We start from the raw sequence: 55,194 nt of genomic DNA, 5'->3' as shown, positions 1-55,194 counted from the left end.
CTCATACCAAACCAGAGCCTACACTAAGGTTGTCCTCCAGGTGCATCTCAACGCCAACATTGCACGGCTCAAATTTTGCCTCTATTTGCATCTTTTCATTGATTTTGTATGTTATCATAGCATGCAAAGAGACTGAATACACCTTGGGCATGAACCCAGGTGTGTCTTTCCACACAAGAGGTTAGATAGATGATGAGTCATTCTTAAACAATAAGTGAGATATATTGGGAATGTCTCACAAGTAATTTATGCAAATAAAAAAGTGGGTCACATACAACGCATACAATTCTTCAAAATAGTCATATCTTTCATACCCAAACAGAGACTTCAGTCTGCTATACTGAGACCAAGAAGGGCCTCTGACTCTCAGACATCAAAGCAAGAAATCCATGATATGCATGACATAACCAAACTCCTCATGGTTTTTGTGCATCCAAGTTATTCTTGATCTCTGAGAACAGTCACAAAAAAAAGATCAAAAGGTTCACTTACTTTCTCTTTAGAGCTTTTAAGTTGAGTCTTTCGAATCAATTTTCCCCCGAGTCTCTTATCTCTCTTTCATGTGTCTCTCAATATCCCACGCTGCACACACACACACACACACACACACACACACACACACACACACTTACACATGCTTAGATGGTTGATCCTGCCGAGCTGGGAAAGTTCAGTGTTTTTAAAAAGCATTTAGTCCATATAAAACAAAGTTGTTTCTCAGCTGCTTCATTATAGTATGATAAGGAAACATTACAACGACATTTAAATGCATTCACTATTATATACCCAGAATACTGCTGAGGGTAAGTGGACTTGTGCAGGAGCCACTTTGTCACAGCTGAAGGTTTTTCTGTTGTCGATTAAGATGAACACAGGAACCACAAATAAAGAAACCAAGATGGACAAAAACCTTCACAAACCAGAACAATGTCGCTGCTTCTGAGACTCTGCAGGGAGTTTATGGTTTCCACTTCTTGACTGTTACTGATTCAACCAACATGAAATGGAAGCCATTATCCCATTGAGAGGAAACGGTGTAACTCGCTGTGTGCCGGCATCAAACCAGCATTTTTCAGTGTCTCTGTAGAGACGTCTTAAACTCAACCCAGCACACACAGCAGTCACAGCGCTGGGAACTTAAAGTGCCATCTGTGCCAAGTGTCTGAATTATTATCTGAGCTCGAAGCCTTAAATAACGGCAGCCTGAAAGGATGTGGCAGATTAATTCAGCCTTTAAAGAGGGCGGTTGCTGTAGGACACCAGATGCATGCGCAGTGAGGGGAAATGAGCAGAGACACAAGCAACATTGAATGTTTTAGGGCACAGACATGTATCAGATAGACAGCTATCACAACAAATAGTTAGTTTAACAGGTCTTTAAAGTATACAATATGTAAAGAGGGCAAAAGTAAATGTTTCTGCATTGCTAGTGGAAAAAAAATACTATTAAAATACAGAAATATTTTGGTTTTAAGTAATTAAATAAGCCTATAGGTTGATGGAGTTTTCCCTACTTTATCATTAAGGATATAGTTGAATATAGTTATTGTTTAAACGTCTCTCCTCCGATAAGAATCACTGTACGCCAGTTTCTTCCCACAGGCTGTCACTCTGATGAACACTTAACAGTCACACAGCGTCACAACAAACTAACCGACATCCACTGCACCTGTAAAAAAGATTGTTCACCTCATTGTATGGACACACCTTTTAATCATGTAAATATCATCCCTCATCTGACATGACTCTATGCACTCTCTTTTTAATCTCTCTTTTCAGGGTCCTGGAGGGCTGGTGCCTATCCCAGCTGTCATTGGGCGAAGGGCGGGGTACACCCTGGACTGGTCGCCAGTCAATCACAGGGTCGACAAATAGAGACAGACAACCTTTCGCACTCACACCCACACCTATGGGCAATTAAGAGTCACCAATTAACCTTACAAGCATGTCTTTGGACTGTGGGAGGAAGCCGGAGACCCCGGAGAGAACCCACACATGCACGAGGAGAACATGCAAACTCCGCACAGAAAGGCCCACCTTGACCAAACCGGGGTTTGAACCGGTGACCTTCTAGCTGTAAGGCAACAGCGCTAACCATGCAGCCCTACCTCGTGTCATCTGTAACATAATTATATATATTTGATATTATTTCAGCATCCTTTGCATTCTTCATCATTGCACTATTCGTCTCTTGTAGCTGGTACATATTAGTTTAATGTCGGCTTGTAGATTAATATTTCATGTTTAATGCTTGTACATAGAGATCCAAGTTAACTCGGAGTATGTGTACACCTATGTGTACACCTAAATATTATGGTGAAGAGAAAGGAGTCCAACAATGTGGTTATTATTCAAAATAAATTCTTCGTAAGCCTTGAAAATCTATAATTTTGATGAGGATTCAAATTGGACAAAACCACAACAGTCTCAGTGAAGCAGATCAGCTGAGATTCAGAGTTTTATAAACAAGCTCACAATGTTATTTTCCCAACTTTATTTGAGTCAGGAAAATTTACTGTAATGGAGAAAATGTTTTAGACATGAAAGAAAGTTTTGCTCCCAAAGAACATGGTGCCCCCTCGGTTTGAAAAGGTGTCAGCGATGAACAACAATCAGTAAAAGTAGACTCATCTATCCAATAAGATTTTGATTTGGAGACGATATTAATACTGATAAAAGGAGAAAGTATATCACAGTGATGCATGTTTATTGTGTGTGAAAAAGCTACACATATTTCATCACAAACATTTTCCTCACCCACTCATACACATCCTTTCAAAATAAGACACACAACTCAGTAGACTTTAGGTATTCTTTGTAATTTTAATTCCCATAATTTAGTTAAATGCAGACATTTTCTTCACTAAAATCTTAAATAAAACATTACAGTACGATATATGCAAATCAGAAGAGCTTTAAGATTTTGTAGAAGCAGGCTACAGTTTCTTTAGATTTTTTATTCATTTATTTTATTATTTTTTTTACTTTTGAAGGACCGGACAGTTAAATAGCAGTAAACAGTAAAAAGACAACACAGAGCTGTAAAGCCTGCAGGCCAGCCAAGGAGCACATTCTATTACAAAACAGACCAGAAATCTAGAGACAGCACGCCACATCATGATGAAGGTCTGAACTGATGCCCCTCCACCTCGTACAGACAGGAGGGGGCGCTAGTACACCAGGGCAGGTGGAGCGACACAGCACAGAGTGACAGCGATGTAGTTGCACCTCGACAGAAACAGCTTGTGTTGCACATTCAGGGAGAAAGAAATGGCACGTTCTGTTTCTCTAGTTTCTCTCTACGAAAAGGTTACAAAACAGTTAGACTGCAAGAGAAGCACAGTAACTCCCTCAATGGCAATCACACCATTCAGTGATTATAGCGATCAGTTGAACCGGACTGGCTGTCCCTCTCTACAGGGAGGGAAAGAGTCAAACAACGCCCTCTAGTGGCTGCGCTCATATCTCACGGTTTTTGCATTATCACAACTTTTAACCGCATACTCATTTAAATTATTAACTTTCAGGATTAAATATGAACTACTGATGTGTCAATAAAAATGTAGTACAGTTCAGTTGTATCTGTTGTTGGATTCAATAATGACTGGCTAATGTAAAGGCCCTAAAAGACATTTATTTTGTTATTCTGCCTGTTATTGTAAACAAATGTGGCTCATATGAACACATTTTCTTTGCTTTTAAAGACAAGAGATTTTTGTAGTCAGATTTTAGTTTGTGCTCACCACACCAGTTTGAAGTGGACGAGGCTCCGATGGAAAAACACACCTTGAATCAACCATAGTTAAAAGTTGCAGGGTTGTTTGCCAATGTCTGATCAAAACACACTCATACCTATGTGATGAAGCAGATTAGCTTTAGAGTTTAAGTACAAACCCTTCTAATAAATAATCCATATTCCAACTTTAAACAGGAATATTTTAAATGCAATATTTGAAACAGGCTTTAATAATTAATAGCAGCGCTGGTCATGTAGCATTAGCTAAACCGAATTTGACATGTGAGCGATTGAGCCAATGACTGTCCGGTCTTTTAACGCTGCCACTAGAGGGCTCTGTTCACTTTCCCTTCCCGGTGCATCCCTTTTGGCCTATCAGGACTGAGAATGCATGAAAAAACAAAAAAATGACAGCGTGAGTTACAAAGAGGAGCCTGCAGAGCTCAGTGATGCAGCACGCGCAAGATATATCTGAAGTGTACGGGCTGACCTCCATTTACAAATAAAAATAAACCTTATAGTCCAACATGAGTTATATAAAGGTTGTCGACTTGTGCCTGAGACTCACTTGTTGCTAATGCTAACAAAGTAATTATTGCTCAATCTTGGACAAATGACAAGTAGTAAGTGCATATTATTTTTACAGTAAGATGCATTAATATCAGCATTTTTAGCTTGGCAAAATACATTATAGAATTAAAACTAGCAAAACGGAAGCTAACCTGGAAGTACAGTTAGCTTGTTGCTAGCTTTTTCACACAAGTTAGTTCCCTCAGGTTAGTTGGCCTTACACGTTTACAATGAGTATTGCTTAAGAGGCATGAATTAGGTTTAACTTCAATTCAATCTTCTTAAAATAAATCAAAGTGGTGGTGTTACAGAGTGCTTTAGCACATTAAATACTTGTAGTCGTAACTTGTAGCCTCTTATTTCTAATTTCCACTGTCCACCTGCTTTAAAGGCAATAAGGAAAAATGTGATTCTCCTACAAGTTGTAGATTTTTAATGCGGTGGAAAAACGAGGCCAGATGTATTCTTACATAAACTTCCTCTCGGCAAGTTTAATGCACAAGAGTACAAAGAGAATCTGAACACACCGGCTCTGCGCGGCCCCCTGTGTAACTCACAGCCTGTGGAAGAGTGAAAGGATATGAGCTTCAAGAGTGGTTACCTGCCAAAACAAGGAAACAAATGTCCTCACAGTCCAGTTATCAAGTTTAAGATTACAGGTTCTCAGCTACAGAGATTTTTGCTTCTAAATTTCATCTTCAGTGAGCAGTCGTCCTGGTTTTAGCAAGAAGCCTGTCCTGCTCCTCTCACAGCTCAGGATCGAAGCGGTAGGGAAACAAAATTACAAAGTGTTTTCATCTAAAATTCAAAAATAAAAATGGTAAATTTAAAAATCTGATCTATTGGCAACCGACACGTCAAATCTACATGTTAGAAGAACACACTGGGCTTACGGAGGAGGCGTGGCACATGGCACCAGCGAGGCGAGACACCCTGCGATAAGACCATTACATCAGTATCACTGCGATCTTACGACAGCTAATCCCTGCTCCCATCGAGCCCTCAGTGTGTCCTCCAGTGTCTGGAAGCTCGCCCAGGTTAAAACTCAGATATGGTAGAAAAATATATATAGTCTTGATGAGATTTCTCTAGTCATTCTCTTCATTACTGAATTGCACCCATACAGGTAGAGTTAACACATTGTACTGTCGTAGCAGTGTAAAGAGACGGAGTCATGATTAGCACTACCACAACAAAAACGAGTAATCGCGCGCACGCTTTCTCTCTCTCTCTCTCGCTCGCTCTCTCTTTCTCTCTCTAGACACTTCAGGTTATTTTTTTTTTTACTTGCACTTAAAAATTCATGGTTAATAGTTTGTCTTTCATTGGCATCATTAGGCAACAGTTTTTTTTTTTCAGATATTCTACAATATGGTTACGCTGTAAACACCACAGTACTTAATAAATTTACTGTCTCTGCACAAAGTAAAACACAATGTTACAAGGCAAGTGGCTACTTAAGCATAGATTTGTTCATGAGACAAACAAATTAGGAAACACACCACAAGAACAGAAAAAAAAAAGAGAACTTGCAACACCTGGCATCGAGTTTGTTCAAATAAAAAAAGCTTCAGACTTTGTTCATCTACAGGTCACAGGTGACCCTGTTAAAAAGCTGGTGATGATCAGTACTATCCCCCCCGGTACCCTCGCGGCTGTAATTCAGCACTCAACTTGACCCTTTGACCTCTACCGAACCTTTAGCACTTAGATTGAAACACAGGTGATCAGCAGACTAAATGCTTCTACACTTCAAACAAAAACCCGCCCATTTTTGAGGAGCTACACGTGTGGCTGGGGTTGAGTCCCCCCTCTGCCCACCTCTGCATAACTGGCTGAGTTTTTATACAACAGTTTTGATATAACGCATGATCGCCATCTGACGTGACAAGGCTTCAACTCTCATACCTCAGATTTGTCACATGAGGGGGGGTACGAGACAGAGGTTCAGAAACAGATAAACCCAGGACTGAAACATGGGTGGGGGATCTGAAATGACCCGAGCATGGACAGTTTAGAGGTCAGTCATTGGCAGGGAGCCTTCGATATGAGGAAACGACTCCAGTAACTGAGCTTAATGTATGAAAACAAAGGCATACGGATGGAGATATGTGAACGTTTTCTGGGACCTTATCACTGTGTTTGTGTCTCTTCAGTTTGTCGTTTTGGCTTCTGCTGCACCTAATCCTACTTTAACGAGTCGCCTCCTTTGCATATCGCGATCTGAAACTCTCTTTTTTTTCAGGAGGAAACTTTTAACTAAAGAACTTTCTCCCAAAACAGTTACTGATTCGATAAAATCAAGTATCTACAGTTTTTCTGTTGTCATCAGCTCCGATTCATTACTGCAAAACAGCAGCCTTTGAAGTGTTTGTGTGTTCGAGTGTGTGTGTACCCCAGGATGAAAAATACTCTATAATATGACATCATGAAGACGTAAAGAGCCCACCCGTCTTTAACCACATTAAAAACAAACCATTCTCCTCCCCCCCAAAACTCTGTAAGGACAGTATTTACAGTACAAATTACAGTATAATACATCATTAAAAAATATGAGATCCATCTCTACAAACATACAGGAGCTCTGGACAAAAATCAACTCTTTAGCGAATCAGGTTTCTATGGTTTCATGAGGAGGATTAAAAAAAACAGAGTGACAGTCCCAGCAGCCCTCTCCGAGGCGTCCTTCCCGTTTGGCCCTAGTTGTACCTGGCTAGCATGTTTCAAAGTGAGATGATGGGGATGGGTTGGTCGACCACACGCACATCTTTTCTTCTTGTTTTTTTTAACTTTAAAGCAAGCCGCAATACAACAAATCACACTCAGTCCAATATAACAATATGTACAGGGTTATTTTCTGGCATTTTGGAACAATAATAATGAGCACTTGACCGAAGAAGCCGCCTGGAATCACAGGCAGGACGATGGAGTTTAACTGCAGGCATGTTTGTCAGTTTAGTTGTGCAGGTTTGATTACTTTTAGTCGTGTGCCGTCTTGTTTTTTAAAAACTGCTGATTATTTTTTAATGTAGAGACAGAACATGGCCGCCACCGCTTCTCCGTAAACTGTGTTAGAAGTTGCTGGAATCTCCCTATTATTGTCATATGTACAGCAGATTGAAGGATATGGTGAACACGCTGGTTACACACACTTTCTTATGCACCCAAAGAATAAATAAAAACCGATCAGAGACTCAAATGAGTCAAAGAGATCTCTGGACTACGGAGCCAGGCAGCATATGAACCAACCCTTCTCACATCCTCAGTACAACCACCTCTGTCTGTAAACCGCTGCAGCTCCCTCCCTCGCTCTTTCCCTCTCTCTTCATTTCCTTCTCCTTTATCTGTTCCCTCGACACTCGAGCTATGATTTTTACCCAAGTTTCCCTCTCTGACTCTCTCTTCCTCCTCTGTTCTCCCTCCCGGCCGTGCGCCCTCAGACGAAGGGCAGGATGCCGTAGACGAACAGGGCCATGACGGCGGCGCTGAACAGGCCGGCCACTGGCACCGTGACGAACCACGCCAGGAAGATGTTCCTGAAGAGGCGCCAGTCCACCGCTTTCTGGGAGCGGATCCAACCCACGGCCACGACCGAGCCCACCTGGAGGCCGCAGCCGGGAGGGGAGAAAGAAAACAATCAGCAGCGGCACAGAACAAAATCTTTTACTTCAAAGAGACTGTGAAGAGCTGCAGGCGGTCCAGGCTTTCCATGTTTTCAAAAGTAACTGATCAGGTCTGTTCTAATGTCTGCTCGTTTTCTTGTCTACTTCTTATATATACTTGATGCTTAGCTATTGGTAGATCTATCTTTAAATGGCTTAAACCTGTACCTAAAAGCACTTTAGTAAATCTACTGGTTGCATTCCACCACTTATTACACTAGAGCAGACCAAAAAGATACACAGGTGATTGAACTAAAGACCTAAAAACAGAAAAGCATGCACACAGCCTTCAGCTCTTCAAGATCAGCCTTTTCCAAATTACCTGTGTTAGTAAGAGCAAGCTGACTGTAAGAGTTATAACTTTCTAAATCATTATATTTCTAGGTGCGGAAGTCTGACATGAGCAGTTCTGAATCAGGTGTTTTCCTCTTTACTGACCTTTTAATCCAGTGGTTCTTAACTGGATTAAAAGCCACCTCCTTAAAGGGCCAGTTTGCCGATTTTCAACCTCAGTCCTATCATGCTATTATGAGGAGCAAATGCCATGATGGTAGAAAAAATGCAGTTTGGCTCTGTATCTTTGGAGGACGCTATCTGCTTCTCCAATGGGCCCTGGAAAACCTCCGCCAGGCTACGTAGAACGCGTCATCTGGCGGAGGCCAGGGAGCTCGCCAAACTACACTTCCTCAATCTAGGACGCCCGCCTCCGATGTCATGTCTCGTTCAGAATCGTCAGGTTTGAAATGTAGACTGCAGACCTGATTTTTCAGACGAATCACCGGTATATTCTTGTCATATTTCAGATTATGTACTGCTCTGAGCTGTTGCCTTCAGCGATCAATAACCCCCCAACATTGTCGTCTCTCGCTGGGCCGTTCCTTTCAGAGGGAGGGGCGCAATGCACTCTGGGTCTTGTAGTAATGTAGAATTGGCGAAACCACGAGCTGTTTGTACGACTTTCTCCACAGCTACGGCGCCAATTTCAAATATTATTGCTTCTATTGATTACAGAGAACACCAGCTTCTTTGACTGACAGGGGCGAATTGATCCTTTAATGAAAAATCGCGACCCAAATGTATTTAAATAGAAAATGGGGCCGTTTGGACCTGAGATGGCTACCTGACCAGCAGGTAGCAGTGCAAAGTAATTATTCCCTCTACAATTAATTTAATTAGCAGACTTTTTTTCCACAGAAGTAAACTAAAAAAGTGCAACATAAATGCAACTACTGTCGGGCTCATCAACTTTCAATAACGTAAATGTAACTGTAGCTGGGATTACATAGAGTGTGTATAAACTACACTGCTACATCCGCAACCCCTCCATTCGAAAACCTCAAGAGCTCGTTTGGTTTGTTTTAGAGTTTTCTCAGATATTTCTGCTCATGTCAGACTTCAACTTGTGCACGCTTCTCTCACCTTCAAGAAAATCAGAACACAAAATAATTTTAGAAAAGACCCGTGATCACATTCCCAGTACCCTTAGCGTGTTGGAGTGGCATGTGCAGTGACTGGTTCCAGCTCTGTTTGTGACGCTGCAGATGGGCGGGAGTTGAACTGTGCCTGCTCTTATACGGCCAGAGAAACATGAGACGCCTTCTGTCACACTCAGGACTAAATGTGGAAGGTCAGGTCAACAGAGACCAGCGTGTTTGTGGTCGATAGGTCAGTCTTACTCAAAGTTACATAATCATTTCTTTAGAGAGGAAGATGTCAGTCAAGCTGGCCGCGCCATACTGCATCTTTCAAGGTCTTTCAAAAGCCTCTGTAGACATATTTCTAAACTTTGTGGACAAGACGTCTGTTTACACCCATTTGTAGTATTCCAGGCATGCAGCAGCAAAGCCTGAACTGAGTCTGACCTCTGTGTTTGTGCGGCTAACTGTCTGTAGAGCTTTTGAGACAACCAGTCATTGTACATCAACACTTCACACACCCAAACAAAAGAGCTGGGCATCAATTCAGTTTGATCTGAACATCAGAAAGAAATCAAATCCCCAAAGGAAGCAGTCACTCCGGACTGAGACTAAACAGATGGATACATTCTCTCCCACTGACGTCTCGGGGATGTTTACAGATGTTGTTGGCTACGGTCAGAAGCTACATTTTTACTATTAATAATGCTTAATTTGTGAAAACAAATGCCCTAAAATGGCAAAAAAAAAGGGTCATTTATAATCTTGAAGAACTGATTTTAGCCAACAACGTCTGTGTATCCTCTGGACACAGTAACTAAATCAAATCCCCACCACAGGCCTATACCTCGAACCATCAGTAGATTAAGCATGTAGGCATAGCAGTTGATTATCAGAGGTTTTAGGGAGGAGAAAGGGTCTTTGGAGCAGAGAAATGAATAAAAGATATTGATGGAGATGTTGATGTTTAGAAAAATTGATAATCAGCAATTAAACACCAGTTTTGAGTCTTGTGCAGTTTCCCTTCAGCAGACGGACAGCTCGCAGCATCAAATACAAACAGGGAAGTCTCTTTCTTTTATGTTTTCACAGATGCAGGAAGATCTTGTTTTGATTTGTGTCACAGACGACTGATGATTTAACATCATCAATAATTTGCACGAGTTAGACTCTCTTATAAATACAGGCTTCCAATTTAAGAGTGAAGTTTGAACAATTAAAGAATAGTTCAACACTGTGGGCCAAACACATACATGGTTTCTGGCAGGGAGTAAGATAGGATCAATAACACTTGCATGTCTGTCTGTTATATATATATAAGGCTACAGCCAGCAGCCAGTTAGCTTAGCATAAATATACTGTGGACAAGGATGTCTTGTTTGTTTACTACATGAAAACTATCTTTATGTCTCTCATACTTTGAGTCTCCACTGGTTGTTGTAAAGAGTGAGGCAGATAACCGTCTTTCAGTCTTTGTGACAAGCTAAGCTAGCATGTGTCCGGCTGTAGAACACACAGCAAGATTAAGAGGCCACTCCAAATGTTTCTTAAATCAACCTCCTGAATGTGATCAAGAGGAAGATGGATGCTCACAAGCCATCGAACAAAGCTGAGCTGCTGACGTCACCCAACAGCAACGTGACAGACTGGTGGAGAGCATGCCAAGATGCATGAACGCTGTAATTAAAGACCCGGTTATTCCACCAAATACTGATCTCTAAACTCTTCCTAAGTTAAAACATTAGTATTCTGTTCTTTAAAAACAAACATGAACTTGTTTTCCTTGCATTTTTTGAGGTCTAAAAAAAAATGTTTTTGTTATCTTAACCTTTGTCGTCATTTTTTGCAAATAAAAGACCAAAATGAGAATATTTTATTTGGAAATGTTATACATATATATATTTATATATATATACATTTTGTGGTCTCTTAATTTTTTCCCGGAGGTGTACATGAAAACAACTTAACTAACGTCTAATATCTGTTTAAATATCACAGGATAATACATTCTTATTTATGAGTGACATTTCAGGAGCTACACACAGATATATTGATCTATGGCTTATAAGCTTGCATCACATGTAATAACTTGGGATTGCTGCCGGAGTGAAACTGCACGAGAGGTCAAAAGAGCAACTTTAGGAGTTGTGATTGGCTTTTGTGATTGACAGCTACAGGTGAGGCGGTGAAGCTCTGAGCTCTGGGACGGCTCTACGCGGCTTCACTACCAATGACTCCAATACCTTGCAGTGGGTGGAGCTTATTGGGATGCCCACATTTGATGCAACAAGCACTGTTAGCGCACTCATTACTTCAATGCAAAATCCGCTGTGAAGACAGATGAGTGGAGAGACACAGAGAAAGATGGAGAGGGAGACGTAAGACAGTGGAAAACAAGTCTGACAGGTGGGGTCGGGGAGGGGGAGGAGGAGGCTGTTGGTTGAGGGGAGAGGGAGGGAGGTTCTGCTTGCAGCCAAGCACAGGAGGGTGGACGACCCACACAGCAAACCATGCCAATGCTGAAAGGGCAAAAATGGAGTTGTTGGAAATGAAACAGAGGATGAGACAACATGTTGATGGGGAGGGGGGCAGGAGAGGGTTGGGCCTGGAGGTGTTCGCTTCATCTTCCAGGCTGGATCCGATGTACCTGAAAAGAACAGGGGAGAGGGGCTGCACACGGCCGCCTGGAGCTGTCTGGACACGGCTAAAATTGTTTGATTGTCTTTTGAAAGTACAAAATAAGTGGGGATTTAGAGATGCAGGGGATTAATGCGTGGCTCTATGATCATTTGGGTGTTTATGTTCATTGTTTATAATCCCTCCTGTTAGTTTGGCCTGATTGTGATACTTAAATTGACAAAAGAATAAGACTTGAGTTGAAATAAACATGGATTATCCCTTCCTGCCAATTCCCTGTCTGAAAATCTCTGATGAAATACACAGTGAGGAAAAGATGGCCTGAAAAATATTCTCGTAAAATGTGAAAAATCTGACTGCAAGCCTGACGTTTTTTCTACAAACATGGTGTGTGCATATCCAGCCCGGTGCCCTAGTAGGCAGTGTGAGCTCCCTCTCCCCCCGTAAACACCTGTAGGGGAGTTGAGAGGCCAGCTTGGAGGGGGCCGCTCGGTCATACCTTGCAGTGTGTGGTACTGACAGGGATTCCGATATTGGAAGCGAACACGACAGTGAGTGCAGAAGCCAGTTCAATAGTGAATCCACTGTGGAGGAGGGAGGGGAGAGGAGGAGGGGAGCAAAGAGACATCCTTCATTGTAATGTCTTGGACGTGCTGATTGTACATTAACCACAGCAGCACATTCAACAGCTCTTTAAAGGACACACAACATGAAACATATGACAATCACACACGTACACACGCATAATAAAGACAGCATTTCTATCAGGTCATAAATGTGGCAGGAAATTCAGAGTTGGGTTGCTTGTGCGTGAGCGAGTGTTTTCCATACTGCCTTGTGTAACTTCATACAAAGCAATGTACACTTTCTGGAACATCATTCACACTGGCACCAGACCAAGAGCAGCACATTGTAGCTTCTTACAAAGCAAAAGAACCACAGCCAATAAAACTCTCAGCCGCACCCAGGTAAGGCTCTGGGGACACATACTGTTGACATTTTATTAACCAGAGTGAAAATACATTTCCCTCCAGTGGCCGTTCAGGTGCTCATGAACAGCCAGGGCCAATCTCCTTCACAGCAGTGCTCTAATCATTGGACTTGAGTCAATCTTGGACCTGTTTGTAAAAAGGGCCCCGTCTGTGAGAGTGAGATAATGAAGAGCGCATAGGTGTGATGTCGAGGGGGCTGAGGGGTTTAACGCCAGTCATCTTCCAAATGTTCCAAAAAACACAGACCGGAGTTATGTGCTTTAAACATGGGCTACAGATTCATTATTCCATCCCTGTGTCTGACTTCCTGCTCGCCTCATCTGCTCTTTACAGCTTGAGGCCGTCGTACAGCGGCTCAATCAAAAATAGACTAGATGCATATTTTTAGCGCAGCAGAGCGGAGAGGCGCTTTTGGGACACATCTGAAAGCATCACAAGTGTCGACAGAGCGCCGCGGGATTGTATCGACCAGTGGGGAGACATTTGTTGCATGTCATCACCAATGTTTCGCACAGGAGTTGTCCAGCTCCTGTGCGAGTCTAAAAGCTTTCTGAAGAATAAGAGTCATCACTCGAGTACGATGCAGGTATAAGCAACAGCCTGGACAATTGTATACTTGTACTACACAGGATCAGCTCATCTAAAAAAGACAGGACTGTTTGTTTCTCAGAGTCCTGCTGGCAAAGTTTTGAGAGGCCACAAAGATCTGCAGCTCTTTGTCCCTGTGGTGGTTCAACAGGAGAGCCGTCCACACTCGTGAAAATCCATACTTCAAGCTTGGAAACAATTTTTACTGCTGTGATAAACGGCAGTGCTCAAGTGTTCACCGCTTAAATACATGTTCGGCCACAGACTGCAGATACTCAACTCCACCTACACACACACAAACACACACTTCCCTGTCCCCAAACAAACTTCTTTGTCACATTGATGCATGGAAACAGACACCGGAGGACAGAGAGCCTTTAGAACAGTGAACCAAAGCAAATTTGTCTTTGAGTCCTGGCAAAAGACTGAGCTGGTGATGGAAGAAGGAGATTAAGTTGGAAAGAAAGAGAGGTAGAAAGAAAGAAAGAGGCAACAGAGAAAAGAGGAGAAATAAAGAAAGAGGGAAAAATAATGAGATGGAAGTGAGCGTGAGAGCAAGTGCGGTGCAATGAAAGGAAGAGAGGAAAAGAGGTAAAAGGCTGATAAACAAGACAAAAGACGCAGTTAGGAGATGAAATAGGAAAGAATGAAGAAATGGAAGAAGGAGAAGAAGACGGTTAACCGCAAAGATGGAGATTTAAAGAAGAGGGTAGGAAGGAATCTGAAAAAACGAGGAGGCCAGAGGGGAAAAAGAAAAGTGCAAAGAGAAGGAGTCAGGCTGGCGTCCCTCCCTGCGGTTGCAGAAGAGAGGCCAGGGTTCCCACTGTGGCTTTGCCCCTCCCTCACCCTGCCTTGCTCTACTTCTCTTCATCCAAAATGCCAAACAACTTCCTGAAACCCTGTGTGATGTTCCTGCCAGGCAACAGAGCACACACACACACACACTCTGTCAAATAAATAACTGGAACAATTAGACCTCAACTTGCATGCGTGCACGCACACATACAGTGCATTCGCTGCACGACGACCCACAGGCATAGAGCCTGGCTTCTTTAAGCTGACACGAGACACATAAACAACCTTGAGGTATGCACACGCGCACACAGACACACTCTTCTCAGCTAATGCGTGGGAAGCAAGAAGACAGCGGGAGAGAGAGAAAGAAAAAGATCAATCTCACGGACAGAGGAGCAACAGTCAGCGGTTAAGGATGCGTGACGTCCGCTGCTTAGGTTAAAGGACAAAGTGAGCCCTTGGGCCTTATGTGTTGTATACTGTTTATTTATTCATAATTATTATGTAACAAGGCAAAGGGCAGAAGAAAAATGGTGGTTGTATCACTCCCACTTTATTCAGAAAATGCATAAAAAAGCATTAAAAATGTGTTCTTTTAAAGTTTAAACTCAACAAAATGTGCATACTGGTTGTGCAATGCAGGATCTCCATATATTTACCATTATATAGTTCATAATTATGTGAGTCTTTTTGTTTTAAAAGGACAGAATATCCTCACTTTTTTATTGTTTGTAAAGAAAAATATGAATATTAAAAAATACAAATCTTTAAAGTGATTAAAATCATGAAACCGTGTGAAATAATAATTCTGCCCTCCTGGTGAGAAATAAAGAGATGCAACATGAAGAAAATAACATTGTACTTGCAGGTTGTGTGTGTTGTAAAAGTGCATGCAGCAGCAGCTCTGTTTGGGAAGTAGAGGAGCGGTTAATCGGTGCATGCTTGAGATAAACACTTGATTAGTCAGACAAGTTTACTGTACCTGTAAAGAGAGAGCTCTTGAGTCAACACAGCAGCCACTCCAGCCGTGGTTGTGCTGCTTTAGGTTTATAGATTTTACTGTCGGTTGAATTGCAATTACTAGTTCAATAGCATTTAACAGCCTTATTAAAGACATTGTGCGTGTGCGTCCTAAAACAGCTGTGTGCACATAAAAACTTACCGGGGAAGCTGTTGCCCTGAAAGGATCTGGGAGCGTCAGCATGAAAAGGCTTTTTGGAGCAAGTGAAAACAAGCATGCAGGAAGTTTTTGCTCTCTCTCATTCATTTACAAACAGACACAGACACCCACTCTCCTGCTCAGGGGCTTTCTCACCTTGAAGGAGTGATTGGAGTCAGGTCCTTCCCCATTGTCTGGATGACGCGGCGGCCCCACACCCACAGGCCAGCACAGATGCCCACACCTCCATAAAACAGCAGCCAGACGGGAGTGGCAGCGTCCTGCATCACACCGCCCTGATCGTAGATCATCCACAGCGCCACCAGGGGCCCGATGGCATTACTGCGAAGGTCAGAAAATAGATTATAGCAGCAGGCGGCTCTTCTAATATTTATGCTAGACCAGACAACTAGGGCAGAATGATGTCCAAGCAGCAGAGTTAATCTGATTTCTCTATTTGGGGTTACACAAACAATTATTTTATGTTGGCTATATGGGATGTTGTACATCCTATAAGCAGCAGGAGGCAGCACCTGACATCGTTTCCTCCGTGGGCGAAGGAGCCGAAGCAGGCGGTGAGGATCTGCAGGAAGTGGAAAAGCTGGAACACCTCTGGCTTATCCTTCTCCTCATGATCCTCCTCTGCCAGGTCGTCCAGAGGCACTGGTGCTGGAGCACCTTCCTCCTCCACCCCCTCCAGCTCTGTAGCCAGCTTCATCTCCACCCCACCCTCCTCGGCCTCGATCTCAGCCTCGGCCACGGCATTACAGTACGATGAGTAGCTATCGTAGCGTATCCTCTTCTTGGAGTAGGACACGCTGTTGCTCCTGCCGCCTCCCTCTCCTACCAGCTTTTCACTGTCGTCACGTGATTCTGTGCGGATTAGCGGCTGCACGGGCATGCCGCATATAGCTGCTGTGTAGCAGGTGTAGCTGTTGTTGCGGCGCAGCAGGCGGTAGTTGTTGTCAGCCGGGCCGGCGTTGGACCCTGAACGATCGCTGTCGTCCATGCGGCCCAGGTGGATTTTGTGAAGCAGGTCTTTGTACAGACCTGAGTCCTTGTGAACTGTGTGATAGACTTGGCCATCACTGCGCATGTGGCCGTCGAAGCTGAAGCTGCCGTTTGAGACGGGGGACTTGAGGCAGCCGTTGGTCATTGAGTGAGTCCGGCCTGAATAAGAGAAGAAGAAGAGAAGGTTGTGGAAACATGAGAAGCAAATAATGACCAAAGAGGAATCCAAACGCAGAATATTTACAGTTTCAACTTCTTCTCAATAATTTTTTATGTTTAGTAAAATAGTAAGTAAATCAAGGTATACTTGAGAAGAGTTGTGTGATGTTTCTTAAAGAGTTGCAATGAGAAAATGGTACCAACTTATGTACCTACAGGCCATTTAAAGCATCATTAATATTATTTATTTATTATTTATTTCTTTGCCCCAGTTTTTGTTTCTCCTCAAAATCCTAAACTCTCCAAAGTAATACAAATGGATTACACAATCAAAACACTCCGCTAAACAACAGATAAAGTGATCTGCTGGCCCAAATCAAAGACAAGATAAGATAGAAATTCCTTCAGGATTAATAAATGTCTAATATCTCAATGGTATCCTCTAAAAAAAACTAATACTCCATGTTTACCGTAGACCCGGCCGTTTGGCAGGACAGTGCCTCCATTAGCCAGGTTGGTGAGCTCTCCGCTGGTGCTGCGTTCACTGCTGCCGGTGAGCGGCAACACGGCCTCGTCTGTGCCCTTTGCCCCTGGGAGCTCCTTGAAGACGGGGCTCTCCTCCTCCTCTTCAGGTATCTTGTCCAGACTCTCATCAGAGATCCTGGACAGAGCCTGCTCCTTCTTTAGACGACCTGGAGGAAAACACGTGATGAAAGGTTTGATCAAGAGAACCTCCTGAAGAAAGAAAATATCACCCTCAGATATAAATCTCAATCATTTTAACATTTTGTCATTCTTTAATATGTCTGAGGGTTCATGTGGAGTTTGACAGTGAAACAGAAATGGCCCAAATGCTGGAAGGAAAGGTTTTAGAGAGCAGCTTTCTGGGTGATTTCTAATGAGGGCAAGCGGATGAAATCAGGACTTTCAAAAGTTTACCACTTATTTGGCACATGGATCATTTTCTATTTATTCTATCTAGTTTATTTTCATGCATGTTTTGGTTTTAACTGTTATGCTACTCTGCAGTTTAAGCAATTGTAATCAATTAGAATAAACCTTGTTTCAGGTCTGGGAAAGGGAAAACTATGCAGCAACATTCCACAAACACAAGTACAGCCATCAGCTGATCCGAACTAATCCGCGTGCTGACAGACTTGATGCCCTCGTACTCCTCAAAACAGCCCCAAGTACAAACACACAAACTCAGCCAATCGGCAGTTTCATTTTGACGGATGCAGTAATATCCAGATTAGGGCCGATAGCATCACCTCTAATCCTCGCAGGCATTCAGAGGTCGTGACAAGTTAAGCAACGGGTCAAGTCGGCCTCAATCGAGTGCAAGGTGGAAGAAAAGTTTCAGGAAACAATCATTTTAAGCCTCAGCGTTGACAATAAATAAATAACCCTACGATAAAAACAACTTCTCATACATCCTAAATGAGAAGAAGTTACATTTACAGACTGGCTGCTTTGCTTTTGTCCAGCATTCTCTCAGATAATCCATCAGCTGATCTTTCCATTGTTTTATATCATGCGTCGTGTGTGTTATAGCATCCTCTGCTTCGCTGCAGGCTGATTTTCCCATTAGGGAAACTATTCCTAATGTTGATCTGAAAGCTTTCAACACTGCAGGCCATGGAGTACTACACAGAGTTCACAGAGTTGTCCTGGTGGCGTCAGAGGCTCTGGCAGAGGCCAACAGATCCCCTGGCACCCCTTGTGTGGTGTCAGGGCACAGAGTGTGCACACAGAGGCTGGGGTTCTGTTGGTGAGCCCGGGTCAGAGCGCTGGGGTTTCAGATGGCGTGAGAAAGCCTGGACACACACACACACACACACTGAAGCACAAACACACACACACAGATACCTACTTGCTATTTTCCTCCTCATCCAGGGACAGACGAATATCCAAACCAGAGCCGCACAGATCAGCGACTCTGCTAAAGTGATGAGAAAGATGGCCCACATCGGCAGCATCTCTAACCCGAGCACTGCAATGAATAAACACACACACATAAGTATAAGAAAATAACACACTGCTGGTAGTTTCAAACTATTAAAGTCTCCTTATACTCTCATCACACCTTCAGAAGGAATTTTGAGCAAGCTAACGACACAGGCGCATCACCTGGTAAGACCAGGATGATAATTTGATGATACGTTGGTGTCAGACTAATTCAACTGAGACAAAATCTCTATTAGAATACAGAACTGCCGCTCAGCACTCACATGGGGCTCCAGTGTACATGATGGAGAACGTGTTGATCCCAATAGTGGTGGCGTAGAAGAGGGGCAGCGTTCGCAGCCCGTTAGGGACAGAATCATCCTGCGGAGCAAAAACACACATGTGGATTTTTAGCACAGTTTCTGATATGATGATAACAAACCCTGTTTTTGGATTTAGTTTTATGTGATATGAATAGAATACATTGTGTCATAGTTTTTCTAAATGGCTTTAAACAAACAAAGTCATGGGTAATTGTTCTAGTTGAATTTTTGTTTTGTCTGTCGTGCCTTACAAACAATACTTTTATTTTTGTACAATAAAAAAACAAAAAAGTGGATGGACCTATGATATGTTTAATTGAGTAGAGTAGCCACAATAAATCTTGTAATTAAGAGTAATTTGATAACTGTTTACCGTTTCAGTAATTTTATCAGTATCCAAAAATGTCTCTACACTTAAAAAACACGAGAAAAACTTTGCACATCTGTTTCATAGGACCGGTGCTTCAGAGAGGAAAAAATACATCAAAAATGCAAGTAAACTCCCGCACACTGTCTAACTTGCAGAAAATATTTATATTTATATATATATTTATTATATTTGCGTTCAACGTTTCGGTGCTCCTGATGAAGGTCCAGCACCGAGACATTGCAGCTAAATAAACGTATTTTCTGCGAGTTAGACAGTGTGCGGGGGTTTACTTGCATCCACACTTAAGCTTTTAAATGTGCAGATTAGTTTCTTGTCATATATGTCAGTTTATATGAACTTAATCTCTTGCTTGGATAAAAGAAGGAAAATCAAGATTTAAACTTGAGCTCTGGAAAATAACAACCTGCATTTTCAACAACTAAATTAAAAGACAATTGATAATAAAAATAAACATTACCTGAAACCCTATGAGTATTTGACAATTTATATTGTGATATTCATGTCGCCATTCCACTGTAAATATTGCTGTACCATGTACATCAAATAGTCAGAGCTGTTATATTTATCTTTATCTTTAGCACTCCTTACCACTGCAAACTCCTTGTTAGTGTACACATGCTTGGCCAATAAAGCTGATTCTGATCCTGATGTCTGATTCTAAATGTATAACCAAGTCTTACTTTTGCTTTATAACGGTACTTTAAAAAGTTTGTTTCGGTCCCTCTTGTTTAATTTCCTTTACGATGAGCAACCTAATCATTAACATCTCTAAATCATTTCTAACTCCCCTGAGGAGCCGTTTACTTAAACCCCCCAAAAAGTGTTTAATATATTAGATTTGATTATGAAGTTTACTCTCTTGTTAGCATATGTGCCATGTTTATTGTATGTTTTCATGAGTACCAACACAGGCTGACATGTTTATTTGTATAGGGACAAGTATGAAGCAAGTAAACCGAGGGCACACACTAAAGCATTTATAGCCTTGGCTAATTTGCAATGCACGTCCCTGATAAAACTTTATTTCCCGCTGGGGTCAGAAGTTCAGTTATGGTCAGCTCTAAGGTGTGGATATAGTGAAACCAGACGATGAGGTAAGACTAGATATCGAGCGATCACTCTTGCACAATACAGTATGTTTGGTTTATGAGGAGTTTTATGACGCACCAAGGTAAAACTTTTATATCTGTAAACTAAACCACCGTTTTGACTCGAATCTCAACACAGCTTAAATGTATTAGAAAAATTAAATATTACGACTTGTGATGCAAATAGCCCGCAGAGACAGAGACGAACTGATCCTCAGTTTGACCCAGCTCCACAGTAACTCCAGCCCAGATGAAAAATCCTCCTGTGACTCATTCACACATAATCCTGCAGTCGTGACCTTACGGTGATCTACAACACTTTTCTCCTCTTGGTCTGCCAGAGATTGCCTCTTACATAACAGCAGATCTGCGAATGTTGCCAAATCAAATGGATTGTTATCAGCGCTGAAGTTCTTTGGACAAGTTTTGCGTGCGCACATGTGTGTCTATGTACAAATTCTAGTACATAAACACGTGGATCAACATGTCTCTGTGTTGTGACAAAGAACGCAAAGAATAAAAGAATAAAATGATACACTGATAGCCTTATTCTCAACATGGGAAGTAATAAAACATTTATTTTTTATGGTTAGTATTCCAGTACCCCGTCCTAAATGTTTATAAGCATAAAAATGTAATAAATCCAAGGAGGAGCGATTGTGGGATTGATGTTTTGTGTGTGTGTGCGTGAGGAACTGTGAGCCCACCTTGTTGAGGATGAAGTGTCTGATGAGCATGAAGAGGAGACCAGACATGAGTCCGGAGAGCAAGGGGGAGATGAACCATGAAGCCACTGGAGAGGAGGAGAAAATGTCATCAGAAAAATATGTGCACACTCTATAAAAAAACTGAATCCGCCTTTAATGTTGTATCATCAGGCTGCATCTTTTCAACATTAATCATCTTCTACTCCTTATTTCCCTTATTTAGTCATTTCCTACACTTCCAAGAAAAGCCTTCAAACCTGAAGGATCAGCATCTCTAGCTACAGTGGGAGTTTATCGTACTTATATTATGTCCTTTTACTAGATAGCCTGCTGCTCTATTGGGACTCCTAATGCTGGAGAAATCTGTAACTCTGCCTCTTCTGGAGTACATTGCTTGCTGGGTAAAACTGTCGAGGGAGCTGTACTTGCTGACAACAAAGTTTAATGATTACTGAAAACCTCTCTGAAGTCAAACTCCTCTTGTCGCTGTGCTGGAAAAACCCCACAGTTGAGATATTTAGGTTATGTTCTGCAGAGTGTTCACTACATATGCAGGCTGGGGATATTATGTAAGCATTGTAAACACACACACAGGTCTCATTCAGCCTCTAGCCCATACCGATCTTAACAAGCTGCATCCACTGGACGCCCTTGGTGCCGATGGCCACCATGGAGAAGCCGATGGTGGCGCCAACAATGCAGTGAGTCCCAGAGACCGGCAGTTTGAGGAAGGAGGCGATGAGCTGCCAGACTGCTGATCCTGTGATCAAAACAGACACACACACATCTCAGATCATTTATACAGAATTTGACACCATTTCCCATCAAAAATGTAGTTCTGGAGCAAAGAGAGAAAACAAGATACAAAGAGAATTGCTGCCGTTTGTTGTTTACTATACTGAAAAATCAAACTAAGTCGAAGCATATACTGTTGTTTCTTATCGTTCTGACTGGACCTGTTTATATATTTGATTATATTTTGTATTCTGTATTTTATGCCGACCATAATGCTTTGTTTTTAACTGTGTAAAGCACTGTGAAGGGCTCTATGTATCAAAGGTGCTTTGCCTTGAATGCTAAATGATAGCAATAACTTTATATTGTTTAAACTTGTTTTTTAAGTTGCTGTAAATGTGAAAACTTAAAATAACATAACCACAGTTTTAACATCATAAAAAAAAAAACACTTGCTGGTATAAACATCATCACTAAAAGACCTTGCATCCGATATTACTAAACAAGATGTAATAAGTGCAGTAATGTAACCATGCAGACAAATTTGAAGCCTGCTGCAAAAATAAATCAGCCAGTAATACAGACACTGAAAATAACTTGTTAATTAGTTTAAATAGAATTATGTTTCTTTTCCCACAGGTAATGTTCTCTTATTTAATCTTGGACCAAATAGTTCATTATTCATATAAAAGACCTTGCATGTGATTTCCCCTCACATTGTCAGGCACATACTGTTGTATTGTTCTGTTTTTACAAGAACTCCAGCGAGACATTACAACCTGCTGCACAACATAAGGAGTATTTTCCTCCTTTCTATTAATCTAATTCAAGACGTCGTCCTGTGTAAACAACATGCCAGTGAAAGACGCTTCCTGTTTGAGATGAACAAAACTGGCCTGCCACACCTGATATTTCAGCCACACGGGAACCCCCTGGGCATTATAACGCCTTATTTATCACCGCTTCCTAGCAGTCAGCCATCGAAAAAAGGGATTGTCTCAACAGGAGCCCCATTGTTTTCTGTTCTGTGCCATTTATTCACTGAGGTAATGATGTTGATGTGTAAAGCTGCTGTTGATACACAACAAATCAGGCTTGTGCTTCACTGTAAATGTGTTTTAATGTGAGGACAAAGGCAGGTCTTCACTCTGAAGCAAAGGCTGCAAGGTTAGTTAATATTACCAGCTCACATCATGGGGCATATTTAAAAGGAGAGTTTCATTTTTCTTATTGTTTGTCAGGAAATTACTGCAAACCTCTGCAAGGACTAAATGTTATAAAAACTCGATCCAATAAAGAAAAGTGTTTGAGGAAAACAAGTGCAGATGTGCTTAAATGAAAAAGTATGAGCTTTAAACAGGACTGAGAACCGAGTGGTGTAATTTAGCAATTTAGTTTGGGCATGTGAAGAAAAATACAAACAGTCGGAGCCACAAAAAGGGTAGGTGAAGCTTTTTCATTCTGGGAAAACCTCAGATTTCAAACATGCAATAAAGATCAGCAGTGCCTCTTCCCCTGTGAAAGTCTGGACAACCAGAGGCAGAGCGGCTGCAGCATGAGCTCTGATCACAGCAGTGCAGAGCTGTTTATAAAGTATCTGCATTCAGTACACAGCGTCAGTGCTCTTATGGGAGAAAGTGTGAATGTATTATAATGTGGCATGAAAGTGTCTTTTCTCTGATCAGGATATGGAAAAGATTTGACTAAACAAAGCTGCACAGGAGGTGCTTACAGAGGGCACCATTTACATGAACAAACACGTGTGCAACAGTGGTCATTTTGTTAACAAAAATAGATCGTTGACAATAAAAACTCAACAACGGGACTTATATGTTAGTGGTCAGCTGTCGGACATTCAAAATGCACATTTCTCCCCACTGTGCGTTTAATCTGTCAAAATACAAGCAATGCATTCCTGTAACTGGGTAACGGGTATCACGAAGGTGGTTGTGAACTTTCTCTGTGTCACCCAGGCTGTCTGCTTCAGGCTCTGTGCACGCTCACAGAAAAAGGGACGTTTTACGCGTCATTTGACGCTTCTTCCACACAAAAAGGAGCGATCACCGGCTGTCTGCTTCAGTCAGACTGTTTAAATGAGAAGGGATGCTGAAAAGTCATCTTCAGATGTGGTGTCTACATCGTTCATTTACTGTACGGATGATCTCCTGAAATTCAAAGTCTTAATTTTACCTGAAGCAAACAGGTAAAAACTAGAAGAGGGAAACATTTTGACTAAAAGTAATGACTAAAATGTGACTTTTTATTGAGTCTTCGTCGACTGAAACTATAAAGGGTAAAAATGACTAAAATGTGAGTAAAACTAATCAGCATTTTCGTCTGAAGACTGAGACTGAATTTAAAATAGCTGCCAAAATTAACACATTTTCCACTATTTGTATGTTGCAATTTTAATATCCATTTATGTAACAAAGTTCTATTTACATTATTGAACTGACCTTTTGTGTATTTATTTAATTCCCATATTCACTTTACTGTCATGTATAAGAAAGAGAAGCAGTAACTTATTAACATACATTTGAAGTTGCTTGAAAAATGGCTGAAATTATTAATCAACTGTAAGAAACAAAAACGTTGCTGGTTAAATTCTGTTGATCAATCATTCCAATGTTAAAGTGGATGGAAAATTAAGTCCCACTTACCGACCATGGCGCTGACCTCCCCGGCCATGAGCACGGGCACCGTTTCGTTGTACAGGCTGACATCTATGATGCCCTTTCGAATCGTCTCCCCCACTTTGGCCCCCAGCAGCATGGAGCCCAGTGTCTCAAAGATGGATGCCAGGATGCAGGCCTGCTTCAGCGTGACCACTCCGGACCCCACCGCTGTGCCAAAGGAATTGGCCACATCATTGGCCCCCACTGAGAAGGCCAGTATGAAGGCAATGATGAAGCCAACAATCACCATCCACAGATACGCTTCCAGATCCATCTTGATGTGATTTCACCAGCCAAAAATCCAAGCGGAGAAAAACAAACTATCTTAAATATTCAAAAAATAAAAGAAGTGCTCTGTGCGTTTGTAGCGGAGGACTCGTCGAGCCCGTCCTTTTCTTCGTCCCCTGGTTTTAAAGAGTTCGAGGGGAGAAGCACAGCCGCTAACTAAGCGTTTGGAGCTCAGTCCAAAGATTGGAGACTAGTGATGGCGGGTGCAGGGAGCATTCCATAGCTTAGGATGAGACAGCCGGTCTGCACGTTCCTTCACCTGCCGGAGAAACAAGAGAGAGAAGAGACAGAGACAGATTAGTGTCATAAGCCATGATTACTCTTTTTCAACAGCAGCTAGCGTCTGACAACACCCTCATGTGACATCCTCAGAAAACATAAAACAAAGGAGGGGAGGGGCCAACAGAAAGAGGAGGGAGCTTTTGATGGCATAACAATTAAAGGCAAAAAACGGTAGGATTGGGGATGATGTCTGTGAGGACTGGCTCGGATGAAACAGAGGAGAACCTCCAGTGCACTCCAGTGAGGAAAGCTGAGGACGTTTCAGATAGCCACAATAGGAAATCACATCCTGCACTTCAAGGAAATCAAATCAGACTGATCAGAAGGGCCTGCTGTCAGCGGCGGCTATAAAAAGACCACAGTGTCCAGAGCGCGATGTGAGCAATGCTTCCATTGTTAGAGTGGACTTTTAACACCTTACCCTCGCACAACAGGGCAGCAGAGCTCTGCCAAACCTGCTTTTGTTTTACTGCTTTTCCCTTCGCTATAAAATTTACTGTGTTTATACCAGACCAGCAGATTACCACAAACACTATCACTTGTGTCTGGCAGCCAAACTGATAAGCAGAATTATTTCCCGAATGGCAGTACTTCCCGAAATGTCTGGACTCAGTTGGATCAACCCAGAAATGTTAACTAAGAGTCACTTTCCCTGCCAGCCGGGTGGATGTTGTTTACGTGACAAATTACATTACCCTTCTAATCTTTGCTCTTTCAGTCTCAGCATGACTGCCAGCACTGGGCTCGCTGGGTGACAGTCAAAGGTACACGCGAGTTTGGTAACAAGCTTTGGAGTACAAGTTCAAACACAATCGAAGGCTTTGCTGCAGTACAAAATGAAAAAAAAAAAGGCAGTGAAAGGATTTATGTTAAGACTGCAATGCAGTGAGAGCATCAGCAGTGATGGTTTACTGCTGCTCGAGGAGGGAACACACAAAACTGCACTTTTGGGGCTCAGGTAAATCATAATATACTTAAAACATTCTCTGCATTTTCTTGTGTCTCGTTTAAAAAAAACTTTTAACATGTAAATTTAACACAATTCCATCAATGTTAAAGTTCATACAAACATTAAAAAGTCAGTACATCATGTCTTAACTCTTGTCATATGTCTGACAGACTATTTTCAAGGCTTCATCACGTCTATAAAGCTCCCTAGAGATCTTAAGGGAACATTTCTATACTAATCTTACAGATTCCACATAGAAATGGAGAATGTAGGCAGGGACGTGGATTTTCAGTACGGGAAGTGTTCTGGTTTCCGTTTGAACTAAGCTTATAGTCTGAATAATATTGACCAATCACGAATCAGCAGGCTGCGGCGTATGCAGGATAAACAGTCCGTGTGGAGAGCAAAAAGCAGGTGGAACGAAATGCGCTGTAATGACATCCCGGCTCCCATCAGCGTCATCTGACAATGATTTAGCTTCTTATTGATCTCTATTAACAGACATCTGCATGCTAACAGCTAACAAACTGTTCTAGAGCTAAAATTCAACGTGGCGCTTTGTCACGAAAGCTATTCAGCGTTCAGATTTCCCGATTTCCTCAAATGCATCGGATCAATCCGACTTCCGTTCAACAAACGAGCATTTTAAAAGTTTTCTTCCCCTCTTGACGACAGACCTGACAAAGCTTCATTTTTCCTTTTTACAAATCTGCATCATGATGTTGAAGTTTCAGCAAAGGTAAGAGTCGTTAATTAAAGTAAATCACAAGAAAAACGTTTTCTTTTTCTGTAAACACTGCAGCACACGGAAAAGGAAGTTTGACTGGAGGTCGTTTATCGCTAACCACTGGCACACCTGGCATGTTCACCCACTGTCCCCAGAGGCTATATCGTTGTCAGACTATAGCCAATGGGATCCGAGATTGTTTCTATACAAATTAGTAAGCCTGCAGCTTGTGCACACCAACCTTAATTGCTGTGACATTAGATTTAATTAAGAGGCAACCTAAGAAATAAAAGGCATGGCAGATGTATAGCCAGTATAGCCATTCAAGTTTGACATAAAGCAGGACTCTCATTACTTTTTTTTTAAGATAAAAAACACCAAACATTTCCTTGTTGCAACTTGATTAACTTCTATATTTTATAACCTTTAAAATAAATAACTTCCAGTTTTGGGAAAAAGCTGAAGTTTGATATCGTCACCGAGTTCTGACTTTTTGTAGGCGAGAGAAACAAACGATTATTGAAGAAAATCAACATATTCATAATGAAAACAAATGTTAGTCGCAGCCTTAATACAATACTTTCTTTAGTGTGGCTGTTGTTAGGTGATCTAACAAACAGCAAACAGCTTCCCATGCCCCTGTAAAGTCCCACAAGTCTTATTTACATCGCAACAATATCAACAACAACACTGATGATGATGAGGCCACCAACTCTGAAGCCTCAGGTGGTCCCCGAGAAACCTCCACACCGCAAACGACTTAATCTGGCTTCTTTCTCTTTTGTCTGCGCCACATAATCAGTCATGTCAAAGGAGTTAATGGCAGCACTTTTCCTTCTATGGTTAGGCCAATTGTTAATGGGGAGCATTAAATGTAAACAGCTTTGAGGCCAGACGAGCACATTCTCTCGGCATGAACGGACTGTGGGCTCCTCATCGCGTGGGGGCAGGCAGCTCCTTTCTAAATAGCCTGCGGCAAGTTATGGCTCCCTCCTCCTGACCAACAGCTCCATCTGGAACAGTTGAGGTCACGTACTGCTATCCTTTATCCTTTGCTGAACCACAACACACACATTAAAAGCTTGATAATAACTTGTCTCTTGATCAGGTCCCCCTCAAGACCTCCCTGAATCAGCATATAGTCCTTAAGGTGACACTAAAAACTATTCCATTGTTAAAAGTGAAACGCTAAGACAGAATCTGTTTCATTTTCCTTACAGTTTGGACGGTTCTTTTATACATAAAGAAGAAGAGAGCTCAGAGGGTGCCAAATCTCAAAGAGACAGACTAAAAATTATGTGATACCTCTCTGATCCCTGAGGGCAGATTCTCTTTTCAACCGATTCTCTCCAGAGAGAGATCAGAGCGACGGATCAGAGCGAAGGATCAGAGCCCCTGGACTTAAAGATTCAGAGTCAGACGGAGGTTTGAGGCTCTTGGGTTCATGACTGGACTTTATCGACTATCAGCACATGTCCATCAGGAGAAGTGCTCCTAAAAGGTGAACTTAGTTAATAATTAATTACTTAATATAACAATACAGTCATAGGTACGATGTTATGTCAATAAAATCAATGGATTGCTTAAGTGCTGCAGGTCTGGTAAAGCTTGGTTTATCAGAAACATTAAAGGATCAATTCGTCCCTGGAAGAAGCCACTCTCAGTCAAAGCTGGTGTTCTCTGTGATCGATAGAAGCATTAATATTTGGAATATGCAACAAAGCTGTGGAGAAAGTTGTACAAACAGCTCGTGGTTTTGCCCATTCTACATTCCTACAACACCCAGCATGCATTGCGCCCCTCCCTCTGAAAGGAACGGCCCAGCGAGAGACACTGGAGTGAAATACTACCAGTCAAGGACATTGATCGCTGCAGGCAATGGGTCAGAGCGGTACAGAATCGGAAATACGACAAGAATATACCTGTGGATCGTCTGAAAAATCTTCAGGTCTGCAGTCTACATTTCAAACCTGACGATGTTGAACGAGACATGACATCGGCGGCGGGCTTCCTAGATTGAGGAAGTGTAGTTTAGCGAGCTCCCTTTTCCAGGGCCCATTAGAGAAGAGGATAGCGTCCTCCAATTCTTTTTTCTACCTTAATTGCATTAGCTCCCCATAATAGCATGATAGGACAGAATTCAAAGGCTTGTTTCCCTAAAGGTTGTTTACATCTCACGTATTAACCCTTTAAATCATTATTAAATAAGTTATTTAACTTTCTCAAAGTTTGAAAACCTCTTAAACACTTTTGAGAAGTGCTGTCTAAATAATGTGGTTCTGCAGTCAATGTGTTGACAGTAGCAGACTCTGAAGGACTTGCACTACAAGCTGTGTAAATGTTTAATACGGGGAACACCTCTGCCTCAAGAGGACCGCACAGTCAAACATGGCCCTGGCAGAACCAGACCCACCCCCACCACAATCACAGGAAACAGTCTGTGCACCGGTTAAACAAGACGCGGTCGAAAGCGGTGAGTCCATCTTTGAAGTGTGTGAGAGAAAAGGAGGAGGGGAAAGAGGAGTGTGAGTGACTGGAGTGCGGCGGTGTGTACACAAGTACCAGGCCTTTTTAAATCAGGTCTACAATTTTCTAAACAGGGAAAGTCCACATGACAGCTGCAGCTGACGCACGGTCCCTTCTGAAGAGTGTGTCCGACTGTAACACATCAACACCAGCTCACATACCAACACTCCCAGTTGTTCACATAAAACTATTTTCTCCATGGCGGAAACTTTGCAGTAGAGTGATCTGGTGATGCCCTGTATTCTGACTGCTGTGATACAGAGGAGATTCAAACTGCTCCTTCGTCCTGTAACAATGTAAAAAAAAAAAACTCCACTAATCTAAGGGGAATATTTAAATATTTTAATAGCTTTATTCAGGGTTGCAGGATATAGTCAGTATGTGTAGTAAAACCCATAATGACTGCCTGAGGGTGCACAGACCAATCAGTCATATGTAGTGGACCCTTAAGTGTAATAATGTGTGAAACTTTGAGTTTAACACTTTTCTCTGTCCAGAAGAAAATTAATAGGATTTTTTAAATGGTTCTACTGCAGCTTTAGTCCCTCAAGAACATCCACATTTAGAATAATATGATGGTAATGATAAAAGCTAAACTTCACTTAATTCCTGTGGATAATGCGCCTCTCTCTCTCCAATGGAGCCATTCTTACTATTTAGAAGTAGAGGGTACCTACAGTGCAGCTCATTGAGGGGGGCAGGGCCTCCAGTGCCCTGAGGGCAACAGCAAAAATATTCATTATTCTTAGAAAGTAATGTATATGGAAATTTTGGGAAACATATTTCCCTTAGACTAAGAGCTGCATGAGTGGACTGACACCACTCTATAAGCCTGCACATAACTGTAAAACTTAGCCACCACAGCCTTAGCTTAGAAACAAAGGCTGGCACAAGGAGCCTAGCTATGTACTGAGCTAAGACAGGATAACCAGGCATTGGGTGCAGATTAATCCTTACAATACAGACATGACAGTAGCATTTATCATCTTGTGTAATTTCAGGGAATGAAGCAGCTTCTGTTTTAAGATGTTAAACTATTCCTTGGAGAAGAAGTGGGGACACTTAATGCATGAATACTGGTTGTTGACGTCATTATTCGAGTTACATTACACTACTCACGCAGCTGCGCATGCGTTGTTTTCGCCTAAAGTAGTTTAACTACATGCGCCATGTCAGCCATGAGCAGGAAATGTGATGTCTGGAAGTACTTTGACAAAAAAAGACGACGATAACGTGCTGTGCAAGATATGTGGTGTTAAACTTGTTTATCATAGAAATACTAGTTCGATACTTTACCACATGCGCTTAAAGCACAAGGAGAAGCCAGCGGAGACAGACAACAGGCAGTCTCGCATCACATCATTTGCTAGCCCTGTTAGCACTCGTCGTTGTGATGATACCAGAGCGGAGAAGATTAGCCTGCTAATAACGAAAATGGTGTCCGGAGATATGCTCCCGTGAGCTGATGGCGTTTGTTGAGCTGGAGTACAAGCCACCATCATGCCAGACAACAGCTACAACAGTGGAAAAAATGTGAGTTACGTGTTAAGCAACACAGAACAGAAGCCTATACAGTTGCAAGGAGCTGCTCCATCTTCAAATATGTGCTCTGCAGAGACATAGGAAGCACTTTGTTTTCTTGAGCATCCCTGTCATCTGTAGACCAATCACTGCCAACCTATGGATATTACCCAGACCGCCAAATATAGACACAAGCAGGCCGCATTCATATCCATGATGTGAGACAGTGTCAGCTTTGTAACCGCAGTGAGGAATCCACCAAACTATGGTAAAATGTACATCACAGAAAACCTGTGTGCAAGCTGCATGATCATCAACAGAAAACACAGCATGTTCTCACAGAGGAAGAGGTATACGACCCTGTGTCCTTGAGAAGCAAGCAAACAACCCAGCCCTGACTTGCTACATACATTGATCTGTACATACAGTAACCACTCAGAGAACACAGCCTGAGCCAGAGATCCAGTTTCAGATTCATTTGCGTGATGCACGATAAACAAAGCTCTCATGAAATGGATTTATGCTATATAAAAGAGGAATCCTCGCCATCTCAGGCTACATGTTTTCACACTTCTCCAACTGAATTGAATGAGTCACTGGGACCTTGATACTCTAAAAAGCAAGAACCTTTATAAAAGCTTCAGAAATTAATGGAGTAAAATATGTTGAAATGAGTTGTATAATATGTTATGCAACATAAGTGAAGGTTTTTATTTTTTCTTCTTCTCCTCTCTTCCATCTACCTCTTTATATCTCCAAACCAAAACCAATCTACAAGACAAAAAAGGTGATTTTACCAAGAATGTATTATAATTTACCTTCAAGGAGTATTGCATTTAAAAATATCATTTGGTAACAATTGCCTAGTCTGGTTTGCAAATAGGAAAACAAGCAGAGGCAGCACAACCATAATGAAGACTCAACAGCGGTGATCATAATTGCTTTTTGCTACCAGGGTAGGAATGCACTACATGATTATGTGGCTGTTTTGCTGATCATTCGGATGGGTGGAACATACACAGGAGATTAAACTCTGAATGCTGGATTCAATTTGAAAAACTTGTAGCAGTGAGGGAAGAAAAGACTTGTTTGGAATGATAAGATGCTGAGGCAACACAAGACCCAACAACCGAACTGAGATACTGTTCAGTTCCAGTTTGAGTCGATCAATAGATCAGCGTATGGTGTCAGACACACTCTGTCACGTCGTCCACATCAGATGACTCATTCGTAACAATCTGCACCAAGGTTGTCACGACCGCTGTCCAAGGTGCTGAACCCCGAGACCACCGAGGATGCGGGGGCTGTCCAAGTGATTGCTGCTGTTCATTATTTTATGACACTTAGAGAAAACCATGACTTTACTTTATGCGTGTATACTTTGGCAATTTCAGACGTTAAAGGTTTTTAATTAAAAACTTCTGATGATATTGTTTTCTTGTTGTTAAAATGACTTGTTTTATCAGAAATACTCCAGCTACCACTTTTTGAAACTCCATCTCCTAGGACCCCAATAGCGGGGGATTGGTAAATAGTTAGGCTAGAAGACTCTGTCCCTTTCAATACTTCATACCTCTTTATTCCCTTCATTTCCTACTGTGTTCAGCTTCTTGTGATTTTCTCATTTTGCCACTTTCTCCTTGCTGTGCATCAGTTTGCATTCTCACCCCTTGCTCCTCCAGTCCACACATCAAAGACACTGACCCCAAAATTGCTCCCCGTGGGCAGGTCAGCGCCTGACATGGCAGCAGTGAGGAGTGTGTTTGCAAGGTTAAATCTCAAAGTGCTTTTTCCACTGAGGTAGAAAAACTGTAAGATTGTATAAGAGCATTCCTCTTACCATTTAATACAGAGCTTGAAATAAACAGCTGTAACCATCTTAAACAGCTCCCCTAGATAAAAACACATGAAAGCAACACAGTTCTGTGAGGTGACGTGCTCTTGAGGATTATTTCTGGCAGACACAGTTTCTTCCTGTGGGTGTCAGGTGGCAAACAGTGCACATAATGAGGACACTGACACACAAACAAAACATGGGGAGACAAGACGAAATTAGGTCTTCATGCCGTCAAGGCTGGAAGGGATGTCTAGAGGACAAATCCAAGACTATAAAATGGGGAAATTGTTCGATACATGAGGAGAATATTAACACTTTCTGACAATTAACTGAGGAGAATTTCAACTATGCGGCTCCATCGCAGCCTGAGCAGAGCATTTTACCTGTTACAGAACTGACCTCTGAAGCACATGCTGTGTGCAATGACTGTGAAGAGAACCCAGTGTGCAAAATATTTACCTCGCTAACTGTTTGCTGTCGCCGCTGTACAATGCTCATTAATCTGCCCGAGATGCCACTGCAGCACAGCCACAGCTGGTGCGAAACACTGTGTCACGAGCTACAGCCTGCATTGACACGCGGCTGCACTATCCACGCACTCATTCAACCCCCCCTCCCCTCTCCTTTCATCAACTATCCGTTCTTCTCTAGGCACACGCTGAAAGAACATACATGCAGCGTCAGATGATGACTCATGGCAGCATCCTACATGTGCCGGCTTTTGTTACACCTGAAGCATACGCAGCTGCAGTCCTCCAAGGACACAGGATGCTCACAGTCACCAGATGGATTATAAAGTTAAAAAACAGAGAGGTATGGTTAAGACATTAAAAGCAGAGACAAACAGGCCTGGAAATCAACTCCACTCACCTTCATGTCTCCTCACATCAGTGGAAGGTGAGAAAGTGGTGGAGATGTATGAATGTCAAAGACAAAATGAGGAGAAACAGAGACAGATGGAGAAAAGCAGAACTAGTGTAAAACACTGATGGTGGTGAGCATGTGATTGATGGGAGAATAAAATTTTGAGGAGTACAGCTGATGACAGGAGGAGAGGAGGAGTGAAAGGAAGGAGGGAAGAATGAGCAGGAGAGGCTTAGTGAGAAATCAGCAGGTTGTGGTGGTGTTGCAGGAAAGAGGAGGAGAGAGAAAGAGAGATAGAGAGGGAGAGAGTCTAGACTGCCTCTTAAAGGAAAGTATCCGCATTCACAGCACACGCCAGCCAATGACGAATGTTGGAGAGGCCAGGCTGCGCCGCTGACTGGCTGTATGTGAGCAGAGAGGATGGACAGATGGGAGAGGAGGCAGCCAATGACAGCGGAGGAGGATAACCAATGAGGGGGGAGATGAGACGGAGAGGAGAGAGAGCCTGTGCGTGGATGTGTTTTACAGCCGGAGAAAAGCATGCAGACGGATCAAGGGCATTCAGAGCGCTAGCATTCCTTTGGTTACTCAGCATAATACATGAAGTACATAGATCAATACGATGATTGACGTCACATTTTGGCAGCTTGATAACGATTCACATGTTCGGATGGAAAGCAACAGTGTGACAAACTGAAGTAATGGGTTACACAATCATCTGTGATGCTTGTTCGAAAAGAGCTGGTCCAGTTTGGGGCCATTTTCTTTGGCCCATCACGAAAGAACACACACCATCAATCCACTCATCACTCTCGGCCACAATTGTCCCTTTGAAAAACCTGCTGAACACTATGTCTTTATGCGACTTGGGCTCAGCAGGCAGAGACGGGGGCTCTTGTCGACACAATGAAGAGCGCGGACCGGAGTCACTGCAGGCTCACTGCTGACAAGCTAAGTCCACGTCCTCGTCAGCAGTTCCTCAACACCAACTGATAACGCTTTAAGAAGCACGGCAAGAGAAAATCCAACACTCAGACTACATCAGACATGTCAACAGGGCCATCAAGAGAAGTAGCCAAAAGGAGAGAGAAGCAAGTGGAAGGGTTGTGTTCGAAACTATGGTTATGACATCTTTAGAAATGTTTTCAAAATTATATAAGACATTTGGTTCAACCACAAACTATCTGTCTCACACAATCCTGTCTCACAGTTTCATGCTTGACCTTTACACAATCTTTGCACTTTTAAACCACATAATTAAAAACAGTCATTACTCACGTACACTCTTGAGGTCCTGTTCCCTCCGTTCTCACACACTGTTCGAGCACTAGATAGAGGCGATAAATTCATTTGTCCAGTACAGTCCAGTACAGTCCAGTGGTCCGATCTTGTGTTTGTTTGAGTTCCTGTGGTTTCCTCTCTATTGTCTCTCACTCATTCTCTCCTTCTCTGTCCCCCAACTGGCCCTGCCTGCTAAAAAGCCTGTCTGCGTCAGCTGCACCTGCCGCCTCTGACTCTGTGCTTCACAGCATGGAGGCGCTGTCTCCAAAACCAAAACACACACATACACGCATACTGTACACTGTGTGCAGTGCTGGGATCAGTCAGCCTCCATGGGCAGGAGGGGGTCGCTTAAGAATGACAACAACTGCGCGCATGACTGCGAAGAGCATGTCGCTCCCCACACCATCTTCAAAAGCTCCTCACACACATTTCCATAAATCCTCTCACTCGTTCTATTTTCTCTCCTCAGCCATGGGTCTGCATTGCAGCACTCAGTCAGGTTGTCAAGAAGCGAGTAACTCTGGTAATCCCTCAGACCGCTCCTGCCGGCCATTACAAGCACACGGGCAATCTGTCAAAAAATAATGTGGGCCTGCAGCTAAATCAATAGTTTCCAGTACACTTTTTTGGCGGGCAGAGATGAGTGATCATCCTCCTACTGTCTCCTGCTATCACTTCGGTCCCAGCCAAGGCAGCAGTGAAACATCTCGGGGCACAGTTCTCTTCTTTGAGATAAAACTCATTCTGAAGCTCGTTCTGTAAGAATATTCATAAAGGTTTCATAGTTTGTTTAGATTTGACACAGGAAGGGGAGCAGGCTTAGCTCAGTTGGTAGAGCAGGCGCCCCGTGTACAAAGGCTACTTGGTGCATGTCATCCCCCACTCTCTACTCTCCACATTTCCTTCAGCTGTGCCATCAAGAAAAGCAAAAATTATCTTGTGATAGAATGTGATGCCTGTATTAGTTTCAAATGTAATTTTTTGGTCCAGCAGTGATTATGATTAAACAGACTGATGAATGGGTTTGGTGGCATTGGCACTTTCTCACCAGCAACGACAAAGATAAACAACCACCAATAGTAATAAATGACTCAGAGGTTTCTATCAAAATAAATTTAGGCAACGACAATTTACAAGGTGTTTCACAGCAAAATGTACCACTTACAGAATAACTACAAATATTTATCCAACACTGTCAAGACTCATGATGGACTGGTTAATTAAATAGTATTAAAACCATTGCTGTTTTTTCAATGCTCACATTCTTCTTTCGTGTACAGACCTACATGAACCAAAATGCAACTCGCTCACTGACAATTCTTGCTGTGTTTTTTTGCTGGAACCAGCTGACGTAGCCTTGAGCTGCTAGCTTCAAGCAGAGATGCCCAGTGGGATATAGTCATCTGGTTTAGGCTCACTTCTATCTAAGACATCAACAACATAATTTCTTTCTTCAAAGTATAGTCTTGAGCCTCATCTGACCCTTAAAAATGTTTCAAGCTGCTTTTGTTTTATCGTTGTTTCCAATGTAGAGTAGTCCTCCCACCTTACCTTTAGAATCCGCACACTTCCCCTTTAAGCATTAAACGAGATTCTTAGCATACACCTTGATCGCCCACTAAATCCAAGGAATCGTTATTAGAACAAGACCTATGTCACGTTACAGCGGCTGGTTAGCTGCCGTCTTCAGTCCACTTTCAGGGATGACACATTCAGAGTTGTGTCAATCTCCCACTACATAGCTTAAACAAGTAAGTGAGCCTTTAGCAGCACTAAAGCAGGCCGGGTTACAACAGCAAACAATCGAGCCCCCTCTGGCTTTCCTTGTTCGGTAAGCCTAAAGTTTAAATACTTTTTTAAGGTCAGCTCTCTCTGGTTTCAGAAGAGACTGAGCACGGGTTTGACTCCCTCACCCTGAAATGGCAAAGTGACTTAAGCGACGGTGTGAGTGTGCAACTGTTTTAAGTAACAGACACGCGCCACTGTCCCTACACTGCTTGTGTTTATAGTGACTTATAAAAAGGACACGAGTTTACAGCAATACAATGATAATAAAACACAGATATTATTCATAAGTAGTATTTTTTTCTTACTGGGTAGTAAGTTAATAACTCTAGATTTGTAATGATTCAATGGAAACATCCAGCTGAGCTCACACACACAATCACAAACACACAATGCATAAAAACCACTGAGGCTAGAACAGCAGCAACACAAAGGATGAAATCCCCAAATAAAGCTTTTAGGCCGGCAGAAACTATTAGTCATCTCTGAGAATAAACCCTGCTCACAACAGGGATCCTAATTGACCAATCAAAACTTGCCTCAGCGATGAAAATAGAGCCAACTACTTTATTACTAACAGTAAGAGGGCCGTTGTGTTGGCTAGCCTTCCCATCATAGCTACCGACACAATTAAGCTCAGTACTTACCAACAATTGCGGCTTTTTTGAGGTTACAGTCCAGCTTTCTTCTCTTTCTGCCACCTGTCTCGATGATCCTGAGTGTGGGAGTCATCTTACTCTTGACCCTTTCTCTGTTTTCCTCTCCTCTCACGCCCCCGCTCCCCCCTCCCACGCTCAGCTTTAGCCGGACAGTTCCAGTTCTCTTCCACAAATCAGCGCAAGTGCCCAATAGCAACGCGTGTCCCCTTCACTCCTGTCCTTAACCCCTTGTTCCTCCTCGGCTTACCCCTTTTGATCGCTCTTCATCCTGGAAGCAGAGAAATGTTGGTCTGGCTCTGCGCTTGCAAAACATCGCCAAGACCTCTAACCTCCCTACTTCTTTCTCGACTGCTGAGACTGGTAATCTACTGTTGGCATGCTCTGTGGTATTAAAATGTGTTACTGGGACAAAGTGGGTGCCGGTATTAGTGAGGGCTGAAAACGCAGCACGGAAAGTGCAAGAAACTTCGAGAAAGGAGAGGTACGAACGTTATTAATATTGGTTTTGGCTCCGTCCACGCTAATGGGGATGAAATGCATGTTGCTGTCTCCATTTCAGCTTCTTCACTGCCAGTAAACCAATTAAATCTGGGAGAAAGGGTTCCCAATTTGGAGATCTTTTAAAAGCTATTAAAAAGTACTCATCTACTTGAGTGGCTTCAGGTTTTCTTGTCTTACAGTATTAAATTAAAGTAGATTTAATGAGTTTGTGGTACGACTGATTAACAGAAAAAGGGGGCCAAAATATAGAACATAAACAACATGTCTTTCTACTTTTATCTCTAAATTGGTTAAAGTGACAGAAAAGTCTTATTTATTAATGTTTAATATGCATATTTATGCAGTTATTCAGAGCACAAGCTGTCTAGGAAAGTTCGACATAGCGCTCGCGTCCTGCAGGCAGAGCAGCAGGTGGTCAAAGGTTAAGGAAGGACACAATTAGACACATAAACAGAGTTTTAAGTATCTGCAGTGGCGTGGACATTGGATCACTATGTCACAATATTAACTGTTAGAGGACACATTTCAGGAAAATAGGAAATAAACAAGCTAATTTGCCAATTGTGGATGTTTCTAAAGTAAGTAAAGTACAGTATGAAAATGTGCCTTGAAACTGTTGTGTAACAACAGCATAAAAGACATTTGTGACCTTGGATGGCTCTGAGGTTAAAACATGTGTAAAAGGGGAAGAGAGAGAGAGAGAGAGAGAGGGAGAAGGGGAGACAAAGAGAGAGAAAGAGAAAGAGGGAGAACGCTCCCTCCTAAGCTGGATCTAGTGGCCTGTGCCCTCCTGCTCTTAATCCAGGCTTCCAGCACATGACCCAGCTAACAGTATTATGGAGTGCTTTGATTAGACCTGCTGCTGCGCGCACGTAGTGGGAGACTTGGCTGCGGTGGGAGGACATGGGGTCCTTTTCTCTGCCACCACTTTGCAGGAATGCCAGGCTTACATACGTATGCACACACACACATACACACACAGTGTTAGGTGTACGTTTAACCTCAGCGTACGCAGTCTATACGCGGCGGTAGAAGACACGAGGCCGGCTGGATTAGGCCTGCAAGTCAGTGAGTCAGTGGATTACCCCGAGACTGTTATTTTAGGTGAAAACTAAGAGTAATACTCAAAAACGTGCTGCTAACTTAAGCCGTGGCTGCACAATAAGTTTCAAGAATGGCACTTAGAGCGGTCAAAACAGGGAGGGGAATTTCACATGACGACTTCAGCTTTAGGCCTTAATCGCATCAGGGGCTCTCGCAGGGCAGATGTGTATTTTTAAGTGAATGAATTCATCAAAACACTACACTAAAAATAGGGCTTGGTATTAAAGGTCTACTCTGAATGCATAAAAAAGAAGGAACTGAATCTGTGGTCAGCTTGGTCATTAATCCTCACTGAATCTAAAGGTAGTGTTTAAGTAACCCATGTTGAAACCCAGTTATTTTGGCACCCGTATCAACAGACTGAATGATATGTTACACACAGAGGAAGACGTTTATCTGGTTGGATTTGAAAACAATATTGTAGAGTGTAAACTGTTTGGGAATCCAGCACAGCATGTCTTCACCGCAGGGGATTAACTGTATGTTGTATCCCTGTAGAGAAAATATTTCTGCTACGTCCTCACAATGTTCAGCAAATAAGGGAATATTCCAGAGAACCCACATTTAACATTAAGCTATTTCTAAGCCATTGAGAAATTATGTGGTGCAACAACTTCACCCATTCAACATGAAAGATTTCTAAACTAGAAAACTCTCAACAAAGAGAATCGATTGATAGAAACTGAACGGTCCAGAGCCAGCAGATTTCTAACAGTGAACACAATCATCCTGAATCCAGGACTGTCAACGGAGTAAAACTATTGCCCAGCAGGAGAGCGAGAGCCATGCTGCTCCGACTGCCAGGAGTACCTCCGAAGCATGAATGAGTTAATCTTAAAAATTACACAGTACACACTGTGTGACCAGCGTTATCTATCACATGTTTGCTGTTGGTGTTGCACACTTTCAGCACATGGTGCGCACACACAAAGATTGTACTGAGTCAGAAAGGAGTGCTGTTCATTTTTGTATTTGTGTGGCAAGTTTGCAAATCATGTTACACCCAAGATGCAGCTTATTTAACGTATAAACAGGTTTTTGTGCTCCGATACTCAACAAAAGCAGAACTCAGAATCAGAATTGACAAACAGGTGAACTTCTTTTCACAGACAAAATATCTATATCTATACTCTAGTTATAAATTCAACTGAAATGCTTTCCTACGAACAACTATCTTAGACATGATTAGTGTCTCCAGGGACAGGTATATGGTGGAGAGCGTTGCTTGAGGCTGCGTGGCACGTGCTACTCTCTTTTTGTCTTTGAGTGCTGTCGCAGCATGCCAGACGTGAAGGAAACTCACAGTGACAAGTGGTCTGATGGTGTTCCGGTGATGCATGTTGGCTTTGCCTGGGTCACCTCTAATCTGGTTGGGATAAATCACTACCTGCAACTTCTCTAGCCATTACCACAAAATCAGGACACAGTTTGGCCCAACCAGGAGGGGGCACAATGAAGCTAAAAGCCCCCCCTTTTTTTCCCTCATGTGCCACTTAACGCAAGTATTTCCTTTGCTATGAATGCCACTTAAAGTCCAAACACTCTGCTGTCACAGCAAGAGGTTACTGCTGTCTCTTTCACTTTGTCTAACTGTGCCTCCTGTACGCTGTAAGCTGCAGTTGCTTTCCTTGAAAACTTGCTGACACATATGAATGCCTCCACTAGAATAATCCACCGTTTTAAATATACTTGTATATTTCTCCCCCTGACATCGCTCTTAAAGACTGTTGCCGCTCTATCAAACATATTTCCATTATAGCAGAGTGTAAAGAGATCATTTTATGTCTGCCGCTAAAAGCATCCTCTCCGATTCAACTTTCAATTTGCCTCTTCACTGCCGCACATAAAGAACATAATCAGGAAAGATAATGCAGGTAAAGCTGCAGCACAACAATCAGTTAGAGATTCAGACTGTTGGACACAAATCAGTGACATCTTCATAGACCGTAAGGGAAACAATCACACTGAAATGTCAATGGCTTCTAAAGAAAAATAAAACAACCACAAGCCTGTATTTTTGGTCTATCTAAACTAGATAAGAATGCCCAAAGCATCAGCAGTAACCAACCTTCAATATAATCAGGTAAAATCGTGCAGTGGTAACTGATGACCTCCCAGAATTCAGCCACTTACAGACAACTTACCTTCAAATTAAACCGACATAGTTTCTGTTCTAATAAATGTTTAATAGTTCAGTTGGAGGCAACATGAAAGAATGCACCCTGTCGTATATTTTGCGAACCACAATCAAACCGAAGTGTTTATGCGTAAAGATCATGTTGACAGGTTTGTTGACTTCAGTTCAGACTGACGCTGGGTAAGCCTTCTCAGCACTACGGGGCGGTGGGGGGGTCACTGACTGCAGAGCTATAGCTGGGCTGGAATGTGTGAAACATTATGAAGATGTCAGCGCCCGTTCAGTAAAGGGAACCCTGGAGATTTTCTACGATATTCAATCCTTGCCTCCCATAGTTCACTGGCCTGACGTTACCCTATAAAAGCATCTGTGCTCAAGGACGGGACCCGGTTTATTTCGCGCACACTCCACTTTCAGTGTTTTCCCCAGGGTTCCTTGTAGTACAGGAGGTATTTTTGGTGCCAGTGCATTTTCCAGGCTCCGTTCCAGAATGGTTCTCGTTTCTATGTTTGGATTATCATAGATCTTAAGAGGAACAATTATACAATTTAGCGTTATTAAATCAGAGGGCAATGAGACCTGTATTAAACCTCTAATCATACCCTCCACTCGGTTTGAATAATGTGATTAATTCTGATTTTAAAAGGAAAATAATTGCCGGTAATACCATGTTAGGCACTCTGAGCTTGTCAAAGCCAGATGACATGATCATCATAAATGTATTCACTATAGTATTTCCTTACTACAATGTAATGTCATGTAGGTTGAATAAAAGACCTGCAGCTTTTAGTATACAAGTGTTTTAACTTTAACACTATTTGACAAATCATTCAGCAAAGTAAAGCTGGCCATTAAGAATACCGTTAAGTAAATGTCTGTTCAGTCACAGATGAGATGTTAGACAAACTGTCACTTTAAGCAATCACTGATTTCTCCAAGAGGTAATCAAACATGGACTCAACACAGGGAGGTGTTGGGAATTCTATATGTAGATTCTGTCATGTTGTGTGTTGACACAGAGATGCCACGATGACGGCATACCAAGCCAGAAACCGAGTACCATGAGAAGGTGAGAACATGTGGACGAGTTACCTCTACCCAATCAATCAAATCAGATGATGTAACTGATCAGCAAACCGAGAAGAAAGTGGGTTATCAATACCAGGGGTTGAAATTGCAAACATGCCTGCAACGATCTTAAATTACAGTTTGGGCGTGCAGCAGAGCTGAGGGTGCATGAGGGTTTTTATTTGGGTACATTTGATTGGGAAGTAAAACATATAGTCACACTAAGTATACTAACCCACGTAAGAGTCAAAATGACTCAACAGCATCTCTGGCCCCTGATCCCTTGACATCCTGCCAACCGGCATGACAAATGTGTTTATTTTAAGTGAACTGAAAAATGTGCAAACATGACAGGACAGTTGACAGATTGGTGACAACAACCTGAAAGTCAACCTAACAGCTCACAGCACCTTTATGTCCCTCTTATCTTGAATTATGTATGTTTAAACATACCATTGTTCCACCTTGCAGGTCCCCACCTCACAAGGGGGCCTCTGAATAGATACCACCAGCCTCTATCTGACAAACCGCCCCCACCTTCCAGCCTCGCTGCCTTCTGAGGTGTCACATATCCACCACTTGCTCGTGTTGCTAAAGGCAGGAGAGAGGAGGAATGATTTGGCTAGAAATAGCAGCGTCACATGAGTGTGTGCAGTGACCAGTCAGCCAGCTGCTCATCCTTACATGGAGCCCTGCCCCAATCGTACAATCAAATGCAAATAGGCGGTACCATTATCAACACAACAGCGTGGACCAGTGCAGACAGGTCGATCATTAGTCTCTGGGGCTTGTCACACCCTTCCCCAAGCTAAAGAGACAAACTCAGAGTTTAAAAGGACACGTGAGCTCACACCTGTTCAAACATCCAGATTTCTACAGACTCACAACATTCACACTGACAAAAGAAACTGAGCCCCTTATGAGAGAAAATGAAAAACACACGCTTTGTTTATAAGGTCATATCTGTGTAATATCCACACATAAAAAGAATGGCAATAACAGTACTCAAAACTGACTGTTCAACTTGTTCCAGTGTTTTAGGGTAATAAAAAATACATCAAGTCTTTTGTCCCGGGTCAGACCGAGCTCAGGCATCCTGTGCAGAAAACTTTGGAACCAATACGCACGCTTTACACCCCTAATAAGAAGTTTATGTGCACGTTTAATTCACAAAATTGACTCCATTGTACTCCAACAAAGTGCACACTTTTCCAGACCATCTCCTTTGCAAAGGCACAGCAGTATTACTCATTTTTAAAACCTCCAAACCTCACACTTAAACTAATGGTGGAAAAAGCATTCTGCAAAGCAATATTTTGTAAAGAATGTTTTTTGTTTAATATTGTGCAGCCCACACACACACACACCTCACACACACACACACCTCACACACACACACACCTCACACACACACACACACACACACACACACACACACACACACACACACACACACACACACACACACACACACACACACACACACACACACACACACACACACACACAGTTTTGCCAATCCCTCCCTGAGGAAAAGGACAAGCTGCTTGGAAATGTTGTTGTTGGAAAGGCAGTTTGTAGGTAACAGAGGGGCAGATCTGTATCCATACGGCAAAAAACAAAACAAAATGTGTCTCTAACATGACCTGAAAGATCCTCACATCTGCCAAGAACAACTTTTCCCATGCTTCTCTGAGTTTTTCCATGATAAGTTTTCCACAACTTCTAACCGGCAACAGGTCTGACTGGTAAAAAATAAGACTTCTTACATTCAAGCCCCAGGTGCTCCTGAACAAATCTACTCGAGTTGACCAGGAAAATAATGTCCATTCTAGTTCCCATAAATAAAACCACAATGCCTCACAGTCCAGCAGTAAGCCTGTCATTAGCATAGTTAACACCAGGCCAGCACCAAAACAAGAGACGCTCTGTGTGACAACGCTTTGATACGGACCCTGCCGCTTACAGAAGGCCACCAGAAACACTACAGAACGGCTCTCATGACCGAGTGGAGAGGACAAACACGGCCAAAAAACACACAAAGGGGTCAGGGAAAACGATGCAACAGGCATAAGCAGTCACACGCTAACCAGGGCAATAAATGGCTAATTGTTTACATGTAAGCTGCTATGAGTTTCCTTTTATGGGAAGAATATAGAGGTTTCGTCTTTGAGGAGGCCATAACTTAAAGAGTAGAGGTTTTCTTGTATGCGTCACCCTCCCCAATATAAATGAGGGTCTTTTGCTTCAAAGCAACCAAGACAGGAAAACCACCAGGAATCGTGATTAAATAGATGAGTAAACGCTAACTGTAAACGCGTTTGTTTGTCAAGAAGACAGAAGAAACTTCCGATTATACCACACTCGTTTAACGAAGATATGTTGTTCATCAGAGCATTATGGGCTATTAAGGCTCACAAAATTGCAGGCCTACGTGACAGTAGCATCAGGAGGACAGACAAGATTATGGGATACCAAGGTTTTAAATCGGTTGTTAGCTTGCCACTTGATAGGAGTTCCCTGAAACCAGCAGCATACATTTACATGTACAAACCACAGATACTTAAGTGTACAAATGCAGCCTCAAGTACTTTTGTGTGACAAAAACGTAGATCTGGTTAAATACTGACAATTTAAAACTGAACCAGAGGTTGTAAAGTCTATTTAATAGTTGGTTATTTTCCCAAGCTTTAACGGTGTCCTGACCCTGAAGCAAAGCCCAAATTAAGTCATCAAGGGAGAGAAAATGGCAGTTTTGAAGTGTGTACCATTTGGTTTCAGCATCTTGCTCCGTCTCTGACAGCTAGCAGCTTCTCAGTTTCATTATATCCACAACAACCTTCACATGCCGCCCCTTCCTGCTCCCCTGTCCTGTGTTCTTCTTCTCACTTCTGTTATTCAAGATGGAAAGACATGCTATCAGCTCCACATGATCACTGATGCTTAACATGTTTTCAGCAACCACATGGATTAAGCAATGCTAGCACAGGCAGACATGCAACTCACACAAACAGCATGAAGATTCCCACTGTGCTATCATGTGATGTTGCCATGGCGAAGGAGGGCTCAGACATAACAGTGTGATTGTGCTCTGAGGGCGAGGTGGGCCGATCAGAGAGACAGACTGTTCTCTGACGGTGACACAGCCAGGCCTGGTGCCAAGTGAAGTGCCCTTCCCGCCTACAGAGATGCGGACACACCCACTGGCAGAAGGGCCTGCCCGCACGGGGCCCCACCATCGTGGAAATCACAACAGACCCCAGCTTACTTCCATACATATCTCTTCATGTCGTCCTTCTATTGTCGACCCAAGCAAACAAGGTGATGTGGTCTATTTAGAAGAAAATGTGAATTAACTTAAATGACATAACATAAATCAGTCTATAAAAAAAAGATTCCTACAGTCGATGGTATTGGCCGATATGAGCCAATGACAGATGTTTTGATGAAAACAATATTGACCGGACATATAAAGCAGAAAGCAATAATTAGGTTGAGTATGTTATCTTGTGGTTCATCCAGCCGAGCACACTCAGACTCCATTATTACAATACTCTGGGCACTGTCTGCAGCATGCAGTAGAACATAACAGCTTAGTAGATAGTGATTCACACTTGAATTGTTTGACAATATAATAGTGCCATATTGTGTTCGTTAATGTTTTTGGTTAAAGCAGCTTCCTGTTTAACTTTGCGTAGTCTTATAGGTGCAAGTCAGTGCACATTCAATGTAGAAACTTATCCCAGCTCAAACTGCACAATTTCTGTTATTTAAGTTAAACCGGTTGATTTGTTCCTTCCAAATTTGGTTTCAGTATTGGCCTCAAAAATATATCGGTGCAACATCGGCCAGGCTCCAAAAAAATGCAGCCATCAGTTGTGCAAACAGCTTTTCTGTGATGTAGTGGGGCAGCATCTAACAGATCTTGAAATACTGATTAGACTGTCGATGGTTTATAGATTAATCAACTAATTGCTTAGCTTTAACATGAGATGTCTGCAGCAATGCACGTAGCAGTATGCAACTAAACCACTGTAGTGGTTTAACTAACAAAAACATCCTAACATTCACTGGTTAACAATAAAAAGACTACACTGAGGACGAGGGGAATGTTGTTGAGTAATCAGTTGGACAATTGGACAAATTAAAATGTTGACCTCATGGTGGCCCTATGGGTATTTAATCAGTTAAAATGCACCCAAAGGGAATCATGTTCTAAAATTCATGGAAATCAATTCAACAGTTGTCAAGAAATTTCATCCTAAACCAACAATATCAACCTCACAGTGCAAGAGACAGAAAATGGCAAAGCCACACACTCATTACTGTAATTAATTATTCCAACTGATGCTGATCAACGTTTTGGCTTTCTGCCTTCTTCCTGGTGAAACGCAGCAGTCACGTGACTGGCATTTACACCCACTGGCCAGGGACAGGTGCTACAAATTAGGACAATCTAAGGAGGCCAATCTAAGGGAGGCCGGACTGCAAACACGTTACAGGCAAGATCAGGGGGATCATGAAAGCCATTAGCATTTATCCTCTTGGGATCATGAAAGTATGTGCGAAATGTCATCTTAAGCCACCTGATAATTGTTGGGATATTTCAGTCTGGACGAAAGTGGTGAACTGAAAGACACTGCCTGTGCGAGGGCCACTTACAGGCATGGCTAAAAACGACAACACAAAGGTGAACATTTTCAACACAATTCCTGAGCCCAAGGTAAAGTCATATACCTGCTTTTTTGTCCGACAAACACTCCAAAGCTCGAGCCAAACCGATATGTTGCCGTAGTAGCACTGGCATATTTGTAGGCAGGTATGTAACAACTCACTGCAGTGCGAGATTATCCAAAGTATTTAAGGGGTTATTTAGAAATGATGTCATAATGGCGTAGCTTATCCACATAACTCAAAAATACGGATATTAGTTTTGGCCTCAAAGATCTAATATCTGTCAAGTTATTAAGGATATAAAACAAAAAAAATCCCAAAACAGCAACTATGCAATTTTATTTGATTTAATTTCTTAAAGAATATTTTTTCTATTAAACATTTAACAAATTTACTGTTATCTGTAACTGGGCGTCATGACTTCTATCCTATATCACTCCATGTAGACCAATGTAACGCCACTGTCTTAATAGAGAAAGCACTGTATATAGTCTTTGAGAACTTGCAAAGAGGGACACTGAGAAGTAATGTGGTGTGACCTGCCTGATCAGTGTCACAGTGCGAGAGGCCTAATATGAATTCAACGTGGACCTGAACTAAAGGTGGAGTCACACATGTCAGGAAGTTCTTAGAAACTGCAGTGTGTGTGTGCACGTGTGCTGACACCTCCATGAAAACTGGTCTGACTCTGCTCTCTCAGCACCTTGTTGAACATGAAAACATTACACAATGTACAAATACTTTGTGCATGCGTGCATACAAACCGTTCTTTGCTCCCCTCATCCACTGAGACCAGGCGACAACACACAAGTTTCAAAACACAAGCTTCCGCTGCCTGACATGAACTGTTGTAAAAAATGCACTGCTATGTGTTTGTTATGAAGCATGTCAATTTATGGGTTAGCACTAAAGAGAGGCTCTCATGTTCTTAGCTGTGCTGCTCACTGCCGATTCCGTGTGAATCACTCTGCCTCAATTGTTATTTTCTCCCCGGGGATTACGCTCACAAAAGGCAGGTCATAGTACAATTGAAATCTAAATTGAATTTGTCCCTAATGTTTCTGTGAACCCACCTTATGTCCACAAGATAGTGATTGTAAAATTGAATTAAGATCACGTGAAAAGGACAACAACAGCAATGATATTCATTCTTCCTCTGTTCCAAAGCTGTCTGAGACAGAGTCATTGCATCGAGACCTGATTTGGTTCAACGCAAAGGTTTAAATGTTTCTTAGAAAGCAGGTTCATGCAGCGAATCAAGCAACTTCAAATGCAAAACAGCAGATTAAACTGTGTGGACCCAAGATTTTTTTCTTAATCCCTTTCTACAAATACTGTATCTAAGGTGTAAACACGTATGAAGAGTTAAAGGACTTTTTTACGCACTTGTCAAAGGTGGGGGGGTTTGTGTTTAACAATGTAGGGATGGGAGAGGGAGACGTCGGCGACAGGATTCCTATCAAAGAAGCTGGTCAGCAGAAGTCATGCACTGTAAACTCATACATTCACATAAAAACATAAGGTGAGTAAAAAAAGGGAAGTCATTAATCAGCATATCTTATCACAATCTACTTTTATATCTGTCCCATGACCTTTATGACTAGACAAGATACAGCAATCAGTGAATTTAGATCCTCCAGTTTACGAGCCCGAGCTGTGTAAAAAGCTCTGATGTTACATTTTCACAGCGAAGCTTTTATGAGAGAAAACAACTAAAAGAAAACATGTGAGGTGGTGCCAGGCCCCTGCATTCTTCTCCTTCCTCACTCGTTCTTATCAAAATGTGCAGGTTAATCATTAACTCACAAACCCCCCTTCTGGCTGCTTGGATGTACTCACCCCATAACACAGCAGGCCATTGGTTAATCTTTGGTGTGGGGTGTGTGTCATTCAAAGAATATATGAGGACTGGATTTAGACATATTCTGGTTGAAAATAAGGGGAGCTGACAAAATAACAGAAACAGTGGCCGTATTAGAGGTAAAAATCTTTAGTATTGTTGTTTTAAGGGGGAGTTTTAACACAACAATATATCAAATCATACAAGGTCTTCATAGGGATGTTTAACAATCTACTTTAGTACTTAAAGACATAACCTTGATGATTTCAGTTTCGTTCTCTTTAGCGGCACCTTCTGGTGATAATCGGTAACTGCGGGAGTACACTTCCTACATATCCAGACGTTCACAGGCTCCGGTTTTAACGGTTGTAACTCTTGATTTTCCTCGCTGACTGTCGCTTTCCATTTTAGAGTGTTTGCTTTCATCTAAGCGACAAATTTGTTTTTCCTTTGGATTTGGATCCACCTATGTTTTTTCCGCGAATGTCGCCACAGACACCCAGTCTGTAATAATACTATATACTGCAAATCACCATCGTGTTACCTCATTTGTGATAGACAGTGAGTTAACAAACATTTATTTAAGATTAAATCTTTAAGTAAACATTTAAGGTCTTTTACTTGTTTTCTTCTTCATAACATTTTAAAAAGAAATACTGTACTCCGACTCTGCTACATGTATTTTAAATAACTTTGCAACTTAAGATTTCACATAAAAACGAGAGCATAAAAATATAAAGAATTGTTAAAGATTATATTACCCAGCCGTTAAATACTTTTTACATAATAATTCATAAGTTTTAATAACCAATAATCAAATATATAAAAGCATGCCACTTACAGGACACATTTTATCTGCATTACGGTAGCTTTCATTTGAGGCTTAAAGTGGATTTCACTAAGAACACATATTTTTCAAAACATTTTATATATGGAACTTTTTACAGTGCCTTTTGTGTATTTATTTACTTATTTTGTATTTTCAAGTATTTTGTCAGCTTTTTTGTTATTCTTTCCACCCCTCTATGATGACTGTGCCTATGTTCCAGTGTTTGTGATCTTTAATGGGGACAAAGGAAGAGGCCTCGCCCTGGGGCTTCATAAGCAGAGACACACTGTCACAATAGGTACCTGGCTTGTTATCACTGATTCATATCTGTAGGTGAAAAGATCACGTTTATTTCCCTGTGCTGTCTGACTGGCTTTGTGGCTGGCTGACACCACAGTTAAATAACAAGGCAGAGACACCAGCACAGACACAATAAAAGCCTGAGGCTCGTGATGCAGACCAGGGAACAGACCTGAGGCACTTTTCGGATTTTTGGGATAGGCTTGTCCCAACTTCTTATTGTTATTGGGCAATGGGGCGATAGTTGCTGTGCACAGTGCGCATGCCCGGTTGTTGACCCGCCTTGTCGTCAAGTAGTGTCTACTCGGTGCACGGAAAGCTCAACAGAGTGAAATTAACTCGCGTGATTAACGGCAAAGTAATTAGTCGCACGTTGAAAACGGAGCCCCGGGCCAAGCTCTCGCCTTTTCTTGGCTTTTCCACTTTCCCACACTGGTTCAGACCGGTGAACGGACCACCAGACAGTCTGTGAATCGATGCTATTGTGATACACACTGTCGGATGTAGAGTCACACACGTGCAGCAGCTCCATTCAGCTGCGTGCGGGCAGTGGTAACAACACTACGAGCTAAAACACTCGTGTGGTAAAATGTAACATTATCATTGATTCCTGTCAAAGCTAAACCAGTAAAAATCAGAAGACTGTGTGGCTGTTAGCTACCGCAGCTGATTTAAATCCACACACATTGCTGTTTAACGTTGTGTTCACACTTACCAGGCCTGTTCCGTCTCGTGCACAGACGCTCACCACAAAGAAATGCGCAGGGAAAGTGGCTCAACAAGACAGAAACCCGGTCGAATGGGAAAACACACAGGGGTAGCGTGTCTTTTTTTTGCTAGACAAAATGTACTTACCAACGAAATAGGACACCACAAGGGGGGAAATGTGCCGTGTTCCTCTCCGCCTCCACGCCTCTATCTCTGCCTGTATTTTCCCAGAACCGCTCTCCGTGGGCTGCGTCGAAAATGTCACAGATTCCAGCAGTGGCCGTCGTCCCCCACCGGAATGGTTTGTTGCCCTCGACTCCGCCGGCTCATGCGACCATGTTGCCCTGAATGTCGCCTGCTGCTCTCATCCGGGCGTTTAGGGATTGAGCCGTCGTCTCAACAGTGCTCAGGATGACAGCTATGGGATGAAGGAGGAGGAGGAGGAGGAGGAGGGGGATAGCGTGAGACAGGGAAGGAGAGAGAGAGAGAGAGGGAGTAGTGGTCAATCTGTTGAGGGCACGGTGACACCATATTGGGGAGAGAGGGGGGAAATATACTAATATATTTAATGTGCTCAGGGATATTGGTAAATAAATGAATACATAAATAAATGAGCACTGTCTATACAAAGCTGTTTGACAAGATCGGATTGAGCTTTACCCTGATTTTATGAATCCAAATTATATTGGACAGGTCACCTTATTTTTTTATAACAACATTTTTATGTCTAATATATAAACTTCGCTTTAAATAAGCGCTTACAACTCTTAAAATAGGCTACTGTTTGGTAAATGTGATGTCGAAATAAAAGTAAGAAAGCAAACCTATGTATTTCTTTTTCGGGGCAAAGATGTCACCAAAAAAAAAAAACACACTGTACTGTAACTGAGTGTTCATTCAGATTAAGAGCAAACACATTGTCCTGTTCCCTCCCTATAGTCTGCTTTCATTCTGGATTATTCCTATGGCTTGAGACGTGTGCCGTGCAGAGGAATCCGTGTCTGCGAGTCTGTCATTTTGCTGAGGAAAACAACAGTTATTTGGTTATTATTTCCCCCTGACTTTGCCCTCATCCTACGCTTCAAAGGTAAACTGTAGGTTGCGTGATACGGTTGTGATCACTGGGTCGATGGTAATGTTTAATCCGTCAAAATGATGCCATCTATTATGGCTGTGGCCACGTGCGCCAGGCATAAATGTGTTACGTAACCGGCGCAGCCAGTCAACAACAGTGGGTGGGAGAGAGGAAGGAGGGGTCGTTTGGAGGGTAATTAAACCTGCCGCGACTTTATGATATAAATGTACAGTTTGTACAGGAGAATATAAATGCTGAGATTTGGTACTTTTATTATAATATTTGAAATAATTTTTAAAAATATATAAAATCCAGTGTAACTTTTAATGTTTACAATTTTTACCTCAAAATTCCCCCTCAGGGTCCTTATAATTTAAGATAAAAACACAAAGTTGTAAACATCCCTTACATAATTGTTTACTATCCTGGGAGCACCTGTGTGTGTTGTCTGAAAAATAATGTCCCTTTTGAGTTGTACAAATGTGTCTTGTTGAGACATGACTACCATTTAGCCAGTGGTTGGGTGGAACATCTGACTCTTACTTTAAACAGAGTTTCACCCACGCCTAGCGGGGCCTACCGTATTATTCCACATTGGACAAAACAGCCATAAAAATGTTCTCAACATACACAAGGCCACAACCGAAATGTATTACCAGACAAGACCAGACAGTATTTAGCCTGTTGGGCAACTCTTATATCCTGTGAAATCTTTTAAGAGTCCTTGAACAGATTTGCTACAGTAATAGGCGTTTTATAATGCCGACCCCTGTGAGGATAAAATTAATGTATTCAAATGTTATTGTGTTTTAATATCCCATCCCCCAAAGAGATGGCATACATTTAAAAGCATACTCATAATGTCTGAGAGCCATAATAATAGGAATTAGCTAATTAGGACTCTACAATAATTGTACAAAGCTCTGCTTATGAGACACAGGCATCCGGCTAAGTTTTGTTTTTGTATGAACATTTCCGTTATAGTCCATGAATGGCTACCATACATAATGTAATTTACAAATTGAGCTTTGAGTACTGTATAAACCGTCACCTCAACCGTCAGCTAAAGGAGGAAGACTACACTTCCAATTTCAGAGAAAGAGACACTTCCAAAAACATCAGCCTGAGCTTCAACGTGGTTTCAGGGTCTATGATGGAGGGATAAGTTTGAAAAACTTTGGTCTAGAATTGGTTAATCCTTGGACAAAATTCTAGATGTAAGCATAGTGAAGCAACTTAAATGTGTTCAACATGTTTTTTTTGTTTTTTTTGACATTTATTAAGATGATACAATTTTACGAAAAGAGCAACTTCAATGTAGAGTTCATTTTCTTCACTCAAGTGTTGCAGCAGCCCTCTTCAGAAGCGTGTTAATGTAACTTGTGAACTGAACACTTAAGGGTCGACATCTTGTGCCTCAGATGTACTGTCTGCTCTCTAGCAGTCCCACAACAAATATCACAGCTTCATCACAGTTACAGGAAATTGATCCTCTTTGTTCTTCCTTTCCTGGAGTTTTCTCATACCATGTTGAGTTCCGCTTGGCCACCATCATATTTACTGTACAGTTTTCATAGGATCAGAAAATGTTCGATTAGCCTATGGGTCAGCAAACAGACCATGTATGTAAAAGCCATTTATTAGGGAAAATTCCAGTTTAGCTTTTGTCACACAGGACAATGTGTACATTCTCTATCAGTGTCGAGTCCAGGCAAGCCTGGCTACAGGGAGCGGTGAATACACTCCCACCACTCAAACAAACCTTCACTCAACCTGTACCATATAATCTTTATTAATTCAGCAACTTGCTGTCATGCTGCAGAGATAAAACCACTCATCATGATTCAGAATTGTGTAAGAAGTGTTTTTAAAGTTTTCCGCTCTGAGCTTCATAAACAGTCTTTTAAATCTGTCTTTTAAATTGTATCAGTTGTTTACAATGCAATAACTTTGTTCTCATACATTAATGCCTTTCTTTAAACTTCTTTAAAACTTAGTTGAACTTTTTAACGCCCTTATGTTGGAATCCAGTTACATAACCTACACTGCTGTGAGCAACATATCGTCTGCTTGAACACTTTACTTTCGGTTTACATCTCGCCTCCAATTGTTACCGTAGAAATTATTCCTCATGTTAGTTTGTTAATTCCAGCTTGAATTGATTTTTTTGCGGCTGTGCGTGGCAGCACATTGACATGTTGTCACCTTAGACACAGGGCAACATTAGTGTTTATTAAGAGTTGTGTTTATGTCCACGGGGTGAAAGTAGGTTTATAATATCGACTCTCTTTTCGAGCTACCTAACAGTTAAGTTTGATGAAAAATTTGGCAGAGATAGAAGTGTTGTTTTTGAAATTTCACTTGTTATAAATTAACATGATACATGCATATTGTAGATTTTTAGTATTTCAAATCTGAATGTAAAACATGTGAAATATCCAAATGCACTTGTAATACTAAAGGCATATAATGTAAAGCCTCATAAGGTTTAGAATTATTAAATGTTGCAAGCTTTAACATGGCAAACTATCTAAATATATATTTTTCTTTGCATAATACTGCTTCTTTTTCTCCCAGGAATTACTTGCTACAATTAACAGCTCAGTCTGGGACCGTGGGGACCGTAAATGTCCATCATCAGTTCTTATTAGTAATCAGACACATACAAACACCTATGTGATTTGCACATCATAATCTTCATGAACACCTGATGCTCATGTTCCTCTCTGAGATTTGAAATAGTTTAAATAGTCCCTACATAATTCAGTTAATGTACCAAATATTTGCTGCCATCCTGTGGTGAAAGAGAGCATAGCTGACATTCACAGCTTTTCATTTTGGATCAATACTTCATCTACTGGAATATTTATATCAGTGAACCATGATTTAGTCTTAAATCTGCTGCAATAAAATATGAACCCAAATAAGACAGAATATATTGTCTCTCAAACATACTGCAATTGATATATGTCTACATTAGACAAATAACATCATCATCACACAAATTAATAATTGGAAATCTCCCTCTGTGTGTATGTACAGTATATACATTATTAATTAATTAATTAATTGATTAAAACACTAAATCTTGATTGTTTAATCTGTACAACAGTTTTAAAAAACAGTTTTTGATTTTTTTTGTGGGTTGTGCCGGACTATATCTTGGATGGTATCAGAGATTAAACTGTGAGCTTTAGAAATTCTGTTAGCAATGTTTTTTTCCTTTTGTTTATGTTAAGTGAAGCTAACAGCTGCTTCCAAATTACCATAAAACATGGGAGAGATATGAAGCAATACCCAAATTGTCAAACTATTCCTTTTACTATGTTTTTCAATACTTACACTGTGACAAACTCTAACCTGTATCCTTCTGTGGTATCCCTCTACACTTGAACGCTTCATCCAGAAAATGTTTTTGCAAGGTGTCCCTCTTTCCCTCACAAAATGGTATGTTCACGAAACTTTGAAACGCCATATCACCTGAAAGATAGACACAGCAGGGTTAGCCAAGAAATTGTTTTGTTTTTAACCTTGACTGTTAGTAGGTATTTGTATTTGAGAAAATGTGGGCCTACTCAGTTGCATTCCAAAATGGTTTATATATGCTCTCTGTTTGCTTTAATAAACTCTTTATTTCATGAATGTA

At 41.9% G+C, this 55,194-nt stretch overlaps 1 protein-coding gene across 5 annotated transcripts; it reads right to left on the bottom strand.

Annotated features, from left to right (window-relative positions):
- Positions 1 to 5,712: 5,712 nt before the first annotated feature.
- Positions 5,713 to 50,838, bottom strand: slc20a2 (solute carrier family 20 member 2). Of its 5 annotated transcripts, none has more exons than XM_069682574.1 (11): positions 50,621 to 50,838; positions 24,576 to 25,137; positions 21,800 to 21,940; positions 21,181 to 21,266; positions 18,956 to 19,052; positions 18,598 to 18,717; positions 17,195 to 17,416; positions 16,088 to 16,724; positions 15,711 to 15,896; positions 12,520 to 12,604; positions 5,713 to 7,907 (listed from the first exon to the last, which is right to left on the bottom strand). In XM_069682574.1, exons 2-11 carry the CDS (start codon positions 24,862 to 24,864, stop codon positions 7,743 to 7,745), a joined length of 2,028 nt encoding a protein of 675 aa, XP_069538675.1. In that variant the 5' UTR covers positions 24,865 to 25,137; positions 50,621 to 50,838; the 3' UTR covers positions 5,713 to 7,742. The 5 variants fall into 5 exon arrangements, with proteins under 5 accessions (XP_069538675.1, XP_069538679.1, XP_069538677.1 ...); XM_069682578.1 differs by lacking the exon at positions 12,520 to 12,604 and adding an exon at positions 11,627 to 11,711; XM_069682576.1 differs by lacking the exon at positions 50,621 to 50,838 and adding an exon at positions 50,481 to 50,549.
- Positions 50,839 to 55,194: the final 4,356 nt, after the last annotated feature.

The sequence above is a fragment of the Semicossyphus pulcher genome, unplaced genomic scaffold, assembly GCF_022749685.1.
Source record: "Semicossyphus pulcher isolate SPU_LCO1_2020_fin unplaced genomic scaffold, fSemPul1.0.p SCAF_6, whole genome shotgun sequence".
NCBI classification, from domain to species: domain Eukaryota; kingdom Metazoa; phylum Chordata; class Actinopteri; order Labriformes; family Labridae; genus Semicossyphus; species Semicossyphus pulcher.
The sequence above is the reverse complement of the archived record's forward strand: the minus strand, read 5'-3'. Positions and strand labels throughout refer to the sequence as shown.

Coding starts and splice junctions, on each gene's coding strand:
- slc20a2 (XM_069682574.1), bottom strand. CDS start 24,864: ATGGATCTGGAAGCGTATCTGTGGATGGTGATTGTTGGCTTCATCATT. Junction 19,053..21,180: donor GACACTTCATCCTCAACAAG/GTGGGCTCACAG, acceptor TTTGCTCCGCAG/GATGATTCTGTCCCTAACGG. Junction 18,718..18,955: donor CATGTACACTGGAGCCCCAT/GTGAGTGCTGAG, acceptor TATTCATTGCAG/TGCTCGGGTTAGAGATGCTG.